Source organism: Hypanus sabinus, chromosome 1 (genome assembly GCF_030144855.1).
Source record: "Hypanus sabinus isolate sHypSab1 chromosome 1, sHypSab1.hap1, whole genome shotgun sequence".
In the NCBI taxonomy this organism is placed as follows: Eukaryota; Metazoa; Chordata; class Chondrichthyes; order Myliobatiformes; family Dasyatidae; genus Hypanus; species Hypanus sabinus.
The window spans coordinates 25939508-26011596 of record NC_082706.1 but is presented as its reverse complement, the minus strand read 5'-3'; the positions used below and the strand labels follow the sequence as shown (position 1 = coordinate 26011596).

The window sequence follows — 72089 nt, the reverse complement described above, 5'->3', positions numbered from 1 at the left end:
CCCTTACTACCATACAGAGCCCAAAACATTCCTTCCAGGTGAGTTGACACTGCACTTGAGAGTCTGTTGCGGTCATCTCCTGTATCTGGTGCTCCTGTTATGGTTTCCTGTATATCAGTGAGGCCCAGCATAAATTGGGAGAACAGTTTGTGAGCACCTTTGCTCTCTTTGCCACAAAAAAGCGGAATCTTCTGGTGGCTGCCCATTTCAATTCTGCTCCTCATTCACATTCTGGCATGTCAGTCCATAAGCCTTATCTACTGCTGTGATGAGGCTACACTCAGGATGGAGGATCAACACCTTGTATTCTGTCTGGGTAGCTTATCAGGTTCCGCCTTACTCAGCCCTTTATCGCTTTCACCTCCCAACATCCCCCTCCCCCTCTCCTAGCTCTGACTTCACCTCTTCCTTTCCAGTCTTAATAAAGGGTCTCAGCCCAAAATTTTTGCGCTTTCCCATAGGTGCAGCCTGGCCTATTGAGTTCCTCCAGCATTTTGTGTGTGTTGTTTTAATAGCCATCTGCTGGATTTTAAAAGCTCCCCTGTCCTCTATCTTGCCATTAATTTTTCCAGTTTTGCATGTCCTCTCTTTTGCTCTTATTGCTATCTTTGACTTCTCTTGTCAGCTATGGTTGCCTCGTATGTTCTTTAGAATACTACTTCCTATTTGTGAGGATGAATTGATCCTGTGCCTTCCAAATTGTTCTCTGAAACTCCAGCCATTGCTGTTCCATCCTGGCTAGTACCCCCTTTCCAATCGTGTTTAGCCAGCTCTTCTTTCATGCCTCTGCAGCTACCTTTGCAGTACTTTGATAAAAGTACAATCAATTTTATCTTCTCCCTCTCAAAATTCAGGGTAAATTCAATCTTGTAATGATCACCAGCCCAAAGGGTTCCTTTACCTTAAGCTTTTCGGCTCATTGCACAACACCAAATCCAGATTTGCCTTTTCTCTAATGACCTCAAGCACAAGTTACTCTAAAAAGCCATCTCACAGGCATTCTACAGTTTCCCTCTCTTGGAATCCAGTACCAAATTGATATCCCCCAGGAATATCATAGCATTTTCTTTTTAAATGCTTTTTGTATTTTCCATTAAATTTGTACCCTATATCCTAGCTTATTAGGAGGCCTATATCTAACTTCACTCAGAGTCAGTTTCTTAACTCTACCACAAGGATCCTATGTCACTTCTTCAAAGAATATGAATTCATTTGTTACCCACAGATAAACACCACCCCTCTCCTGTTTACCTGCCTGTCTTTACTACAGGATGTGTATCCTTGGATGATTAGATCAAGCTGTGATCTCCTTCCAACCATAACTCTGCAATGCCCACAAAATCATATCTGATAATTCTAGCTGCTCAATAAGCTCTTTTCTTCTATACTGTGTACATTCAAATATAACAACTCAAGTCCTATATTTAATGTCCTTCTCTGTTTTGTCTCCATGTTGCCTGAAATCAAATTCTTACCACTTTCAAAACTTTTTGTCTTATTCTTTATTCTGGGGACTTCAGTAACCTTTCCTGCACTATCCTTCCCTTTTACTTAATCCATTAATTTCCAAGCTGTTTAACCAATGCCTATACTAATTAGTTTAAAACTGTATCAGCAGCAAAAGCTATTGGATTTCTCTGGATCCTGGTCCAAGCATCGTTCCAGTGGAGGTTGTCACATCAATATAGAGGCCTTGTGGTAGTGTAGCAGTTTGTATGACACTATTACACTTCAGGGTTTTGGAGTTCAGAGTTCAGTTCTGGCACTGTCTATAAAGAGTTGGTATGCTCTGCGATGAATGTATGGGTTTCCTCCTGTTAACCTATTAAAAATGTACTGGTTAATAGGTTAGTTGGTTATTGTAAATTATTCTCTGATTAGGTTAATGTTAAATAGGTGGGCTGCTAAGTGACACAGCCTGTTCCATGCGCGATCTCAAAATAAATAAATAAATAGTTCCCTCCTTCCCCAATATCAACGTCAATATCGCAATATGATCTACAGATTAGCTTCCCATATGGTACCCTAGAAAGGCCTTGTCAAATGCCATATAGACAATGCTCATCAACTTGTCTACATCAGCCCTCTTCAAAATAACCTAATGGGTTTGTGAGACATGTTTTCTTGCACTGATCTATACTGACTATCCCTAATTATCTATCTAAATGTTATGCCTTAGAATGGTCTCTAATAACATACCCACCACTGATATGTTCTGATCACTGACCTGTGTTCCCTGGCTTGCCTTTGGGGTCCTTATTACTTAACAGTACAACAACAGCCACTGTCTTGTTTTCCAGACCTTCAGGATGATTTCTCAAGATTCTTGTGTTTGTTGCTATGAATTTCCAACATCTGCCAAATCTCTTGTGATTGTGTTCAGGCCTACGGCAACTTAATGGCTTTTGATACCTATATAAGACAACCTTATCCTCCTACATTCCAAGGAAAAAAAGAATCACTGCTTATCCAGACATTGCTTATCATTCAGGTCCTCCAATCCTGGTAACAATCCCATGAATATTTTCTGTTATTTTTTCCAGCATAACAACATTTGTGGTATAAGTTGTGACCAGACTGTACAAGATACCCCAAATGTGGTCTGACCATTGTATAGTTCCACCTGTTGCATCAATGTGCTGCCCAGTGAAGACCTGAGTGTCAGATGACTTCTTCGGCACCCTGTCTACCTCTGTCACCACTTTCAGGAAGATATGTTCTTTACCCTTTTGTCTCTCTTTTCTACAACACAATCCAGGGCTATGATGTTTACCCTGTGAGTCCCACTCTGAATTTACCAAAATGAAACACCTTGCAAAGTAACACATACAAAATGCTGAAGGAACCCTACAGGTTAGGGAATGTCCATAAAATGAATAAACAATCAATGTTTCTGAACAAGAGATGCTGCCTGTCTTCTGAGACCCTTCAGCATGTTGTGTATGCTACTCCATATTTCCAGCATCTTCAGAATCTCATCTGTTTATGAAATACCTTGCACTGTCTTTCTCTCTTGCCTCTTTGTCGAGCACTCACTGTAATCTTTCTTCCATCTCTGCCAGTCTAACTTACAATATACTGTACATTTTGGCCATCTTTCTGTCACACTCTGAATCCTTCTCACTCACTCTGTTTGTCTACCTCTCACTCTTCCCTCTATCTGTTTCTTCCATCCATTTTATATCTATCAGTCTCCATCCGAGTCTCTGACCAGTTCTGCCAGTATGCTTTCCCAGGCACTTCCCCCTCTGTATTTCTCTCTCTTATTTCTCCCACTCTCCATCTGTCCATCCCTGCCTGTGTCTCTTCCCTTCATTTTACACTTGTCTAGCATAAGAACATAAGAAATTTATTAGGTCTTTATTCTTTGGAGCGTAGAAGGTTGAGAGGGGACTTGATAGAGGTATTTAAAATTATGAGATGGATAGATAAAGTTGACGTGGATAGGCTTTTTCCATTGAGAGTCAGGGAGATTCAAACAAGAGGACCTGAGTTGAGAGTTAAGGGGCAAAAGTTTAGGGGTAACACAAGGGGGAAATTCTTTACTCAGAGTGTGGTAGCTGTGTGGAATGAGCTTCCAGTAGAAGTGGTAGAGGCAGGTTCGATTTTGTCATTTAAAAAAATTGGATAGGTATATGGAACGGAAAGGAATGGAAGGTTATGGGCTGAGTGCAGGTAGGTGGGACTAGGTGAGAGTAAGCGTTCGGTACAGACTACAAGGGCCAAGATGGCCTGTTTCCGTGCTGTAATTGTTATTTGGCTAAATAGGAGTAAGGGTAGTCCAACTGGCCCATTGAGCCTGCTCTGCCATTCAGTAAAATCATGGCTGATCTGGCCATGGTCTCATATCCACCTGCCTGCCTTTTCCACATAGCCCTTAATTCCCCTACTATGCAAAAACCTATCCAAGATAGCCTCCACTGCTTCACCGGGCGTAGAATTCCACAGATTCACCACCCTCCAGAAAAACAGTTCCTCCTCATCTCAATCCTAAAGCTACTCCCCCAAATCATGGCGCTATGTCCCCCAGTCCTAGTCTCTCCGATCAGTGAAAACAACTTTCCTGCCTCTATCTAAATGTTTCTATAAAACTCCCCTTATTCTTTTTAACTCCAATGAGTACAGTCCCAGGTGACTCAATCTCCCCTTATTGCTGGAATCAACCTCGTGAACCTTTTCTGCACCGCCTTCAAAGCTAGTATACTGTATTTTTCTTCAAGTAAGGAGACCAAAACTGCACACAGTACTCCAGGTGCGGCCTTACCATTGCCATGTACAGTAGCAGAATACACTCCCTGATCTTAAATTCAATCCCTCTAGCAATGAAGGCCAATATACCATTTGCCTTCCTGATAGCCTGCTGCACCTACAAACCAACCTTTGGAGATTCACGCATTAGCACTCCCAATTTCCTCAGCATGCTGCAATTTTTTTATCAGTTAACTAATAATCTGCTCTTACATTTTTTCCTTCCAAAGTGGGTGACTTTGCATTTACAAGCATTGTATTCCATCTGCCAGAAACTTGCCCACTCACTTAACCTATCTATATCTCTCTGCAGACTCTCCATATCTTCTGCACAATTTTCTTTTCCACTCAATTTAGCATCATCAGCAAATTTAAACACATTACTCTTGATCCCCTCTTCTAGATCGTTAATGTAAATCATGAACAGTTGCGGGCCCAGCACTGACCCCTGCGGCACACCACTCACCACTGATTGCCAACCAGAGTAATACCCATGTATCCCAAATCTCTGCTTCCTGTTAGTTTACCAATTTTTTATCCATGCTAATACATCATATCAACTCTATGTATCCTTATCTTATAAATAAGTATTTTAAGTGCCACCTTATCAAACACATTCTGTAAATCCAAGTAAATAACATCCATCTGTTCCTCTCTATCTATTGTGCTTATTATATCCAGTAATTTTATCAAACAGGACCTATCTTTGCAGAATCCATGCTACACCTGCCTGGTGGATCCATTTCTTTCCAGATGCCTCACTATTTCTTCTTTAATTATAGCGTCAAGCATTTTTAAAATACATCCTTTTTTGAACAGTGGCGTGACATTTACTGTCTTCCCATCTGTTGGGACCTGCCCAGAGTCCAGAGAATTTTGGTAAGTTAACACAAAAGCTTTGACTATAACTTCTGCCAATTCTTTCAGTACCCTAGGATTCATTTCATCAGGACCAGGGGACTTCTCTGTCTTGAGGCTCACAACTTTACTCAGCACTGTTTCTTTAGTGATAGCTATTTATCGAGGTCCACACCTCCCATTGCATCCATAACATCTCTCTTTGGCATATTAGACATGTTCTCCGCCCTGAAGACTGACACAAAATAGGACCGAGTTAAGGAAAAACTTCTTGTCCCAGAGAGTTGTGAGGGTTTGGAATGCACTGCCTCGGAAGGCAGAGGAAGCAAATTCTCTGGATGCTTTCAAGAAGGAGCTCGATAGGTATCTTATAGATAAGGGAATCAAGGGATATGGGGACAAGGCAGGAACCGGGTATTGATAGTAGATGATCAGCCATGATCTCAGAATGGCGGTGCAGGCTCAAAGGGCCAAATGGTCTACTTCTGCACCTATTGTCTATTGTCTACTGTTTACAAAATAGTCATTCAAAACCTTTTCCATTTCCTCATTACCCAATATCAACCCACACACCCACCACTCTCTGCATAAAATATTTACCCCTAACATCTCCTCTGTACCTACTTCTAAGCACCTTAAAACTGTATCCTCTCATGTTAGCCACTTCAGCCCTGGTAAAAAGCCTCCGACTATCCACAAGATCAATGCCTCTCATCATGTCGTACATTCTATCATGTCATCACTCATCCTCTGTTGCTCCAAGGATAAAAGGCAGAGTTTACTCCATCTATTCTCATCAGGCACGTTCCCCATTCCTGGTAACATCCTTGTAAATCTCCTCTGTACCCTTTCTATAGTTTCTACATCCTTCCTGCAGTGAGGTGACCAGATCTGAGCACAGTACTCCAAGTGGGGTCTGATCAGGGAGAGAAAGAGAGACTAAGCCTGGTAAGGCTGTTGAAATCTTACATGCCTCAGGTATTTCTCTGTTTATTGCCTGGGCCACTGTAATGTTATTATTCGGTGACCGATAGACAACTTCTACCAGTGGTTTTCTCCCTTTACTATTCCTAATCTCTACCCAAATGGATTCAACATTCGGCTCCTTAGATCTTACATCTTCTCTCACTATCACCCTGATCTCATCCTTAATTAAGAGCATTACCCCACCTCCCTTACTTTACTGCCTGTCCTTCCCTATTGCCTGATATCCTTGGATATTTAATTCCCAATCCTCTCCACCCTACAACTGTGTTTCTGTAATGGGCACTAAATAATAATAATGCCACAAGTTCACTGACTTTCTTTCAAATACTACAGGAATTCAGCTGAACTGCCCTTAGACTCATTGTGCTTTTAAAATCTTGCAATCTTTTTTCTCTTTTGTACTTGACTTTTCTTTATTCCACTCTTACTTTTCAGTTTTACTTTATCCATACTTCTCCAATCTGTTGAACCCACTCAACACCCACCCCCAACTATTTAGATAAAAGCCCGAGGATCCAGGTCCCTTCATAGTTCAGGTGGGGATGGTCCCATGGTACAGCTCCCTACTTCCCCAATACTAGTGCCAATTTCTTATGAATTCAAACCTACCTCTCCTACACCAATCCTTAAACCACACATTTAACTCTCTAATCTTCTTGACCCTATGCCAATTTGCACATGCTCAGGTTTGACCCTATGCCAATTTGCACATGCTCAGGTAGTAATCCAGAGATTACAACATTTTTGGTTCTGCTTTTTAATTTAGTCCATAGCTCCTCAACTTCACTCAGCAGAATCACTTTCCTCATTCTACCTATGTCGTTGGTACCCACATTAACCACAACAACTTAATTTTTCCACTCCCACTACAAATTCCTCTGTAGGTCAGATAAGATGTCCTGAACCCGGGCACCAGGCAGCGAACACAGCCTTTGGGATGCTTTACCCTTGCAACAGAGAACTCTGTCTATTCCCTTGACTATACAATCTCCAATTACCACTACATTTTTCTTCTCTCTTCCCTCTTGAATGGCTCATTGAACTACAATGCCACAGTTAGGTTGCTCACCCTTACTACTGTCCCCACTCTCAACCACACAGGTAGCAAGAATATCAGACCTGCTGGACAATCTCAAGGGCTGAAGCCCCTCCAGCACTGTCTCTTGGATCCCCCAATCTGCCTCACTCATTGTCACACCCTCTTGTCCCTGACAACAGTTTCAGGTCATCACCTTTGAGCCTGAATTCTTCGAGCAGTCAACACTTGCTGAAGATATGATCACCAGGAACCACAATGGGGTCCACCAGCTCCCACAACATCGTGCAATGACAGCACACCACCTGATCCTGCATCACATTGAGAAGATGGGAGAATAGGATTAAAAAACCCGTCACCAGATACATAGCACAGCAGACTTGATGATACAAATAGTTAAATCTATTCCTATACATTATGTCTAAATAAATTTATTTGAGACAAATTACAACATATATTGTGAAGCAGCTTCATTGATGGTTTTGCATTTGTCATTAGATGCTTTGAAATAAGATGGAGGACATCACAACCTAGTGGTCATTAACTGTGTTGGGTGTTACATGAGGTACCCCATTACCACTACTCTAGCATTAATCTTCCCATAAAGAGTGTAAAATCTGTCAAGTTACTTAATGAAATTACTTCAAGTAACCTTGGCTAATATTCTTACATTTTTTTATTGGATAGTTCCAGGAACCCCCACGGCAATGTTTCGTTTATATTGTAATTTTAACAACAGGCATATTAAAAGTCTGATGCTCTGGATTTCTACACTGAAAGGTGTAATTTGCTCTGCATGCCAGTACTATCAGCTCAACCTTATTTGGAACACAATACTGAGAGGGTTTTTTTAAATTTTAACACAGACTGGTTCTAATTAGTACCTGACACTATTTAACCATTTTATTGTCTTGTCACCTGCAGTGAAAATCAGTCCTTAGGATAATTTGACAGGTCTCAGGGTCAAAAAGTTCCAGTGCAGTAGAAGATCAACATACATATATGTCACCATCTACAACCCCAAGATTAATTTTCTTGCAGTCATACTCAGTAAACCTATAATAGAATAATAACCATAATAGAATCAGTGGAAGATCGCTGCAAGTGGACATTTAACTAGTGTCAACTAGTACACAAAATACATTATAAAAATCCAAAACAGAAAGAATTAATAATAATTAAATATTGAGAACATGCAATGAAGAGTCCTTGAGGGAATTTATAGGTTATAAGAATATTTCAGTGATGGGGCAAGTGATTTTGAGTAAAGTTACCACCTTTGCTATAAGAGCCTGATGGTTGAGGTGCAAGAACTCCTCTTGAACTTTGTGGTGTGAGTCCTGAGGCTCCTGTACTTTCTTTCTGATGACAGCAACAAAAGGAGAGTATGGCATGGGTGGTGGGGATCCCAGATGATGGATGCTGCATTCTTGCAACAATGCTTTATGTAGATGTCCTCAATGATGTGGTGGGTTTTACCTGTGATGGACTGGTCCATATCATTACTTTTTATAGGATTTTCAGTTTAAAGGCATTGATGTTTCCATATCAGGCTGTGATGCAGCCAGTCAATAAACTCTCATATATCTAAAGAAGTTTGTCAAAGTTTTAGATATTAAGCCAAATCTTAACAAAATCCACAGGAAGTAGAGGCACTGTCATGCTTTCTTAAAAATTACACTTATGTGCTAGACCCAAACACCAAGGAATTTAAAGTTGCTAGCCCTCTGCCCCCTGCCCCCCCCCCCCCGATCTTCTGATGAGGACTGCCTCATGGTGTCGTCATCCTGAAGTCAGTAATCAGCTTCTTGGTCTTGCTGACTTTGAGTAAAAGGCTGTTTCCATGGCACTATTTAGCCAGTTTTTCAATCTCCGTCCTATATGGTGGTTCACCACCACCTTTCATTCGCCCTATGACGGTGGCATCATTAGAAAACTGAAATATGACATTGGAACTGTTATTAGCCACACAGCCATAAGTCATAGGAGCAGAATTAGGCCATTCGGCCCAATGAGTCTGCTCCACCATTCCAGCATTGCTGATCCATTATCCCACTCAACCCCCTACACCTGCCCTCTCGCCATATCTTCTGATGCTCTGATTGATCAGGACTGATCATCTCAACTTCCACCTTAAACAGTCTGCAGCAGAGAATTCTAGAGTTCCTACTCTTTGGCTAAAACAATAAAAATCCTCTTTACCTCAGTTCTAAAGGGTCACTCCTCAGTCTTGAGGCTGGGCCCTCTAGTTCTGGATACCCTCACTATGGGAAACATCTTCACTACATCAACCCTATCTCATCCTTTCAACATTCAGTAGGTCTCTATGAGATGCACACGCATTCTACTAAATTTCAGCGAGTACAGGCCCAAAGCTGCCAAAAATGCTCCTCACATGTTAACCACTTCATTCCAAGAATCATCCTCGTGAACCTCCTCTGGACTGTCCAATGCCAACATATGGGTCCAAAGCTGTTGACAATGCTCCAAGACCGGCCTGACTTCTGACAGAGGCTCAGCATTATCTCCTTGCTTTTATATTCTATTCCCCTTGAAATAAGTGCCAGCATCATATTTGCCTTCTTTACCACAGACTCACCCTGTAAATTAATCTGGGAGTCTTGCATGAGGACTTTTAAGTCCCTCTGCATCTCTGATGTTTGAACCTTCTCCCCACTTAGATAATAGTCCATACCATTATTCCTTTTACCAAAATGCATTATCATACATTTCCCATTACTGTATTTTACCTGCCACCTTTTGCCCATTCTTCCAATTTGCCTGTCTGACTGCATTTGCATTGCTTCCTCAGCACTACCTACGGATCCACCTATTTTTGCTTCATCTGAAAACTTTGCCACAAAACCTTCAATTCCATTATCCAAATCATTGACAAACAATGTGAAAAACAATGGTCCCAATACTGAACCCCGAGGAGCATCACTAGTCACTGGCAGCCAACCAGAAAAGGCCCCTTTTATTGCCTCCTGCCTGTCAGCCATTCCACTATCCATGTCAGTACATTTTCTGTAAAGCCATAGGACTTTACCTTGTTAAGCAGCCTCGTGTGTCGCACGTCATGAAACATATTCTGCAATTTCATGTAAATGATATCGTCCTCTCTTTTGCCCTTGCTTGTTACTTCCTTGAAGAAATATGACAGACTTGTTAGGCAAGATTTCCCTCCACAGAAACCATGCTGACTTTGACTTATTTTATCATTAGTCTCCAAGTCCTTGAAAACTCATCTCTAATAATAGTCTCCAATGCTTTCCCAATCACTGAGGTTAGATTAAATGGCCTATAATTTCCTTTTTTTCCCTTCCTCCCTTCTTAAAGAGTGGAGTGATAGTTGCAATCTTCCAGTCCTCCTGGACCATGCCAGAATCTAGTGGTTCTTGAACGATCATGATCAGTGCATCCATTCTCTCTTCAGCAACCCCTCTCAGGACTCTGGGATGTAGTCCATCTGGCCCAAGTGATATCCACATTAAGACCTTTCAGTTTGCCTAGAACTTTTTCCTTTGTAATAACAATGGAACCCACTCTTGCTCCCTGAATCTCACGGACCTCTGGCACACTGCTAGTGTCAAATACTAGCATAAGAGTAAAGCAAGTGGAGCAGGGCACTAACTAATTATGTGGCCTTGTGGTGCAATTGTGCTGATGGAGATTATTGAGGATATATGTTTGCCAGTCTGAAGTCACTGGGGTCTGCAAGTCAGGTAATCTAGGATTCAATTGCTCAAGAGGTATTGCATCCAAGATCTTGGCATCTGTTGATCAGTTTGAAGGGATGATTTTATTGAATGCCAAGCTGTAGTCAATATGGATTATCCTGATGTATGCATCTTTGCTGTCTAGATTTTCCAGGGTTGAGTGAAAAGCCAATGAAATAGCATCTGCCAGTAGGCAAATTGGAGGAGATCCAAGTCACATCTCAGGCAGCAACTGATATGTTTTATTACCAACCTCATAAAACACCTCATCACTGGACATGTAAGTGCTACTGGACAATAGATTGAGAAAGTTACCATGTTCTTTTTACGCACCCATTTAATTGAAACCTACCTGAAGTATTCTTGATCAATAACAGAAGCTATGAGGTCAAATGTTATTTGCCTACAGTTTCTACATACCATCTCATATGTTGTACACACTTAGAAAAGGGAAAAGTCGACCTAATGTTTTGAGAAATAATGAAGCATGCACAGTTGTCCATGCTAGCCAAGATGCCTATCTAAGCTAGACAAAGTTGAAGTTGAATTTATTGTGATATGGAAAAGTATATGCACCGTGGAGAGCATTCTGACAGGCTGCATCACTCTCTGGTATGGTGGGGTGGGTGGGTCTACTGCAGAAGACCAAAAGAAGCTGCAGAGGGTCTTAAAGTTAGTTAGCTCCATCTTGGCTAATAGCGTACAAAGTACACAGGATATCTTCAAGGAGTGGTGACTCAGAAAGGCAGCGTCCATCATTAACGACCCCAGCACCCAGGGCATGTCCTTTTCTCACTGTTAACATCAGGTAAGAGGTACAGAAGCCTGAAGGCTTCTCAGTGATTCAGGAACAGCTTCTTCCCCTGTGCCATCTGATTATTAAATGGACATTGAAGCTGTGAACACTACCTCACTTTTTAAATATATATTTTTTTCAGCTTTTGCATAATTTTTAATCTATTCAATATACACGTACTGTAATTAATTTACTTTTTTATTTATTTACTTATTTCTGTCTATATTATGTATTGCATTGAACTTCTACTACTAAGTTAACAAATTTCATGAATGATGATAATAAATCTGATTCTGATTCTGACATACAGTACTATGCAAAAGATTTAGACACGTTGAAAATTCTGTAAAATGAAGATGCTTTCAAATTTAATGAAATAAAAATTGTAAATATCAAAAAATATATATAAATGTCAGTGAACAGTTAAAAATATCATTATTGGGTGTAAATTTTTGTCTTTAAATCAGCATCAGTTCTTGTAGATACATGGTCACGCAGTTTTAGAAGAAAATTGGCTGGTAGGTTTTTCAAATCATTTATGAGAACTTGCCACAGTTGTTTTGCAGCCTTTGGCTGTCTTCCTTGCTTCTGTCTCTGCAGGTGATCCCAGCAGCCTCCATGATATTGAGATCAATGTTCTCTGGAGGCTATACCATCCGAAAACATATAAAAATCTATGGTGCCTAAGACATGCACAGTACTGCATATTCACATGTGCAATGAAACAATTACTTGTGGCAGCATGACAGGGACCTAACATTTAAAAAATACATAAGTTATAAGTTATACCCATAGTCCTATTTGCCTTCATTTCACCCCTAGCCCTCTACGAGCATTCTACCCTTGTATCTGATGAAATATCTTTTTACGCCTGTCTAATTGCTATGTCCATACCCACACCCACATCCTCAAATTTCCGTACCACCCAAAAATCTGACAATTGCAAACTTCAGTGCACTTTAAAACTGAATATCCATCTCCTCCATAGCAGAGAATTTCAGATTCACTGCCCTCTGAATGAAAACATTTCATTTCTGTGACAAAATATGAGACATTAATCTTGAAAGTATTCATCTGAGAAGTAAACGTTACAGTTATGGTGAAAGATCATTGTCTTGGTATCTTAATTTGGTTTCTATCTCCAAAGAAAACTGCCTTGACAGTTGAGTATTCTCAGTGTTTCTCCTTAAGTATCAGATTTTATTTCAGATATCTGCACTCACAGTATTACTTGCCATGTCTAGGCAACTTACCCTTGAAATGTAATCCTTTCGTTACTCTTATTGTTCTAACCAATTAGTACTGGACTCCAGCGCAATGCTGGCCCTTTCTTCCTAAGGAGTGTAAACTAGCAATAAGTACATTTCTCTTGACCACCATTCCCAAATCTGCACTGACATTTAGAAGAATTTTAACATTTGCAAGGACATCTGTCATAGCTCTTGAGGAACCAGTTCAACCACTTCTGTTCCTGCCTCCCAGGTTACCACTTAGTATCTGATATGCAGTGTCCCCAGAAGGGCCTGAATCTCTTTCCTTTTGCATCCATGTGAACTTTGGAGAGAGGAAGATGTTATTTCCCAATATTTATATTGCTGTTTTGAGACAGGAACAACAAAACCTGGGAAATAATATCTTTCTAGTGTTATTGGTAAATAATGGTTATTTGCAAATATCTTATGGTATTTGGAAATAATATGTATCTGATGAGACAGGAATGAGCAGAATGCAACGTGAGGCATTTTACAGAGGGTTATGGGATGAAAATGTTTCAGATTATCAGCTTTGAGGAAGTAGAGAGGCTACAGAAGGACTTAGATTCACAGAATGGGCAAAGAAATAGCAGATAGAATACAATGTTGGAAACTATATGGTTATGCATTTTGGTAGAAGAAATGAAAGGGTTGACTATTTTCTAAATGGGGAGAAAATACAAGAAGTTGAGGTGCAAAGGGACTTGAGGGTCCTTGTGCAGGATTCCCTAAACGTTAATTTGTGGGTCGAGTCTGTGGTAAGGAATGCAAATGCAATCACAGCATTCATTTCAAGAGGACTAGAAAATGAAAGCAATATATAATGTTGAAACTTTATAAAGTACTACTGAGGCCTCACTTGGAGTATTGTGAGCAGGTTTGGGCCTATCACCACACAAAGGATGTGCTGAAACTGAAGAGGATTCAAAGATGATTCATGAATATAATTCCAGGATTGAATGACTTGTCATATAAAGTACATTTAATGGCTCTGGGCCTGTATTCACTAAAATTCCAAAGAATGATAGGTGACCTCACTGAAACCTATTGAATGGTGAAAGGCCTTCATAGATTGGATATTTCCTGTGGTGAAAAGTCTAAGACCAGAGGACACAGCCTCAGCATAGAGGGGTGTCCTTTTAGAACAGAGATGAGGAAGAATTTCTTCAGCCTGAGATTAGAGAATAAATGGAATTCCTTGCCACAGGCATCTGTGAAAGCCACATCTTTATGCATATCTAAGGCAGAGGTTGATAGATCCTTGATTGGTCAGGCCATGAAAGGGTACAGGGAGAAGGCAGGAGACTGGGGCTGAAAGGAAAGTTGTATCAGTCATGTTGAAATCACAGAGTGGATGCAATGGGCCAAATGACCTAATCTTGCTCCTATATCTTATGGTCTTATGGTCTTTCTTTCTACTGAGTCCACTCTTCTTCAATAGGCAATTCAAAACAATTTGCAAACTTCCAACAAGATGTTGCAGAATCGAACACAAGCGACGTCAAAATTGAGACACAATCATTAGACCTATCCTGGATGTATTATATCTTTACCATCTAAAGTTTTACGTGTTAGTACTACCTGGGTTCTCCATACACCACACCAACTTACTACCTCAAAGAATGGTAAATACTTGAGGAACATCTAAAAAGAAAATAGATCAATGCAGAAGGATGAAGGGAATGGGAGGTAATCTTGAAGAGAATAGAGGGTTTCATCTGAAACAGGAACTGGCCTAAATCCATTTAACCCAATAATTTGTTATGCTGTGATTTCAATGTATTAAAGCAACATACACACAATGTTGGAGGAACTCAGCAAGTCAGGCAGCAGCTATAGTGGGGAATATAGAATCAGAGAAGGATCTATGACTGAAATGTTGAATGTTTATTTCTCTGCACAGGTGCGGCCAGACCTGCTGAGCTCTCCAGCAATTTGTACATGCTGCTCACGATTTCCAGCATCTGTGCCTTGTGTCAATGTATTTGTCTGTAAAATGTATTTATATTGATGAAATATTGCAAACTCTTCAAAAAGCCGTTTCTAATCACTAACAAAAAGCAACAAAAAATGCAGCTGAGAGGCTTACCTACACAAATCCTATCACATCTTGGAGCTTTGCCTTTAGTTCAACAATCATTTTGCCCTCACAGGCATCTAATTGTGTAACATCTTAATTTTTAATTTCTCACCAAGAGTTCAGTCTCTCACTGTTCCTCTGACTTTTATTTCCTAACATCCTCACCAAACTCAGGAATCCTTCTGATCATTGATCACTATTGATTACTCAAAAATTAATTACATCATGAATGCTGTGTCTCCAGTTGGCTCGCACAGAAGTGGTGTATCTCTGGAATCCTCTATCTTGGAGCGCTGTGAGAGTTACATCACCAGAGATAGATAAAAAAGGAGGCATTCTTTTGAAAGATTGAAGAACATGGTTAATATACATCGAGAAAAACATTACAGCCTGAGGCAGATCAACCACGTTCATAGTAAATGACAAAGCCATGTGCAGGGTCAGGTGATCCACTTCTGCTCCTGTGTTCCAGCGTCAAACCCAAGTTTGATAGTTCACTTAAAACGTGCACCATCTACTTATGTCACTTAACGTTAGATGTTAGAAACATAGAAAGCCTATAGCACAATACAGGCCTTTCAGCCCACAATGCTGTGCTGAACATGTCCTTACTTTAGAAATTACCTAACGTTTCCCATAGCCCTCTATTTTACTAAGCTCCATGTACCTATCTATGTCACCGGCAGCCCATTCCATGCAGTCACCACTCTCTGCATAAAAGACTTACCCCTGACATCTCCTCTGTACCTTCTTCCAAGCACCTTAAAACTGTGCCCTCTCATGTTAGCTATTTCAGCCCTGGGAAAAACCCTGTGACTATCCACAAGATCAATGCCTCTCATCATCTTATACACCTCTCTCAGATCACCTCTCATCTGCCATCACTCCAAGGAGAAAAGGCTGAGTTCACTCAACCTTTTCTCATAAGGCATGCTCCTCAATCCAGGCAACATACTTGTAAATCTCCTCTGCACCCTTTCTATGGTTTCTACATCCTTCCTGTAGTGAGGCAACTGGAACTGAGCACAGTATTCCAAGTGGTGTCTGACCAGGGTCCTATATAGCTGCAACATTACCTTTGGCTCCTAAACTCTGTCCCATGATTGATGAAGGCCAATGCACCATATGCCTCCTTAACCATAGAGTCAACCTGCTTTGGGTGTCCTATGGACTCAGACTCCAAGATCCAGCTGATCCTCCACACTGCCGAGTCTTACCATTAAATATTATATTCTGCCATCAAATTTGACCTACCAAAATGAACCACCTCACACTTATCTGGGTTGAAGTCCATCTGCCACTCCTTAGCCCAGTTTTTCATCCTATCAATGTCCCGCTCTAACCTCTGACAGCCCTCCACACAATCCACACCACCACCAACCTTTGTGTCATCAGCAAATTTACTAATCCATCCCTCCACTTCCTCATCTAGGTCATTTATAAAAATCATGAAGAGCAGGGGTCCCAGTACAGATCCCTGAGGCACACCACTGGTCACCAACCTCCATGCAGAATATAACCCATCTATAACCACAGAATTTCCTTCTGTGGGCAAGCCAATTCTGGATCCACAAAACAATGTCCCCTTGGATCGCATGCCTCCTTACTTTCTTGCATGGGGTACCTTGTCAAATGCCTTGCTGAAATCCATATGCACTACATCTACTACTCTACCTTTATCAATGTGCTTAGTTACATTCTCAAAAAAATTCAATCAGGCTAAGGCACGACCTGCTTTTGACAAAGCCATGCTGACTATTCCCAATCACATTATGCCTCTCCAAATATTCGTAAATCCTGCTTCTCAGGATCCTTTCCATCAAATTAAACAACCACTGAAGTTGTTTCATGATGAGACGAGGGCCTGTTACATTCCTGGATGTTTGTCATAATCAAAACTGCTTTATATGCACATACGTTGGAGTTTATCAAGCTTCATTATTCATTTTATCTGAATGAAATACCATCAAAAACATTGCCACAGAAAACCATTTCCCAGAAAGTCTCTTAATGTTAATTATGTTTATAGTGAATCTTCACAGATAAAGTTCATTGTGTCCCACCCTCTGGGGAGTGGGTAGAAATGCAAACCAGAATGTTCTGGAAATGGAATTATGCCAGTAGATTATCCATTGGCCAAAATGACTCCTTGTTTAAAGAGGGGGCATTTGGTATGCCAGGAAATTGTAAGCCAAAACTTGTTAACTTGGCAGAAGGTGAAATTGTTTGGGCCAACTTTTCTTGGATAGAGTCAGCTATTGGCAGTGCTTAGTAGGAAATTGAGTTTGCACTATTTTAGACAGGGAAAAACATGGGCATTGCTGTTGAAAGGTGGGATCTTTGGAAAACCACTGTTCTGTTTAGTTGTAATCAACCTGAAAGGGTCAGTTGTCACCAACAGGGCAGGTAAAATATAACAACAGTCAGTATGATGTGACTTGACTAAATGGAACACTCCAATCTTGAGATTCTGCTTTCAGGACCCACTACAGAGATTTATAACCATAATCTAATGGAATAGTGGGGGATGCTGCATGGCTATTATCTCTTGCAGCATGATAATGATACTTTCCTGATGATCTAAACTAGCTCTTATTTCGATGAACAATACCAAGGAAACTTATGAAATTATTATCCTATTCTATCTTTAAGACAATACGGTATCATAATTGGCTGCTTGGTAGCCTATAACAGAAGGATAACAGTGCATAGAAGGTACCACCTTCCTCTTTGGGAAGCACTGAAGAAATTCAATTTCTTTGTTACTTCGAGTACTCATTTATTAAGGCATTCAATAAAGTGCTAAATCAGATAACATCTTAGTGATTTTAAGACATATAGTATTAAAGAGAATACCATAACTTTGTAGCTGGATTCGTGGACCTAGAACTGGAGTCAATACATGACACCCCTAAAAAACTGCAGATGCTGTAAATGTGAAATAAAAACAGAAAATACTGGCAACAAACAACAGGTCAGGCAGCATTTGAGGAAAGAAAAACAGTTAACTCATCAGATGCAGCTTCTATTTGGCCACCAATGCTGCAATATGCCTCGAGGAATATTGTTCCCCAAGTTTTGATGAGCTTAGTTATATGGTGCAAGAAGCTACAGACAGAAAGTTGAGAGTAGGAACAGGATGGTGAAATAATGTGCAGGGCAACTGCTAGATCAGAGTCATTCTTGCAGATAGAAAACAGATGCACTTCACAACAGTCACCCAATTTACATTTGATTTTTCCATTGTATGGTGTGTGACCTACTGCACTGCTACAATGAGGTCCAACATAAAATTAAGGAAAAAACGCCTTATCATCTCTAGAGGCACATTGCAGTCTTCTGGAAGCAAAGTCCAATTTTCTGACTACATAATTCATTCTTGCTTTCTTCTTATCAGAAATGTTAATTTCTGTCTGATTTCATTTTGACTAAATTATCCTTGTTTAATTTGTACAATCTGGTCAATAACATATATCACAGAGACAGGGAACACAATATACTGGATTCAGTTTTCTGACACCTTTCATGTAGTCTTTACTGCTGAGCATGTCCTAAGTCTCACCATTAATAACACAATGCCGAGACAAAGAAGCTTATACGATTGTAAATGTACCCTGTAACCCACCTAGTGTCACCACAGATTCCTTCAGTTCTATCCATACTTTCAATTCATTCTCCCTGACTGAGAACTAACTCTCACAGTTTTGAAGAAAGGCCCTGGATCTAAATCCTGTTAATTGTTTCTCCTTCCACAGATGCTGCCCTACCTTCTGAGTGTTTCCAGATTTAACGTGTACTTATCAATCACAGAGACTATGCCTGGATGTATCCCCTGTCAACACTAATGGAAAATTAGGTAAAGGTAATTATATTCATACTGGGAAGGATCGAGTGTAGGTCTAATAAGATCGGATATATAGCATGAATGGTTGGACTCCAGATTACTTTGAGCAACAAAGGTTCCATGGTGCATATGTTTAACAATACCTGAAGGTGGCAGTACAGGTAGATGATAAAGAAAGCAAACAGGTCACATGCCTTCATTAGCTCGTAAATATAGTATAAGAGCAGAAAGGCTTAGGTAACAATTTATAAAACATAGGGTAGGCCACAGCATGAATATTTTGTGCATTTCTGGTTACCACATTATCAGAAGGACTTGATCACACAAAATAGAGTGCAGAGGTGATTCTACAAGATGGGATGCTTCATTTCTAAGGAGAAACTGGGTAGGTTGAGTGTGCTTTCCTTCAAGAACATAAGACAGAGGGGGAGGGGAGAACCTGATAAAAGTTTACAAACTTATGAGAAATATGGATTTGGTCATCAGTAAGAAAGATTTCTCCAATAGCATGATACCTAGGACTAGAAAGGCATGGGTTTAAGGTGAGGAGCAAGAGGTTAAGAGCAATTTGGGATAAATTTTTTTAATCACCTGGGGTGTTTTCAGTTTGGAACTCACAGCCTAAGAAGATAATGAAACGGATGCTCAGAATTTTTAAGAAACATCTGGATAAGCAGATGATTAACCAAGGCATACTAAGCAATGGGCCAAGCAAGTGGCAAAAAATAAATCATTAATTAATGATTGGTATTGATAAAGTGAGCTTAGGGACCGGGGACCCATTTCGATGTGATATGACAGTGCCCCTGACTCCAGAACATTTGCTACAAATTACATTTAAAGGTAATCTGAGAAACAGAGGAAGAGAGAATAAATAATTAAACTAGGAGAAAATTGAGACGAGCATGCTTGGAGCTTAACGTTGGCTATGATGGACGACACAAATTTATATCAAAAAAAATTCTGGAGGTAAGCTGGAGAGTGGTATTAAAAATTGCTACATACACCGTGCGATACGCGATTTGAGAGAATGTATAAACTGCCGAAGAAAGGCAAAAAGAAAATGTCAGCACCAGGAAAGTAGCAAATGCAATTAAAAGCAGTGAAATAAGCAGTGCTGTGTTTTAAGAGACGTTACTGCACGCTAACTGTAGGAATCCAGAAAGCGGAAAGTGGAAATCTGGAGAGAAAAAAAATACATATGCTTAAGATGGTAATGTGGACGCTAAAGGCTTTACAAGGGAATTATTCGTTTCCCCATGAAAGTTTAAAAGAAAGGGCATTGACAGTGATTTATTTTAACAACAAAATACTGTCTAATCTAATCTGTCTCTTGTCCCTACTGCGAATCCCAAAAAGTCGATTCTGAAAATACAAACTTCTCCTCCCTCCGTAAATCGTGGAAGGATTTTGGACCGATACGAGTTATTTGGAATATTCCAAATATTGGAAAAATTATATATTTCTAATATTTTCACAAAATTATTGAAAGGTCGAGAAAAGTCTATAAAGGAAATTCACTCGAGTAATGTCTAGTGTTTTGGATTAGTCGGAAAAAAAATATGCCGAAGCGAAAATGTACCGAAACGATAAAAGACGAGATTTCGCTGCACCGGTGAAGGTTAACATCAGTTCTCAGAGCGCTTTTCGCGTCAACGAAAAGTTTTAAAATATTAAATTGGTAAATATTATTTTTGTTTTTCCGACTAATAACAACGAAAATTTGAGTTTGAATGTTGATAACAGTCAGGGAGAGTTAGAATTAATAGTTGTAGGCCAAATGATTGAAACCTGAACTTTTTACACGTGATAATTGCGACAGCATTAAAGCTTAGAAAAGGGATTTTTTATAGATATGTGGCGATAGAAATGGTATAGTGAGTCTATAAAGTCAGGTACACGGACTGACGGTCTGCTTTTATATAATAACTTCCCATTCTGTAAATCTTCCATCGGCCACGTTGGTTTTAAACTCGAGTTATGAAACCAATTCCATTCGGGCATTGCTACCTCAAAAGCAGTTTTTTTTTATCATTTCCGTTCCCCCAAAATGGCCAATTCAAATTTGTCGAAACATTATTCACCCACTCTCCAGCAAACGAATAAAGAATGCACCTCTAAAGTACTTACGAGGCAGGTGACAAATGTACAAGACAGGCTTTAATGTAAAAATAAGTTTAATAACATGTGAATTGTAAGTGTACCGTTACTGTTCAAATTTAAATGAATATTATGGCATTTTCTACAATTATTTTCACTTTAAACTTTCACATATACCCATATAATATTGTATTATCTCTATTTTTCCCAATATAACATTTAAATTCAAATTCTGCAATAATATAAAGCTGGAACAAAAATAAGTCAAGATCGAGCTTCCGGCAGCTAGCCGTCGTTAATTTATATCAATTCAACCAACCTTATATTTTCCTTCCCAACTCTCGGCCCCAGACCCGCCTTGCACCCAAGAAATCATCGCCCTAACGCGGTAAACGAGCGATGTTTTAAAAATAAGATTTGAAGAGTCGCTGTCTGATTTCAGCTGAGCTCTTAGATAGCCTCGGGGCAGTAGGGTTTCCACGCGTAGAAATACACAAAGATTTGACATCTTACTGTTCACAATTGTGCAAAAAAATGCTCTTGCAGTCCATTCCATAAGTGCAATCATATTGACAGTTCCGACTGACTGAAGAAGAAATCTCAGGAAACACAATTAATTGCCACACAGCGCATCTGTATACAGAACACATTGCAGATGGAGCCTGAAGTATTATGCTCGCCTTCAAAGTTCACCAAAATCTTGTAATACAACTGCCCGTAGCATAGTCCTCTGTTAATATACACTGTTCTAACATTCTGCAATATTTTACTGGGAATTCTTCACTATTTCCTGTGATGTCCTTGACTTTTCAGAGAATATTTGTCGAAGAAGTGTTATCACCACCCCTCAGACCCCGCAAAAACAATTGAACTGTCAGTGAATTTCCGGCTACGAGGCACTAGAGACCTGATGGCTGGAAAATTGAGTAGTAATAATCTGACCTTGTTTATTGTGCTTTGGAAAAAAAATGGGAATAGACCACGAATGTCAGCTTTCACCACGGGAATGTTATTGAGGTACGGAACAAAGGGGTCGGAATTTTCCTTTGATCTTCGTTTCCCCACTCGTCATAGCACCGACTCCAAGGTGTATTGGGTATCACCATTCACTTGGTGGGAAGTTGCCTTCGTCTTATCGCTCCTGGTGCTAGACCAGCTGCTGCTAGAGTTCTCAGGGGGCTCCTCGACGCCGGGAGACGGTTGGGTGGATGGCGGCCTCCCAAGAGGGCACGGGCAGTAAGGGTTGCAATCTTGGAGCCCGGGATCTTCGGCTGTCCCGCCGAGGCATAATATCTTTTTGAAGGCTCTTCTAAAGTCAGAGCTCCGGCAGTAAATGAAGGGGTTAAAGCCAGAGTTCACATACCCCAGCCAGTTGAAGAATAGAAAGAGTGCCCTTGGAATTCCGTTCCTGGATACGACTTGCACGATATTGGCCAGGAAAAAAGGCAACCAACAGAGCGTGAAGGTCCCCATGATGATCCCCAGCGTCTTAAGAGCTTTGTGATCTTTGAGAGCCAGCAGCTTAGAAGGTCTCCTCTTGTTGGCCTTGTTTTGCTGCTGGCTGTCACCTATCCTCGGTTTGTTCCTCTCCATCTTCTTCATCTGTTTTTTGGCTTCGCTGAAGACCTTGGAGTACAGTAAGATCATGACCAGCAGTGGGATGTAGAAAGAGATGGTGGAGGACAGGATGGCGTAAGGCCAGTTGGTCACGAAGTCACAGCAGGTGGGCTCCCTGTAACACTTCTGGGCTGCTGGATCGGAGTCCTCCCACCAGCGATTCATGATGGGCAGGAAGGAGATTAGGGCCGAAATAGCCCAGACCAGACACACAATAGCCCTGGCCCGGGCTTTGGTAAGTAGGCTCATGTACCTCAAGGGTGAGGTAATGGCGACGTACCTGTCGATGGCAATTACGCAAAGGGTCTCAATACTGGCCGTGACGCACAACACGTCCACAGAGGTCCACAATTCGCAGAAAGGAGAGTCCAAGAGCCACTTGTTAGTCACCACGATGGTGGCCCCCAGTGGAACCACGAAAATGCCCATGATCAGGTCCGCACATGCCAATGAGGTAATGAAGACATTGGTAAGAGTTTGAAGCCGCGGGTTCTTGGCGATGGCCAGAATGACCAGCAAGTTGCCCACCACGATGATAAGGATTATCACGGTGAAGACTGCGGCCAGAGCCCATTGTTTGGACCAGGACAACTCTTCACTGGAGTTATGCGCCGTGTCATTCAGAGCTGGGGACCATTCCATGCCGATGTTAAGAGATGCCGCCGAAACCCTCCACATTCTGGAGGCCGGCGCCAGGCTGAGATCATCTTCTGTCGCTGTCTGTGTGTGCGTGTCTCTCTCTCTTCCTCTCTCTCTTTCTCTCCCTCTGTCACTCAATCGATAGGTTTAAAGCCAGATTCTGAATATCCTTGCGTCATCACACTAATAACAAATCATATTCGCCTCTCATCAGAACAGGGGTGGTGCTCTCCTTTAACGCTTTCAGTGGCTCTTAGTCGAACTGGTTGTATTTTGGACGTGCGGAAGTTTTCTTTAAATGACAGCTACCAAATTGTATCAAAGGCCATTGGGGAGCGCTGCAGCAATGTTTGCAGATGCGTGTGTGGCTGCCGTGTACTTACTGTGTACACGTCTGTATATTCGTCAACAGCTTAACACTTCTATCATCACATTCGCTGTCTCGGGACGTCTTCGCAGCCTCAACCACTGTAGGAACTCATCCACGAAAAGCAAACTTCCCCCGATCAACAATGAATAAATCAATTAGCTTTTAACGGAGTCTGAGTGCTGCTCAAATAGTGTCCTAAATTACTTCATCGAATCTACATCTTCAACAGTGATACATACATTCCCTCAGTTCTGCGCTGCAGAGCCAGACAGGATTGTGTGCGTTGTGTTCTAAGCGACGGGACAGGGGTGCTGAGTCCCATAGACTTCAGACTGAAGGAGTGTTACAAAGTAGCACACAGGTGTGTGTGAGTGTGTGTGTGTGTGTGTGCACAATATACTTACCTTATTTTTCTGTACATTACATTTACGTGTACAAATTCTGCTTTTTGAGGCAGTCGGTTGTTTCCGTGTGCTCGTCATTGTTCTGGCGTACTGCGAAGATAAAAACAATCGCAGACGATTGTCAATAAACCTCTTGACCGCCCAGCCCCTTCTACCGACCTTTTTACTGTACTCAGGAATGCATCGCCCCCGATAAGAAAAATCTACCTAAGAAGTGCGGAAATAATAAAATGCACCGGGTCCAAATTTGAAGCCATGTCGCCAGTGTAGATTTTATTTAATAACGGGGGCTGGTGGATCTCATGAAATATGGATCGCAGCATTATTAAACAAACCCAAACAAAGAAAACGAAATTATTTTTAAAACTGCCGTCATCAAAATAAGTCAGAGATATTTTTGAGCCAAATTTAAAGTTAACTCCTTGTGATCAGAGATGCACAATGAATGCTGTTTTTCCCAGTGACCTCCTCGTCCCATAAGAGTCGGCTCCTTAGGAAATGCTCGTCCCCTTTTCTCACAAAGCCCGAACTCAAGCTAATAGCATAGAAACATAGAAAATCTACAGCACAGTGCTGGTTCTTCGGCCCAAAAAGTTGCGCCGAAATTGTCCTTACCTTATAACTGCCTAGGCTTACTCATAGCCCTCTATTTTTCTAAGCTCTGTGTATCCATCGTTAAAGTCTCTTAAAGGACCCTATCGTTAAAGTGAACTGGGAAAATTAGTTTTGATCCAAGGAATGTTGTGGTCTAGAACTCTCCATGAAGTGCCAAAATTTTTCATCAAAAACCGATTTGCTGAGCACCTGCGGTATAACGGAAAATAAATTCTGCAGAAGGGTTTCGGACCGAAACGTCCACTGTAATTTCTTCCACAGATACTACCTGGCCGGCTGAGTTCCTCCAGCATTTTGTGTACGTTGCTCGGAGTTCCGGCATCTGCAGATTTTCTCTTGATAGCGAAAAATATCTTTAGATTTGTTGTGGGAATATCCTAAAAGGCAGAGATTTTGTGGATTGGATGAATGTCCTTCCATGACAAAGGATTTAGAACATACATCCATCCACCATCAGATTTCAGAACAGGCAACGAATCAACCACTGACCACTAACTCGCTATTTTGCCCACTTTTTACACCACTTATTTAACTAAACCTGACTCTGATTCCGATTCTGAAGGAGTTGAGAAAAGTGTTAGGAGATTTAGAGGGTATCTGAGGAAATTATTTTTAAACCCAAGACAGATGCGTTCACAACATTGAAACAAAAATCGAGACGAGCACTATTCCTGCTGAATATTGCTGGAGCAAGTCCTGCTGAATGGGACGAGACGAGTACTTGATGGCCGGCTAGCACATGATAGATAAAAGGGCCTGTTTCCGTGCTGGTTGATTCTAAATGGGATTCCTTTAAAGACATTTTCTTCACGTGTGTGATGAACTAATTGGTCACCTTTTATAATTCCAAAAAATTCAACCAATAGGTGTTGTAAACTATGAATCAGACCAGAAAATAAGAGTCAATTAGTCTCTCATTTAAATAATTGTATTGTATTGTAGTCTCCATAATTGTGAATGGGAGTGATTTACCTTAATCCTAATTCGTTTTAATGCCAGTTTTGTTTCGGAATCTTTGGGCGCCTGAGTACTGTGGCAGTTAGCTCAGGGCGTCGGAAGTTCGGAGTTCAATTGCGGCGCCGTTTGCAGGGTGTCTCTGTACGTTCTCCACATGGGATGTATGGGTTTTCCCCCGGTTTCCTCCCACAGTACAAAGAACTACTGGGTAGGTTGATTGGTCACTAATTACTGTCCCGTGATTAAATCAGTGTTAAATCTTGAGTTATCGGGGATCTCTGGCGCGGTGCGGCTGGAAAGGCCGTTGTTTCGCTAAAGAAATAAATGAATATATAGATAGATAAACACATGCTGGTGGCTCTGTAGCTTTATGCCGCGTTTGATGTCATGTCTGCCACCGAATGAGATGGGGAAATCAGTAACCCGAGAAATGCTATCCGGCCCTGCATAGCACACATTCTGCAAGGAGAGCCCCTCCACCAACTTCACTGAAATAGCTGACACTGGTAGTCTCTGCGGACAATTTGAAGTCAACATTTTTGACACGGCGCAAAGACCCAATTAACAGTTATGCAATTGATCTAATTGTACTATTAATGATCATTGTATACGTCAGTCTGTAAGCTAACGCATTTTCTTCAGATCTGTTTTATTAACCCCTTCTAGACCTGTTCAAGTCTATCAAAGGCCATATATTCTAATTAGTCTTGCTGGTTTGAAACAATAATTTATTTTCTATACACTATAGGAATGCAAATGCAATGAAAGGACGAGAATATAAAAGTATGGATGTAATGCTGTGGCTTTATAACACGACATTTGGAGTATGGTGAGCAATTTTGGACTCTATCTTTAAAAATATCAAAGTTCAAAGTAAGTTTTATTATCAAAGTACATATACTGTATGTCACAATATACAACCCGGAGACATCTGCATCGGTGCTGCTTCCTGCACACATACTGAGCTGGTCGACTTCATTAACTTCGCCTCCAACTTTCACCCCGCCCTCAAATTCAACTGGTCTATATCCGACACGTCCCTCCCCTTTCTAGATCTTTCTGTTTCTATCTCTGGAGACAGCCTATTCACTGATGTCTACTACAAACCTACAGACTCTCACAGCTATCTAGACTATTCCTCCTCCCACCCTGTCTCCTGCAAAAATGCTATTCCTTTCTCTCAATTCTTCCGCCTCCACAGCATCTGCTGTCAGGATGAGGCCTTTCATTCTAGGACAAAGGAGATGTCTTCCTTTTTTAAAGAAAGGGGCTTCCCTTCGTCCACTAACAACTCTGCCCTCCATTGCCTCTCCTGTATTTCACGCACCTCTGCCCTCACCCCATCCCCCCCACCAGCCCACCGGGGATAGAGCCCCCCTGGTCCTCACCTATCACCCTACCAGCCTACAGATCCAACGTATAATCCTCCGTAACTTCCGTCACCTCCTATGGGATCTCACCACCAGAAACATCTTTCCCTCCCCCCACTCTCGGCTTTCCACAGGGATCGCTCCCTACGCGAATCCCTTGTCCATTCATCCCCACTGACCTCCCTCCAGGCACTTATCCCTAAAAGTGGAAGGAGTGCTACACCTGCCCCTTCACTTTTTCCCTCACCACCATCCTAGGCCCCAGACAGTCCTTTCAGGTGAGGCACCACTTCACCTGGGGTGATATACTGTATCGGTGCTCCTGATGTGGCCATTTATACATTGGGGAGACCCGCCGCAGACTGGGAGACCGTTTCGCTGAACACCGGCGCTCAGTCCTTCAGCAGTGGCGGGATCTCCCTGTGGCCACACACTTCAATTCCACAGACCACTCCCACTCCGATATGTCTGTCCATGGCCTCCTCTACCGTCAAGATGAGGCCACACGCAGGTCGATGGAGCAATACCTTATCTCCTGCCTTGGTAGCCTCCTACCTGCCGACATGAACATTCAACTCACAGACCTCCGTTGATACCCCTGTCCTCCTTACCCCATCCCTATCTATAATTTTATTCTGGTTCTCTTTCTCTCTCTTTTCCCCCCTCACTATAATCTCCTCCCAGCCCTACCTTTCTTTCTCTTTTATTTCCCATAATTCTCCACCTTCCCCCTAGCCCATTTCCCTCCAGCCTATCACTTCCCAGCTCTCTACTTCATCCCTCCCCCCCACTTCTTATCCCCCCTCGACCATCCCATGTTACTTCACTCCTGATGAAGAGTTTCGGCCCAAAACATCGTCACTACCTCCTCCCATAGATGCTCTCTGGCCTGCTGAGTTCTGCCAGCATTTTGTGTTTTTATACAACCCTGAGATTTGTTTTCTTGTGGGCAGGCTCAGCAAATCTATAGAATAGTAACTATAACAGCATCAATTAAAGATCAACCAGAGTGCAGAAGACAACAAAGTATAAATGTAAATATAACTGTAGCAATTAATAATGAAAACTTGAGATAATGAGATTAAAGAGTCCTTAAACGTGAGATCATTGGCTGTGGGGATATTTCACTGATGGGGCATGTGATTTATTCAAGAGCCTGATGGTTGAGGGCTAGTAATGGTTTTTGAACTGTTGGTGCAGGTCCTCGGGCTCTTGCACCACTGATAGCAGCAATGAGAAGACAGCATGACCTAGGAGGTGAAGATCTCTGATGATGGATGCTGCATTCCTACAACAGTGCTTTATGTAAATCTGCTCAATGGTTAGGAAGGATTTACCTGTGGTGTGCTGGGCTGAATCCAGGACCTCATGTAGGATTTCCCATCAAGAGGCACTGGTGTTTCTATTCCACGCTGTGATGTCATGAGACAATACATTCTCCAATACACATCTACAGAAGTTTGGCAAAGTCTGAGATGTCATGCCGAGTCTGCAGACTACTAAGAATGTAGAGACACAACTGTGTATTCTTCGCTATTGCACTTATGCGCTGGGTCCAGAACATTTCCTCAGAAATAGTAACACCCAGGAAATATAAAGTTGTTAACCATCTCCACCTCTGATCCCATGATAAACATCTGGCTCCCCTTCCCAGGTGTCTATAATCAGTTCCTTGGTCTTACTGACATTGAGTGAGAGATTTTTGTTATGACACCACTCAGCCAGATTTTCAATTTCCCTCCTGTATGCTGATCCATTACCAGCTCTACCCACAACAGTGAAGTCATCAATGAACTTGAATATGACATTGGAGCCGTGCTTAGCCACGTAATCATCAGGGTGCTAAGCACACATCGCTGTGGTGCACCTATGCTGATGGAGATCATGGAGGTGATGTTGTTGTCAATCCAACTGACTGTGAAGAAATCTATTATCTAATTGCACAAGGAGGTTTTGAGACCAAGGTCTTGGAACTTATTGATTAGTTGCACTGGCATTGGAGACAATCCAGAGGGTCACAAAAATTATTCCTGCAATGAAAGGAATAGAGGAACATCTATTTAGAACAGAGATGAGGTGCAATTTTCTTCAGATAGAGTTCATTGACATCGGTGGCTATAGAGGCCAAGCCATTGGGTATATTGAAAGTAGAACATGATTGGCTCTTGAGTAGTAAGGTTGTCAAAAGTTACAGGGAGAAAGCAGTAGAATGGGGTTGAGTGGGTCAATAAATCAGCCATGATAGAATGGTGGAGTAGTCTCATTTGTATAAAGGACCTAATTCTGCTGTATGTATTGTAGTCATATGGCCTTATCTCCATTTCTTTCATTTAAACTGCTTCTTAAAGTGTACATTTGACCAAAATTTAGTCACATGTGCTTCTGAACTCCATCTGTGGTTTAGGGTAATTTCTTAATCCTGGAAAACTAATAAAGCAGACAGGAAGTTTTCACTGCAGTGAAGCTACACAAATGGAAAATAATATTGGTGAAACATTAACCATTAGAAGTGAATGAGAAATAAGTGAAAAAACAGCTAATTCTCTCAATGAGTTTTTACAGGAATGAATGTAGGGACTTGGGATATATTTTTAAATGCAGTCATGGGGATAGAATGAATAGATTATGCAGTCCAGCTATAAGCGAAAAATCCAATCACAGTAAGCCCTATCCCACTGAAAAGTACGTTATTTTCTCTCTTTCTCAATTGATGAAGGACCTTGGACCTGAAACATTAACCATTTCACTAGCCACAGATGCTGTCCGAACTGCTTAGCATTCCCAGTATTTTCTATTTTTATTTCTGATTTTAGGCATCTGATATTTTATTGTGATTTTCATTTCTGGATTTGAGTGTGTGTGAGAATGGGACTCACTTTCTTGGAAATAGCAGAATTAATATGTGCTGGCCAGTCATCTTAAAACAGAACATTATGTTATTAAAGTCATTCCCTTGTAGCAAACATTCATCAGCTTTAATTGACCATGGTCCTGTAATATTGTGTTTGGAGATGCAAACCTTATTTTGCTGTGACTTTGCTAGTGTTTTACACAGTTCAAGCATAACCATGTTGCACTTAAATTCAAATGCCTCCAGTCACAAAAGCAAATAGTCCATATGGGATCATAACTAACCACCATATTGAGCACTCCTGATACCTTCAGAGATATATGGACATGCTTTCCAAAATTCATCTCTTCCTCCAGGCTTCTCATCACGTTCATCAATGAACTTGTCTCATTGAACCGTTAGTTGAATGGCATCAACATCTATTCAGTTATGCTCTTGTGAAGTGTTTTTGGGATGTGTTTTTACAGGCATGAAGGATTTTATTTGTACAGTATTTCTGATTAGTTAAAATGAACTTTTGTTTAAAATATAAGGTGAAATATACTCTACTGTATGTTAGTGATTCACTCTCTTGATTTTGTAACTTAAAAGACTGTCATCCAGTGACATTGTTCTTCTTTCAGAACTCATCACCACTGACAGCGAATGTAATCCTGAAGTTTAAATATGCACCCATTCATTCATGGCATTATTCCTTATATTTTTTAACAGCATGGAAATAGACTATTCATCCCTTCAAATCTAGCCATGTTTCAATGTAATTCTGTTCCCCCAGTTAGATCTCTGTTAAACATTCTTTATTAAGTGCCTATTAGCTCTCCTTATTACTCAGGTACATGACTGTTAACTTACAATAGACAATTAACCCACCCAATCCTGTGAGAAGCCTACATGGTCACAGTCAATAAGCTTTACACAGGCAGGTCCAGATGTCAGGATTGAACCTGGATTGTTGGAGCCATGCAAGTGCAGAGCTACACACTGCTCTGATTATATTTGTGGTTTGGTATCAACAAAGATAGGTTGGTTATTTTTTCTGGATACTGGTGTTTTGAGCATTCTAATTCAAATAGACACTTTCTAATAGAATCGATGGAGACCAGTGTACAAACCAGTTCAGTAATATTCATGGTGAAATATAACATTAGGCAAAATTGATAAAAGGTATAAATTCTGTTACGTGAGATAGAAACATAGAAACATAGAAAACCTACAACACAAAACAGGTCCTTCGGCCCACAAAGTTGTGCCAAGCATGTCCCTACCTTAGAAATTACTAGGCTTACCTATAGCCCTCAATTTTTCTAAGCTCCATGTACCTATCCAAAAGTCTATTAAAAGACCCTGTCATATCCGCCTCCACCACTGTTGCTGGCAGCCCATTCCATGCACTCACCAATCTCTGAGTAAAAAACTTACCCTTGACATCTCTGTACCGACTCCCCAGCACCTTAAACCTGCATCTTCTTGTGGCAACCATTTCAGCCCTGAGAAAAAGCCTCAGACTATCCATACAATCAATGCCTCTCATCATCTTATACACCTCTCTCAGGTCACCTCTCATCCTCGGTTGCTCCAAGGAGAAAAGGCCAAGTTCACTCAACCCATTCTCATAAGGCATACTACTCAATCCAGGCAAAATCCTTGTAAATATACTCTTTCTATGTCTTCCACATCCTTCCTGTATATTCCTGCGACCAGAACTGAGCACAGTACTCCAAGTGGGGTCTGACCAGGGTCCTATATAACTGCAACATTGCCTCTTGGCTCCTAAACTCAGTACCATGATTGATGAAGGCCAATGCACCATATGCCTTCTTAACCACAGAGTCAACCTGCGTAGCAGCTTTGAGTGTCCTATGGACTCAGACCCCAAGATCCATCTGATCCTACACACTGCCAAGAGTTGTAACATTATTAATATATTCTGCCATCAGATTTCTCCTACCAAAATGAACAACATCACACTTATCTGGGTTGAACTCCATCTGTCACTTCTCATCCCAGTTTTCCATTCTATCAATGTCCTGCTGTAATTTCTGACAGCCCGCCACACTATCCACAATAGCTGCAACCTTTGTGTCCTCAGCAAACTTCCTAACCCATCCCTCCACTTCCTCATCCAGGTCATTTATAAAAAACACAAGGAGTAAGGGTCCCAGGAAAGATCCCTGAGGCACACCACTGGTGACGACCACCATGCAGAATATGACTCATCTACAACCACACTTTGCCTTCTGTGGACAAGTCAGTTCTTGATCCACAAAGCAATGTCCTCTTGGATCCCATGCCTCCTTACTTTCTCAATAAGCTTTGAATCGGGAAACTTATCAAATGCCTTGCTGAAATCCATATACAATACATCTACTGCTCTTCCTTCATCAATGTCTTTAGTCATATCCTCAAAAAATTCAATCAGGCTCGTAAGCCACGACCTGCCCTTGACAAAGCCATGCTGACTATTTCTAATCATATTATAGTTCTCCAAATGTTCATAAATCCTGCCTCTCTGGACTTCTCCATCAGCTTACTAACCACTGAGGTAAGACTCACTGGTCTATAATTTCCTGGGCTACCTCTACTCCCTTAATTGAATAAGGGAACAACATCCACAACCCTCCAATCCTCCGCAACCTCTCCCGTCCCCATTGATGAAGCAAAGATCATCACCAGAGGCTCAGTAATCTCCTCCCTTGCCTCCCACAGAAGCCCGGGGTTCACCTCAGCTGGTCCCGGAGACTTATCCAACTTAATGCTTTCCAAAAGCTCCAGCACATCCTCTTTCTTAATTTCTACATGCTCAAGATTTTCAGTCTCCTGCAGGTCATCACTACAATCACCAAGATCCTTTTACATAGTGAATACTGAAGTATTCATTAAGAACCTCTGCTATTTTCTCCGGTTCCATAAACACTTTTCCACTGTCACACTTGATAGGTCCTATTCTTTCACGTCTTATCCTCTCGCTCTTCACAGACTTGTAGAATGCTTTGGGATTTTCCATAATACTGCCCACCAAGGCCTTCTTATGGCCCCTTCTGACTCTCCTAATTTCCTTCTTAAGCTCCTTCCTATTAGCCTTAAAAAACTTCTAGATCTCTACATTACCTAGCTCTCTGAACCTTTTATGAGCTTTTCTTTTCTTCTTGACTAGATTTATTACAGTCTTTGTACACCACAGTTCCTGTACCCTACCATAACTTCCCTGCCTAACTGGAACATACCTATACAGAACTCTACACAAATATCCCCTGAATATTTGCCACATTTCTTCCGTACTTTTCCATGAAAACATCTGTTTCCAATTTAAGCTTCCAATTTCCTGCCTGATAGCCTCATAATTCCCCTTACTCCAATTAAACGCTTTTCGAACTTATCTGTTCCTGTGTCTCTCCAATGCAATTGTAAAGCATATAAAATTATGATCATTATCTCCAAATTGCTCTCCCACTGAGAGATTTGACACCTGACCAGTTTCATTTCCCAATACCAAATCAAGTACAGCCCCTCCTCTTGTAGGCTTATCTACATACTGTGTCAAGAAACCTTCCTGAAGACACCTAATAAACTTCACCCCATCTAAGCCCTTTCTTTAGGGAGATGCCAATCGATTTCCAGAACATAAAATCTCCCATCACAACAACTCTGTTATTATTAGACCTTTCCAGGATCTGTTTCCCTATCTGCTCCTCCATGTCCCTGTTACTATTGGATGGCCTATAAAAACACCCCCCCCCCCGTAGTACTCATACAGGAGTACTTATTGTTCGGGGGACAGCCACAAGATTACTCTCTGGTACCTGACTCTTCCCCTTCCCCCTCCTGACTGTGAGTTACTTGTCTGTCTCCCATGGCCCTGGTATGACCACCCGCCTATAACTCCTCTCTGTCACCTCCTTGCTCTACCTCACCAGGTGAAGCTCATCAAGCTGCATCTCCAGTTCCCTAACATGGTCCCTTAGGAGCTGCAGCTTGATGCACCGGCTGCAGATATGGCCGTCCAGGAGGCTGTGAGACTCCAGGACTTCCCACATCTGACACCAAGCACAGAAAACTGGCCTCACACACATACTTCCTCCTTTCTGCAAATAACACCGGTGTACCTACTTTGCCTCGTCCCGTTACCACCTAAGCCCAATAAACCAAAGTCCTATCACTCTGCTGCCTCTCACACCACACCCACTGGATATGGCGGTCTTCTTTTTAAACCTTTTGCGCTCTACTGGCTGACGTCACATGCCTGTGCAGTTTTACCTCTCTATCACCCCGAGTAGAAAAACTGCCTTCACTCTGGAAATCCTTAGCCAGTCACTCGCAGCCTTCTTGCTCCAAATCAAAATCCGTTGAAGATTCCTTGTCTTTTTAAACCTTTTTCGCTCTACAAAGCACCATGCATATTGAAATGCACACACATGTCACAGTACGACAAATGTTTCAGATACCCTGTAATTCTTTCTTCACCATCATTTGCAGATGGTATAAATCAGGATTACAGTCCCACAAGACAGGTAAACAACATTATTGGCATTATGATACTCACAGTCAAAGACCCAGACTTCTATATTATAATTGTTCAGTGCATCCTATTCATCAGTAAGACAATCAAACAAAGGTGCACAGTAGTATTCAGTCAGGAATGAGTAACCCTGGGTATCCTCAGCATTGACTCTAGATTCCATAAAATCCCATGAACTCTGTTCAAATATGCTGATTCCCTTGCCATTTCTATATCAAGAAACAGCTGAGGATATTGGATGATACCTAGGATTCTCCTGTGCAGTTACAACACTGATATTTACTGACAACATGGAATTGTTAGACCTCAACATTGGGATGTAAACTGTTGTATACTGAATTGCAAAGCACTTATCCACCTCTTCAATTATGCTCAGTTTGTGTATTGTCAGGAACATTCAGAACCATACATTTCAATTCTGCAAACAAAAGAAACTGAAGCAATCATTGCCAACATGTAGCAGGGCAAAATTCAGAGATGGGCGGCTATATGGGAAGTAACCTTCACACCATTTAAGTGCTGGGCAATGTTCACCATCAACAATACAGTAGCATGCCCTTTGCATGCAGTGAAATTCCCACAGACCAATTTCCACAATCAGCTCCACTGAGTACCAAATAACAAGAAATCAGCTCAATCAGCCACATAATAACTTTGTTACCAACTTTTCTATAGACTCCCATCCAAAACATACTCCATCCCAACTATGAAGTTCTGTTTTCGTTCACAGCCACCTTTTAATCCCCTTAGATCCCCGGCAAACAATGCCGTGGTATTACTTTCAATGTAAATGGCTGATATCAATAAAATAGCTCACGCCCACCATGTCAATAGTAGTTAAGCGTGGGACTTAGGGACCGTGCCAAATTCAATGAAGTATAACTTTCTAAGTCACTATTCTACTATTGTCCCCCAGGGTCAGTAATAACACACACACACACACACACACACATTTACAACGTAACCAGTACAACAGGCAGACACGTATATGCAAAGACTGAGAATGATGCTTGCACACCCACATACAATGCATACACATGCATGTATGTACAGACACGTGCGTAAGAGATGTTAAAATTCCGACACACAGTTTTAATAGAGAACGACCAATATCTGTTTGCACCATGACGCACGCCTGAGAAAATAATTGAATGTAATGCCATATTTCAAACAAAATATCATGGATCAAGATATTTCAAACGAATAATAACCTTAAGAATAAATTATTCATGAAAAGATCAATTCTGGATACAATCTTCAACGGTAGACAAAAGTTTCAACAATCCAGAGTCACAGATCGTCACAGAGACTTCTACCCCACGCCTCCCTTCTCTCGCTTCTCACTCGGTCCTAAATGTTTTACTCTCCTGACTCTTTGAGATAATGGATGCTTCACAGTGATTTTTCGTAACCCTCCGAGTTAAATAACAACAGGGATTTGAGTTTGGACAACCTCTCCATTCGCCATTTTCCCACTGAGCTTCCTTGAGCGCGATGGAGTCTTGTCCAGTGTTGACTTTTCTACAAGGGTTGGGTTACATAGTCAGTAGTATAAATACACACACCTTACAATGCACAGAGTTGGTTATTCATTAAGCAGTTCATCGCAAGATTGAGAAAAAAAAATTGGAAAGTTAGTGTGTTTACCTTTGGCAGTAGGTAAATTGGCTTTACTAAATGCTCTCTAAAGATTATTCACAAATATCACATCACAACCTGGCAAAAGTCAAAGCACAAGACAGCACACTCAAAATGGGAACAAAGACATGCTTAGAGTGTAAGAGCAGAAAAGCGCACTCTGTCCCTCAAACCCGATCAGTATTAGCAATAACAATCTACGTTTATCTATTACGGTAATAATAATCTATCATTAAGTTATTGGTTTTCCAGGTAGGATGGGATGTGTAAAGCATCCCCTGGCTTTAAATAATAGTGTTTCTGCAGACCTGTAGACTTATTGGATCTCAAAGGTGAAAATGCATTGTTTGAAAAATAATTGAAAGCCACCTCATTGGTGGGAATGGATTTACCCAATGATGAAAATGAAAAGAAGATAACAAACCGCAGTTGAAATAGCCAAGTGGAAATCAAGATCAAACTTGCTCTGCTATTGATTAGCCAGAGATCATATCCGCCTCCACTTACCTTGAGTCCTTCTGAGTTTATAAATCAATACAAATTGGAGGATAAATGGCGAGATTAAATTAGTGTAAACAGATGTGGGACTGATCACTGATTTCCATCCTGCATCAATCTAATCTCTGACTCAATCTTAACCTCGCATGTGCTCAGTGACTAACCATTTATAACCTTCTTGGACAAAGAATCCCAAAGACTCACAGCTGTGAGTAAAGTGTTTGCAAGCAGATTCAAATTATCAGCAATTCACCTTCAAGCTACACGCTTCAATTTTTGATGTTACTGTCGGGAAACAGCCTCGCAGTATTTACTTTGTCAAACCATAAGCAATTAAAGGCTTGTGTGGCTAGATAATCATTAAAATAAAGCAAATTAAGAGCAGGTTTTTGGCTAACTGCTGAGCATACCCAAAGTTAACAAATGTGCATTTTGGGGCTCAGTTTCCTTTTTAATGACAGAAATGGCCCAAAAACAAGAGCTTGTTCAAGTCTGAAGGATTTTGCTCTTCTTTAGCTACTTTCATCATCTCAGGATGGCCATAACATCCAGTGAGGTGGCTCCAAATTACAGGCAGTACTGAAAAGCAAGAAATTCCATGCAAACATTTTCTAAATCTCTGCTGCTCTCTTTTTCAAACTCACACTAATCCTGATCCTCCAGATGTCCATGTGTTCGCTGACCAAACAGTCGTGGTCAAGTAACGAATGTATTTTTAAAAAAAGCCTCAAATATTTCCATTTCTCCCCACTATTTCCTTCATCCTTCTAAATCTCTGGGATCTTCATTTTCCACTATTCTTGTCCAGTTCCTTTTACCTATCATTGCAGATATCTCCAAGATACAGAGTCTCAGATAGGTACCATCCATCTCTAAGGACCCTCACCATCTGGGACATGCCATTTTGTCATTAAGCAGCATTAGGGAGGATCTATGGGAGCTTGAAACTCAAAATGATTATAGAACAATTTCTTCCATTCTACAGATTTTTCAATGGTTCATGAATCCATGAATACTATTTCCTTATTCATTTTTGTACTGTATAATCATTTGAAATTTGCAGTATTTTATGTCTTTGCTCTCTACTGCTGCCTTAAAACAACAAATGTCATGTCAAATAAACCAGAGTTAATGAACCTGATTTGGATTTATTGTGATCATTCCATTATTAGAGGCTGCCAAAGTCGAAATTCAGGAAGCCTCTTTCGAAATCTCTGCTTCTCCTTTAAAATGCTCCTCAAAATGTACCTCCAAGAGAACTTTTGTTCACTTCTCTTTATAAACTTCTTATGTGCTCCAATTTCAATTTTCATTTGAAGACATCCTGTGATGCACACTGGAGTATTTGTTGCATTAAAGTTGCTCAATACATGGGAATTAATGTTGCTGAAGCATTACAAATGCATTGAAAGAGAAATATGAACAAGAGAAAGAAATATTGTAAAATCTGTGAACATTCATAGGAATTAATTTAGGAGCTTGTATAGTGTTTTAAGGGGGGGGTCATGGGGAATAGGTTGAAAGATTATGCACAATTGCAAGATTAAATGCAAGTGATGAGAGAGATGGAAGTAATGGACATTAGCTGAGGTCAGTAACATTGACACACTTGTGTCTTGGTTAAATTTGTCTCTTTTTTGTTATTTTCACATGTACTAGGGTGCAATGAAAAACTTTCTTTTACATGCCATCCATGCACATCATTTCATTGCATCAGCGAAGTAAACTGAGATAATTCAAGGTTAAAACTACTGAATACAGAATAAAGTGTTACTATTACAAAAAAAGTGTAGTGCAGTTCAGGTAGACAATAAGATGCATGACCATAGCAAGATAGATTGAGAGGTCAAGAGTCCATTTTTACATATTAGGGGACCATTCAAACATCTTAAGTCAGTGATATTGAAACTTTACTTCATCCTCATGTATGTTTGTTCAGGATTTTATATACTCCGCCTAATGGGATGGAGGAGAAGAAAGTTCTGTTGACTGAGTTAGTGAGGCAGTAAAGAAAGACAAGTCTAGACAAGATGGAATAATTGAGTAGTTTGTGTGCTAAAGATTCTGTAATTATGATGCTTCAAGGACAGTGGTCAACAATATAAATACAAAACATAATTATATTACCAACAGCACCATGGAGGTTACAAAGCTGGTGGCCTGAAATAACCTGGAATCGTAAGTTCATTTCTTAACTGGAGAATTTAACACTGTTGATTAAATATTGTTGAGGTAAAAGAATACTAATCAACAATGGTGAACACTGGATTATTCTACAATTTCTTCTTGTTCATTATGATCCTTCACTCAAAGAAGTTAGCTGTCCTATTCTATCTGATCCATATGCCATTCCAAACTCATAGCAATGCAATTACTTTTTAACAGTCCTTGTAAGTATCCTAGCAAGGCATTCTATTGTCAGCAGAGAGCTTAGCCTTGCTCCAGAATGAGGGTCACTGTTAGACCTTTCAAAGGCAGTCATGAATAGGAAATAAATGTTAGACTTGAAAACAGTACAGCAAAAAGGAAAGTGAGGTTGATTCTGAATAGTTGAGTTGTACTAAAAGGTTAGAAAGATGATTATCTAAATTGGTAGAGATCTTTAAGATTTAGTGTGAAGGCTTAGCCATACTATTTTCTAAGATTAAAACATGGTTGCAGGATAGCAGGAACTAAATTAGGAAAGTCCAAGACTGAAGAAGACTACTTCACATCCAATAATGGAGACAAGAAATCTGAAATTGTTGAGAAGATGGTTTCTGAGAGAGAAGTTTCCAAGAGAAGGAAGATTCCATTTGCTCAATGGTATAAAAAACGGGTAAAGGAACCAAATAAATTTTAGTCCTCTTTGCATGTTCTGGTGGGTGATTTGAGGACTTATGCAGCAGAAACTTAACATGAAGTATAACATTTTCCAAGGAGACCCAAGGATGGCTGATATCTTGAATGGACAACTGAGAAGGTGATGGAGACAATAATCTCACAATATTGAAGAAGCTTCAGTGTGAGTATTTGAGTAAGTGGGTTACAAATCAAGTGCTTGTCAGAAGGATTACTACAGATATGTACTTGAGTGTAGATCTGGACATGATGGGTCAAAAGACCTATTTGGGTCCTCTATGAATACGTGACTATGGGACTCTATCAGCTGTTACAATTTGAATACTTTGGGTGTCCCAGCCAATATTCCTCCTTATCTAATATTAACCAACTGGAAGTACAATAATTCAATTTACTTATTTGATCTTGCTAAAATTCTGCAGATAGCTTGGCTGCTACATTTGTTACTTAGCCATAGTCATCAACTCAAATGGCTTTTATTAAGTGAAACCACCATGAGCTAATACAATATGGCAAAAATTTGGCTGTATGATATTGGCAGGTGCCAACTATAATGTTCAGTAATACCTGTATTGAACAACACTCTTCAGCCTGCAAACTGCTGAAAGGAAAGCTTTTCATTCCAGTGAATGTTTTATAATCCATCCCGAGTCCCAGAAATGAACAAGAGTGAGATAAATCATTTAATCCAAAGGGCCTGAGATCCCCACCACTCGCAGAGCCTCCAACACAAGGAACTGGGAAAGCCCAATAGTAAATGTTACTGTGACATTTCCTGTACTATCTACTGCTATGGTCTTGCAATCAGGAAATCTGCAACAGACAGACAGACAGACAGATAGACATACTTTATTAATCCCGAGGGAAATTGGGTTTCGTTAGTCGCACCAACCAAGAATAGTGTAGAAATATAGCAATATAAAACCATAGATAATTAAATAATAATAGGTAAATTACGCTAAGTGGAAATAAGTCCAGGACCAGCCTATTGGCTCAGGGTGTCTGACACTTTGAGGGAAGAGTTGTAAAGTTTGATGGCCACAGGCAGGAATGACTTCCTATGACGCTCAGTGTAGGATCTCGTGGAACGAGTCTCTGGCTGAATGGACTCCTGTGCATAACCAGTACGTTATGGAGTGGATGGGAGACATTGTCCAAGATGGCAGGCAACTTGGACAGCATCCTTTCCTGGTGAAGGGTTTCGGCCCGAAACATCGTCACTACCTCCTCCCATAGATGCTGTCTGGCCTGCTGAGTTCTGCCAGCATTTTGTGTTTTTATTATCAGTTCATATCCCCAGGTATTTGTAATCCTCCACAATGTCCACACTGACCCCTTGGATAGAAACAGGGGTCACCGGTGCCCTAGCCCACCTCAGGTCTACCACCAGCTCCTTAGCTGCAGATGATTCTGCTCACACCATGTGACAAAGTTTCCCACCGTAGCCCTGTACTCAGCCTCATCTCCCTTGCTGATGGAAATTATTCCCACTATTGACTTTAATGAATGTACCCCTGACAAAAAGTTCTTTTTGACTGAACTCTACCCCAATACTAAGTTTTGAAATCCAAACTTGCAATACCCTATTTCCCTTGCCTGCCCTTATAGCCCCTTCCACTTAGTTTCCAGTTTTCTTTCTGACTTGGCAACAATCTTACTGCAAGACCACAAGAGATATTTCAGGTGTTTGCATTTCTGAAATACATCCAGACCACTGCATTTGTTTTCCTTGAAAATACTTCACAAATCTTCTGCCTTGTCCAAGTTATTTTCTTGTACTATTCTTCCTGATAATCAACACCATTGACTGTTACAGTACTCCCTTCAAGTCGTTTATCTTTGCTGTGGGTATGTATTCGGTCTTCCACTAATGTTGTATTAGTCAGACCAACATTATTGCTTGAAGAATATCACCATTTGATTGGTCATTTTTACCAAAATATCTTTGCTATTTGACAATCTCTCTAATTTATATGAAAAATAGCAATGCAGCTTGACTTATCTACAAATACATCACTGAGCATTTTCAGTCATCACCTTCTTTATGCATGATCTCTGGAAATAAGAAAGAGAGGGACAGCACGTGCATGGGACCACTACAAGCTTTGGGTTCTGCCCCAAGACACAGAGCAGCTTGCAAATCTGCTCGGACTGCAAATGTATTTACACTGTGCCGTATTACTTGGTCTATGCAACAGAATTTGTATGATCACCTTCACGTCAGTACACACACCATGGCATTTCAAAAATGTGGTTCACCACCCACTTCTCAGGGGCAATTAGGAATAGCAACACCTTTGCAGGCAACTTAACAATTAAAGGACCTTGTATATCTATTAATGTCTATCTCTCAATCTTTCATTTCTAACTTTAGTTTCCAGAAGTATTCAAGCATTGCAATTCATTGGCTCTGCCCAGGAATTACCATTTCTTTCTGTCAAAGTGTTACTTTTTTTAAAAACTTTTTATGTATATTCTCTTTTAGTCTGTGCACATGTAAGTTCTGTGTCTAAACAACTATGAGATTGCTTCTCAAATGCCATTCGTAAGGTCATAATGGTTTCCCCAATGACTGCGCACATTCTTAGTTCACATTAAATTCTGGTCAAAATGTTCCCATCATTCCAATGGCCCGAATGGCCTAATTTTGCTCCTATGTCATATGGCCTTTCCCTGTAACAACTGACGGGATAAGTTATTTGTCCTATTACCTCAAATAACTTTTGAATCACGATTGGAGAGTGTGAAATATAAGGCGGGAATGAAATGTTTTTATTTCTCTATTCACTTACAAAAAAATTATCCAAAATGTATTTGTTACACTGTGGTTTGAATCCAATAATTTCCGAAACATCTTGGAATTTTATTAGATTTCATTTTGGGACCTAATACTGATGATTCTTAGGAAATACAAAACTGCTTGGCAAGGGCAATCAATCCCAGAACCTCAGATGAAAATAGCAGTTTTCCAAATATTGTTGCATTGCACTTCAGCATACTTTTGGAGCATCAGTGGAATGCTCAGTAGTAATTGCAATACAGTGATTTCCCTATTGTGATCTGCGACGATTATTGCAAAGAATTCTGGCTATCTAAAGTGAACTATAGTTTGGAATATAATTTTATCATCAGTCGGCAATAGACTTGTGAATCCATTCTGTAGACCTGGGATACAACCTTCACCTGATCCTACCACAGAGCAGAAGCTCATAAATCACTGTCACATTGCTAATGTTTCTAATACGTAAATTATCATCGGGCTTTCTTCCAAAGTTGGCTGAGCTTCATAGTGAATTGCCAGTCATCCTTCAGCAGACTGAGTTCTTTGTGAACCAATACTTTAATGATTAACCCAGTTTAACTGTTAGCTCCTAATGGTAGCAGAGTTTTGGCCAAGGATTACAAATTCAAAGCAGAGAAGGACGAAAACAACCAAGTATTTTGCACTGGGCTTGCATGTGGGTGAGATTTTGGACTATCTTTTGCCTACTGAACATCCAAAGAATGTTTGCCTGCCTGAGCAGAAATCCTGTGCATTTGAAGTGCTTGGCTCAGATGGAATTCTATTCTGTTTGCATTATCCAAGATGAGAATACAAGATGGCACCAAGTTGCAGCCTCTTTTGTGGTGGCTCAGATTTAGGTGTATATTTAATTGTGTTTTAGTTTCATAAAGATGTTTTTGGGGAGAGAGAGGAGACAGGTTGGAGTTTAGGGACAGATGTGGGGAAATTAGAGGTCAGGACAGAGTCCAGGTCTCCACTCTGCTTCAGAGACACCCTGACCACCTCCCCCCCACCCGCATCCCAAGTCAGCATGTTCCAGCAGTCGAAACAGCTGGCCATTGAAAGCTGCACAGAAACTTGGACCCTGGCCTGACTTCTAATCCCCCACATCGCTGTCCCTGGGTTCACAAATCGGTGAGGCTGGAGTTTGAGACCTATTATTAGGGATCCAGTCAGTGAGTTCAAGGTTTGTGGCATAGTGTTCTGTGATCAACATGCCCTGGGATCGAGGCCCAAGGGTCAAATCAAGTCTGGAAGTTGAAACCCATTGGCCAAAGCCAAGTCTGCATATCTCTGCAAGTCCGCTGGGAAAGTTGAAGCCCAAAGTCTACAGACCCGAGTTCAAGTCCATTGGTGGCTGGAGCCTGTCCGAGGGTTGTCCAAGTCTGTATGGGTGGGAGGGTAGAATAGGGCTTGTTTACTGTTGCTGTTCCATTGCTTGTTTTGTTTTGTTTTGTGTTGTTCTGCTGAACATTGCAGACATGCTACGTTTGTGCAACATGTGCAGCAATACTTGATGCTCCTAACATACCCTCTGCTGTATTGGTTGTCTATGGCTTCAATGCATAAGTAATGATAAGTTAATCTATCTGGGAGTTTATCTGGAATTAGCTGCAACCAGTCTGTTGATGAGAAGTCTTGAGCAGTGTGACACTCAAGATCTGCAGCCAATCTAAAGATTTTATAAATCATACAAAAAATTGTTCTGGATTGCTCTGTGCTATGAAGATCTCAAAGGCAAAGGATATGTCCAAATTTGAGATTTCTGGCAAACAGAATGAACCCCGTTTCCAATTTGATTTCTGAAGCAAACAATTAAGTTCTAAGATTCAACACTGTTTTCGTATATGTGCTGATGGTGCCTCTGGAAACATCACTCTCTCTAGAAGATTGACTATCCTACTTACTGTATAAACATTCATTGAAGCAAATGAGAAGATGGAATTTACATTCAACAGCTACAGGACAAGATCCTCTACCAATCCGCATCCACAACAACATACTGCCCTCTAAATATAAAAGTCCATGACAAAAACTAGGAAAATGTGGACCACTTTCCCTATGTCCAGAGACACCTCTCAGTGAAGGCAAACATTGATGATTAAAATCACCATTAACAGAGACAACAAGAGATTTTGCAGATGCTGGAAATCCTGAGAAATGCATACAAAATGCTGGAGTAACTCAAGTGGTCAGGCAGCATCTACAGAGGGGAATAAACAGTTTCAGGTTGACGGTTTGGATTAGGACTGGAAAGGAAGGGTGCAGAAATCAGAAGAAAAAGGTGAGTTGGAGGAACAAAACATGGCAGGTGAGTCCAGGTGTGGGTGAAGGGGGGGTCGGGAAAGCATTATGAAAAGGAAAGCTGCAAGAGACTAAGAGGTTGAGGAGGGTAAGGATTCAAGAAGATGGAATTTGATAGCACAAGGCAGTAGACCACGGAATAAATAGAAGAAGTTGGGGAACCAGCAGGTGGTGATAGGCAGGTCATGAAGCTGAGGAAGGGTGAGAGGAGTGAGAGGGCCACCAGAATAATGTAGAACAAAATAGGGAGGCAGGGTAGAGTGGTTACCAGAAATTACAGAAATCAAGGTTGGGGACTATCCATACGGAATAAGGGATGCTGCACCTCCAACTTGTGTTTCACCTCATTGTTCAGGAGGCTGTGAACAGACATGTCAATGTGGAAATTGGAAGTGGAACTGGAATGGGTGGCCACCACAAGAACTTGTCTGTTGCAGTGAATGAAGAAAAGGTGCTGGATGAAGTGGTTCCCCAATCTGTGCTAGATCCCACCAACGTAGAGGAAATGGCACCTTACCAGGAAGAACTGTTTAAAGTCTGAATGGCAGTGAGGGAAGAGATGCAGGAGTAGGCGCAGAACTTATCACAGTTTCAGGGATAAGTAACAGGAGGGAGATCGTTGGGGAGGCTGGGCGAGGAGGTGGAATGGCCCGCACACCCCTTCTCTTCTTCTCCCTTGTCCTGATGAGCTGCCCATCACTTCCCTCTGGATCCCCTCTTCCTTCCCTTTATATCATAATCTACCCTCCTCATCTATCAAATACCTTCTTCTTCAGCCCTTTATCTTTTTCATCTATAACCTCCAGCTTCTCACAGCATTCTCTGTCATTCGCCTTCCTCCAATTACCCACCTACCCTCTCACCTGGGCTTACTTATCACATGCCAGGTTATACTACCCCACATCCACCCCCACCTTGTTCCTTTCCAGTAGTGATGAAAAGACTCACCCTGAAATGTCAGCTGTTCATTTCCCACCATAGATGCTGCCTAACCTGCTGAGTTCCTCCAGTATCTTGTTTGCATTACTCAAATTTACCACTACCTCTGATGCACCAGCATATTCTTTGGTAAATTGATAAATGCATACTGATCAAGATTTCAGGTCAGACTCAGAATTCATGCTCTACCAGGCAACAGTGATGGTTGCAGTCCTATATTCCCTGAAGCCTGGACTGCTATCAGCAAGTATCTCAAGGCATGAGGAAACTAACATCAATTCTAACTGTGCAAAATCCTCCCAAGTCAATAGACTTGAGCCAATGTCAATAAGTTCTTCCAGGTGAACATCACCCATTGAAGTCTTGGGTATGCTGAATTGGTTACACTAAGCAGGCCATGTCATTTGCATGCCTGCCACCAGACTCATGAAGTACACTCCATTCCATATTCTGTCATAGGAAGCAATTACTAGCCGGATAAAGAAGAAAACTAAGGGATATATGCCGAGTTTCCTTGAAGAAGTGCAGCATGCCAAATGACTCCTGAGAACTTGAATATTATGACCACTCAAAATTAGAAAGAGAACTCAAGATCATGCATAGGAACCCTGAATAAGCAGTAGAAGCATCATACCTTCTCAGAAACAACCCTCCGTCCTGCCCCATCTGTGGAAGAGCTAACACAGATTGGGGAAACTCTTCATCCAGCAGCTTTTCCCTATACACTGCAACAGCCAAGATCTCGTTGTGGCTACCCAATCCAGTTCCACTTCCCATTTCCACATTGAAATGTCTGTCCACGGGCTCCTCAACAGTGAGGTGAAACACAGGTTGGAGATTCAACATCTCCAGGCTGGTAGAGTCTGGCTTTACCAGCTACCTCAGAATCAACAAGCTGGAATGGGGGCAAATCTTGTGGAGATAAGTAAGATAACAGGAAGCAGTGAAAGCTCTTCATTTGTTTCTGCTCAACTGAATTTTAGAGGTAGAATTAATTGAAGCATTGTAGGCAGCTTGAGATGCACATATATCTTAGCGCAAACTAATGTGTATAAATTAGCACTTCTTTAATGTGATTACAAGATAATTATTTTTTATTGATTCTTCATGGGATGCAAACCCTTTAGTTCCTCTCACCCAGGACCATGGTCAGGAAATTGGACTATTTACTTACTCTCAATGATAGATGTTGTGAATGCCTTAACAATTTCCTTTGGATTAAATGACAGTTTACTCCCATGTTCTGGACTCCCTTCTCCATTTGTTGACTGAAGTCTTTTCACTCTGACTTTTGATCACTTTAATCATTTTCAGCAGCACCTTAATCAGATCAACATATTTCCCCTCAAGGAAAATAATACAGATGATGGAAAACTGATGAAAACAGAAAAAGCTGGAGATGAAGCCAAATCAGAACTGGGAAAACTTACAATAGGAGCAAGTTCTAAGATGGTTGATAGAGAGGTGGGGACAGATATGATGAATGTCATGAGGGACTGCTATGAGGAGATGTGATTAGGAGGATACAAATAAAGGATGAAACCATAGAATTGAGCAGGAAAGACTGGAGCTGAAATACCCCTGACCGGAATGGTCAACAATTTGAAATTCTCAAGTCCATTGATGACTCCTGCAGGCTGCACTGGTTCCCACTACAAGTGAACTCTGGTTCCTCAGACTCATGTTGAGTTCAGATGCAGGGTCTCAATCCAAAACATCAACTATCTACTTCCTGACCCATTGGATTCTTCAAGCAACTTCCATGTTGCTCCATGTTCCAGCATCTGCAGTCTCTTGTGCATTTGTATTGATCTTTGTTGGATCAGTGTGGGAGGTCAAAGACTGAGGTCAGTGTGGGTGTAGAATTAAAGGGACAGGCAAGGGAATCTCAAGGTCATCCTTACAGGTATAATGTCATCTGGACAAAACTCTCACCCTATTTGTGTTTTTGATTTGAAGTGTATTGAAGACACTAATGCAGGCATTAATTTGAAAGAAGTACCGGTAATTGATGTTGTGATCAGTGGGAAAATGAGGCACTGAAGGACAGATGTTGTATGTTCTGCAGAGCATGGAAAGATGTTCTAGGAAGGGGGATGGGTATTGGTGATGATGGAAAAAAATACTGAAAGGGGAGAATAAGAAAGTTTGTGTTTGTGGAGATGTTAGAAGTGACAAAATTCTGACCCTGCTAAAATTCTCCATTGTCCCAAAGAAATCCAAAATTCAAGTCTGAAGTATATTTTTACACTATATGTATACAGTATACAACCTTAAGATTCATCTTCTTGCGGGCAGCAACAAAACAAAGAAACACAGTAGAACCGATTCAAAGAATCAAGCACCTAATGTGTGAAAAAGGAACAAATGGTACAATGGTATAAAAAGTAAACAAATAACATTGACTGCAGACTCCCCAAAATTGAGTCCTCAGCTGAGAGCTGCTGAGTTAATTCAGCACTGAAGTACCCCACTCAGAGAGGGCGAGACCACCCAGAAGACCGATGGTTACAGGCAACAGCTGCTCCCGAAACCGATGGCAGAGACCCAGGACTCCTGCACCTTCTGCCCACTGCCAGCAGCAAGAGAGGCTGGTCAAACACAGGCAGACAGCGCTGAACACGTGTTCGTTTTACACTCTTGCTCTGGTCGATTTTAATCTTGCGCAGCACTTCAATTGGCTTGGAGTAATGAAGCAATCCATGGGTTCATGTTCCACCATTAGGAATCGACACAGAATATCATGTACACTGAGTCCCCCAGAAGGTCACAGAAGCATCAGAACATTCAGTCAGTTCAGAAATGCATTAACAAAGGGGAAATTACAGGTTGCAATTGATCGCAGTTAAAAAGAAGAGGAGTGTCCAATTGTGTTGGACGATGTCTACAATAAGTCGCCATTGGTCACCGACGGGAAGACTCAACATAAGCGCTTGCAGGAAAACTCAACATAAACTTGAGGAGCAGCTTCCTATTTGTAGCTACTAGATCTGAATATTGAATTCGACAATTTTACAAATTGTCATTCTAGCCTTCCATGTCATATTTCCAGGACATGTTTATCTCTCTCATCTGGTCTTTGAAATTTAATTTATCTCCTTTTTACATCTCTTCCAGAAATACTTGGATCTCCCACTTACAGCTAGCACAACCAACACTGGAGCTGAATTCTTCTAGGTGCTCCATTTATTCTCCCTATGTCCTCTCCCTTTTCTGCAACTTGAAACTTATTTCATTTTCCCCTTATTTTTAATGAACAATAATTGAGCTGGCATTGCTAACTTCTCAGACATCATTTTATCTGCTGACCCTCTCAAGAAGCTTCTGGTTTTATTCCATAAAATACAAGCTTGGTAAATACCACCTACCTATTTAACTTAAACCTTTCATTTGTTGTTAGAGTAATTTTTTTATATAACTCAAGACAACTTCAAAACTCAGTGGTTTGTTCCTTAACATATCAGAGAATGAAGTCTGTTCTTCCAGAAGTGTTTAAAATCATGAGGGGTGTAAATAGGGTGAATGCACACCCATCTGGATTAATTTCTTCTTTTCTCCAGTCCTGTTGAGGGATCTCAACCCATAATGTCAGCTGTACTCTTTCCTGGCCTGCTGAGTTCCTCCAGTATTTTGTGTGTTTTGCTTAGATTTCCAACATCTGCAGATTTCCTCTTGTTTGCTTGTTAACATCACCTTCTAGTTCGTACTCCTTTACCCCTCCCATCTTATTTGGCTTCTTCCCCTTTCTTTTCCAGTCCTTACAAAGGGTTTTGGGCTGAAATGTCAACTGTTTATTCCTCTCTATGGATGCTGCCTGACCTGCTGAGTTCTTCCAGTACTTTGTATGTATTATAGATTTTGCCTCTAAATACCTCAACTAGGAGAAATAGATTCCACCTGTCTCCTCCATCTTCCCCCCCCCCCCAACAATTGAATCAACTCATCCCTTAACTGTCTAAATTCCAGACAAAATGACAGCTTAACCCATGTCAACATTTCTTTTAGCTGGTGTTAAGCCACAGTCGGAGGAGCAGTTCAAATAATTATGTTACTGAAAGTCAGGGTCTTCTATCTCTAATACACAAAATGTTTACCAGTATCACAGAGTAAACCCTTCAGTAGAAATGTCTTTCCCATGCAGAGCGAGTCAATCAAGGCAGAAAGATCCAAAGGCCCATATGCTGAACGTGATCCACCATTAGAGAATTCAAACCAACTAAACCTGTGATTGCCAATTAAAAAGTAATTTAGCAGTGATAATCTAAATCATTCTTTGGGTGAGCAATAGTTTTAAGCAATCCACTTTCACAGCTTAAAAGTTGATTGCCATTTTGCAACGAGGTCCCTAATCGTTTTCAACCCAAATTTTCTTTGTAGGCTATCCGAACTTCTCGACACTGCCTCCACATCAAGTGATTAAACTTCCTATCGCTCTGGCCTTGTCAAATGCTATAAAGAAAACAATAACCCTACCATTTCTCTTCAAGGTTCCAAAATATTTTCCTTAGTATTTGTCAACCACATGTTTTCCTGCCTGTTATTTGACTGACTCTGTGTTTTAGTTTACATAATCACTTTCTGGAGTGTTACCACATGTGAGAATCTGGCACTGGAGTTGCAGCAAGGAATCCCAAGTGATTTTTGTAAAGAGCTTTGTATGATTTTAATCATCAGAGGCCAAGCTAAGATTAATGCCTTTTTGGAATAGATGGAGCCACTGTCAAATTATTAACTGTTGCTACAATGGCTGTGGACATTGTAGTTGTATATAGTATTTCATTATATGAAACACTGTATGAAATACTTTCAATGAAGCTTTCAACCATAGCTCAGATAACTCTCTGGGTCACAAGCTTCTAGGTTTGAGTGCCACTCCAGAGAATTACAAATAAATATCCAGCCTTATATTCTCTTCAGTACTATGTAAACATGTTATTGTCAGAGGTGTTTCCTTTCAGGTGAAACTTTAACCTGAGTTCCTGTCTATTTTTCAGAGGTGGATCTAAGAATTCAGCATCCTCTTTTGAAGGAGAACCAGGGAGTTAACCCTGATGCAGAGGCAATCATTAACCCATATTATTTCAGTTTCTGGCAGCTTCCTGTGCACAAGCTCTGTATCGTATGTCCCCAAGTTACCACAGTAAATATTCTGCAAGTAGATATTTAATTTGATGTAAAATTTTAAAATCAAGGTATGCCTAGAGCAGTGACTACTGAACTCCTTGGCACTGCTCAGGTATCATCACAAATGGAGCACCAGCAGTGATATTGTTTATTGTTTATCTTGTGTTATTAATGCAACTTATTATTTGCTAATTTATTCATAGTAATATGACTTCATGTGTTGTGCACGTTGGTTCAGAGGAGCATTAGTTCATATGGCAGTGTATATTAATATGGTTTGTGTTTGAACTTGAACTTGCAATGCAAATCCTCCATGACACATGCACAATTCCGATATAAATTACTTAATGTTCACTAATGAAATACAGGGCTAAATTATGTTTAAGACATTTACATTTGCATTGCCCTTTCTTAACAATCTGTGTCTCATGTCACAGATTCAAATGTTGACTGTAGCTCAATTATTTAGCACACTCACCTTGGAATCAGAAGGTTTAGGCCAGAGTTCAGACTTCTGCAGATAATCAGACCAGAAAACATAGGAGCAGATTTAGGCTATTTGGTCCATCAAGTCTGCTCTGTTATTCCATCAGAGCTGATTTATTAAAGCTCTCAATCCCATTCTCCTGCCTTCTCCCCATATTCTTCAAAGCCCTTTCAAATCAGGAACTTATCAACCTCCACCTTAAATATAGTCAATGACTTGGCCTCCAGTGCCTGATGATGGCTGATTCAGGCTGATTCAACAGCACTGAGGTTGCGACTGCACTGTCAGAGCTGTCACTTTGCTACTAAGATGTAACTCTAAGGCCCATCTACCCCTGCAAACTGATGTAAGGGGCCCTTAAGTACCGTTGGCAATAGAGTGAAATTCTTCCCCAGTCTTCTGGCTGTTGTGCATTTCTAGAAATAGTTTTCTGAATCCCACTGTCTTTAATGAAGTGTCACATAAAATGTGGCAGATCTTTGCTTGTTAACCAAATTGTAAGAATTGTTTAGAGAAAGCACTAGGAAATATTTCTTCATTTATTCTTAATCTAACTAGAGATGCAGCTATTTAACTATCTCCTTAACGGATGTAGGGTTTCACCACTGAGCACCCATGTCTTAAGTCTGAGTTATTTCATTTATTAATATTCCATTATTTTGGTGATGAGGCCTTTACAATATCAGATGTGGAGCATTATATAGGTCATTAAGTGGTGGCTGTGTGCCTACTTTTTAAATGCATCGCTTGATATCAGTAGCACACATTAACTGCATTAAATAGAAATAGAAATTGATCATTTCCATTTGTAACAATGAGTGGAGTAGGATGAAAACAAGTGAGAAAATCCAGTGTTACACCATAATCCCAGAATCTGAATCTGAATCAGGTTTATTATCATTGACATATATCATGAAATTTGTTGTTCTGCAGCAGAGTGCAAACATAAAAAACTGCACGTTACAGTAAATAAATAGATAATGTTATACAGGAGAAAAGCAAGATAGTGTTCATAGGTTAATGCAGCATTCAGAAATATGGTGCCAGAGGGGAAGAAGCTGTTCCTAAGCTGTTGAGTGTGAATCCTCAGGCTCCTGAACCTCTTCCTGATAGCAGGAATGAGAAGAGGGCACATCCCAGGTGGTGATGGAAATCACCTTCCTGATTCACCAACTTTTGAGGATGCCCTCAATAGTTGGGGGGCAGGGGCTTGTGGTTGAAATGGAGTGGGGTAAGTCTACCATCCTTTGCAGCTTTTTCTCAATCCTGTGCATTGGACCCTCCATACCAGGCAGGGATGCAAGCAGTCAGAATGTTCTCCAGGTGCATTGATAGACTTGGTGACATGCCAAATCTCCTCAAACTCCTAATGAAGCAGAAGCATTGCGTGCTTTATTTGTGATTGCATCAGTGTGTTGGGCCCAGGATAGTTCCCCTGGGAAGTTGAGAGTGTGAGGAAAAACTTGTCAATGAGGTAGGCTTTAAAGGCTGCTTAAGATGAAAAGAGAGATTAGACAAAGCTGTCAACAAAATGAAAACAAACATTGTTACCAGGCTATTGGTAGACTTCTGACATCACAATAGCATTTAGGAAAATGCATGGGCGAACTCACATTTGTGAAACTCACATAGACATTGGATGGAGATTATCACTACAAAGCCAAGTAAGCACTGAAGTTGCCTGCAGAACACAGATATGATGGGTCATTTCAGAGACCTGGATATAACTCGGACAGTGACAATCCCACGGCACTACACAATGATGGCCATTATTAGTATTAAAATGCATTTCTTGTGATACCAAAATGTTATCTCTTCCCTTTACCTCTGATTCTGCACTAAATTTTAAGCAGTAGGTCTCTTCTTCTGCTTTTATATTGCTGAAAATCTCAAAAAAGTATATATGCATTCTAAGGCATGGGCCAAATATAAGTTTAAATATGCAACTCAAGCATAAACTCAGATAGAAACTCAGAATTATGTTTCTGTAAATGAATATTGGATTTACCTGGACAACTATAAGCAGTCAAAAATGCAGAAAAATAGATTTACTTTGATATTGTACTTTTGGGGTGTTTGGGGAGTCCAGGGAGGGGTAGTAGCTCCAGTGAAAGGACTTGTCATGCTCATTCTGGGGCATCTCACTCACCTTTGCTCCCCATTGGGCACTCCGTTCTCAGCTGTGTCTCCACATTGCTGTCTGAATGCGACAGCGGCCACACCCTGGTATACCGCTTTGACAAGCAGGTGAGCGTAGCCAGTGACCTCATATCCCGGTAAGACAGGGACTTGCCTGTCCTAGTATGAAAAGTCAGCTGGGTGGATGAGATCTATGATGAGTTGCAAAGGCAATGAGGGTGGTTCTTCAATGCTTCGTGGAGAGCAAAGGGCATGAGAAGGCACAGAAGGTGTCATGGTCATCCATTGCAACCAAAAAAGAACCCATTTTGTGACTATTGAAGTGTGGAAATGTGCCTGTGCAACAGCTTTTTGACTTTAAAAACTCCCTTGCACAAGTTTCCTGTCTTCTCAGACAAGATGAACTACCACCATCCTGTACCTTTCATACTTCAGGAGCAAGCTTCTACACATTGCCATGTAATAATGACCTGATAGTGTTGCCTAATAATATTGATCAAACAATATTTATTGGGCTAAATAAGGAGGGACACTTTCTTGATCTTTCAGATGTGCCGCAGAAAATTGGTCAATCATATATCACACCTCAACGACAGGCCCTCTGACTGTGTAGCACTTCTGGACCAGAACATTGGCCTGGATTCTTGTACACCTCTGGAGCTTAAATATGCCTTGAAACATAAGCAGTAAAATATGTGAGCCCAAGCAGTCATTCATGCACATGCACGCACACTTTCAAACAAATGTAGGCACAAGAGACTAAAGATGTTGGAAACCGGAGAAGAATGCAAACTGCTAGACAAAGCAAGCTGGTCAAACTGCATCTGTGGAGGCAGACAGATAACAGACATATTGGATCAAAAACTGGTGCACGGTTTGGACCTAAATGTTAACAATCTCAATGCCTCCACAAATTCTACTTTGACTCACTGAGACCCTCCAACAGTTTGCATTTTGTTTCAAACTAATTTATGCATTCAAATCCAGAAGCCAAGCAAAACAAAACTGCCTATATCAAGCTAAAACTGGACAGCACTGGTGCCAATTAACTCTTTCTAATATTGCCTCAACTAAATGATATATGGTTTTGCAATCTCATTTAAAAATGTTTTTATTTGGAAGTGTTGAGCACTGGTTCTGAAACAAATCATTAAGGCGGCTTTTAAGTTTTATGGGAAACTCAGATGGAGGAATTTAAATGCAAATCTCTTTTTAAATTGCAGAAATGCTTTCTTCATTCCCACTAATAGAGCATCTTTCTTACCAGTATGTAATCTTTTCCTCCTTGTTTTATCAGCTATCTAAGTTGCTCTGTTGTTTAAACTTATGTAATAAATCTCCCGATATGGAATGGAGGTTTATAAATAGCACAAAAACAGGGATAATTACCTTTCCAAGGTAATACTTTAAGGGAAATGATTAGATGTACTGTATAAATTATGCAAATTTAACCCGTCAATTGTAGTAAAGCTTGGTTTGCTTGGTCAAATACCAGCTGTAGCTCAGCGGGAACCACTCTGTGGCTATTGAGTCAGAGGTCCCAGGTTTGAGTTGTACTCCAGAAAATTGAGCACAAAAATTCTGAAGCAGATTTTGAGAAATGCCGTCTTATTCATGAAATGCTAAACAAAGGTTCCATCTGTATCCTCAGGCTGAAGTAAACCATATTGTGACACTTCCATAAGAAAGAAGATGATAATTTCCTTTGCAAGTATTGAAAAATATGGCTGAGCAATTGACATATTTTTCTTTGGGATGTACAGTGTGCATCTTGGATGTGATATTTTCTGCTCCACAATAGTGACTACAATATACTTAATTGATTGTAAATTGCTTAAAGATATCATGAAAGAGATGTGAACAGTACAATAGAAATTCAAGCCTTTCATTACTGACTGGTGATAGTTCATGTAAAAGAGATTTACTTTGTGTCTGATTACTGGAAATCAAGTATTAGTTGGCATGTTCCATGTTGTCTTAGTATATAATGTGAATTAATAAGATCGTTGGCTTCGCTGCAATGATTTGATGGCATGTCATGAGTAATTCTTACTACAAAGTGAAAGAAGATGAAATACCAGAATATTTAATTCACCATCTGTTCAGTTTCTTTGTTACCTTTTTGGGCTTTGTTATGCTTGGGTAGTGTGTGTGTGTGTGTGTGTGTGTGTGTGTGTGTGTGTCTGTGTGTGTGTGTGTGTGTGTGTGTGTGTGTGTGTGTGTGTGTGTGTGTGTGTGTGTGTGTGTGTGTGTGTGTGTGTGTGTGTGTGTGTGTGTCGACAGCAAGGTTAAGATTTTTTGCCCATTCCTTGTTTCTCTTGCAAAGCTGACAAAGAATCTTCTAATACAGTATCTCTTTTGTATACACAGTACAAATGAAAATGAGTACAATGTTCCAGGATTTACACATGTTCTAATGTATCTTTTCATCTTTGAAAGAGGCTATTTGGCCCATCTCATTTATGCCAGTTCACAAAGAAATCCAATCAATCCCATTCTCAACTTCCGTGCTGCCGTGTAATCTACCTTTTCAGATATTTCCACTATCATCCATTTGATTCTCCAATCACTGTTCTACATTACCAAATAGCCTAAGCCTAATGCACAAGTTTGGAATGTGAGAGGGAACCAATACACCCAAGGGAAGCCATAGACTCACATGGAGAACATGCATCAAAGGTCAGGATTGAACAGGATCAAGAGTGTATATACTGTATCACCTGTATCCTCCCAGGCAGCGGTGGAGGTTGGGGTGTACTGGTGAAGAAGATCTCACATGCTAAGACTGTGCACATGGTGACTGTGGTGTTCTGCAGGTGAAAGTAGTGCAACTTCTGAGGTGGAGGTGGAGTATTTTACCCTAAATTGTATCAAACTTTAGGAGAACTGTTGAAGTATAATCAAAGACAAAATAAAATGCCTTGAAGAACGATGATAGGGGATGAGAGTTAAGTGGGCACTCACATGCATGCCCAAAACAAAAATGATGAACACAGTCTGATCTCAAATAATGCTTTTTGAATTTCAGCCATTATCTCAGAGTTGGACGAAGAGCCCAGCAAGTTGGGCTTCAATTGTTGGAAAGCAATGGTTAACCCCACTGTGATCAAATCCAGGTACCACACCTCAGGAAAGTTGTATTGAACTTGAAGGGAATGCAACACAGGACAGAACTGTGGTTAAAAGAGTAAAAGTAATAGGTCGACCAGACTTGTGCACTTAAATTTAAAAGATTAAGAAGTGATCAAACTGAGTTGCTGAAAGTGATGTATCAATTTGATGGAGAAGATTCTTACTCCCAGTGGAGTAAAACAGCTGATCTTTACAATATTAAAGATGAGTTGTTCATGATGAAAGTAATTCTTCACACAACCAGTTGTCTATCACAGTACCATCTGTTGAGTCAGTTACAACTAGCACAAAATATAAAAATGGATAGTAAAAGTTTTTATAATTATATAAAGTGGAAATGGGTGAACAAAGTGAACATTGGTCCTTTGGAAAAAGAGAAAAGCGAGTTGATATTGGGTAATGAGGAAATGGATAAGGCTTTGAATGATTATTTTGCGTCAGTTTTCACAGAGGAGGACACATGCTGAAGAGAGATGATATAGATGTGATAGGAGCTGGGGACCTCGTTACAATGGCTATCACTAAAAAGTTGGTGCTGAGTAAACGTGAGCTGAATGACAGACAAGTCCCCTCATCCCAATGGACTGCATCCCAGGGCACTGAAAGAAATGGCAGAGGTTATAGTTGAGGCTTTGGTGAAAATTTACTAAAATTCTCTATGCTCAGGGCAGGTCCCGATGGATTGGGAGAAGGTGAATGTCACACCACTGTTCAAAAAAGGATGTAGGCAAAAGGCAGGTAGCTATACGCCAGTTAGTTTAACATCTGTTGTTGGGAAAATGCTTGAAGCTATCATTAAAGAAGAAATAACAAGGTAGCTGGAAAGGAATGGATCCATCAGGCAGATGCAGCATGGATCGAGCAAAAGCAGGTTTTTTTTGACAAACTTACTGGAGTTCTTCGAGTATCTAACGAGCACAGTGGATATAGGGGAGCAGATGGAAGTTCTTTCCTTGGATTTCCGAAGGCGTTCAAAAAGGTGCCATTTAAAAGACTTATCCATAAGATAAGGATGCATAGAATTGGGCGTAATATGTTCACATGGATAGAGAATTGGTTAAATAATAGAAAGCGGAGAGTCGGGATATATGGGTGTTTCTCTGGTTGGCAATCAATGGTGAGCGGTGTGGCCTAGAGGATGGTGCTGGGCCTGCAACTGTTCATGAAATACATTAACAATCTGGAAGAATGGACCGAGTGTAGTGTATCTAAGCTGATGACACTAAATTGATTGGAAAAGTAAACTGTGCAGAGGATACAGAGTGCCTGCAGAGGGATTTAGATAGCTTAAGGGTCTGGCAGATGGAGTACAATGTTGGTAAATGCAAGGTCATCCATTTTGGAAGGAAAAATGGACAATCATATTATTATTAAAATGGTAAATGATTGCAATATGCTGCTGTGCAGAAGGACTTGGGAGTGCTTGTGCATGAATCACAGAAGGTTGGTTAGCAGATGCAGCAGACTATCAAGAAGGCAACTGGAATGTTGGATTTCATTGGTAGAGTGATTGAATTTAAGAGCACAGAGGTTATGATGCAACCATACAGGGCACTGGTGAGGCCATACCAGGACTACTACATGCAGTTCTAGTCTCCTTACTTGAGGAAGGATATACTAGGTGTGGAAGGTGAGGTTCACCAGATTGATTCCAGAAACGAAGTGTTTAGACTATGAGGAGCGATTGAGTCGCCTTGGACTGTACTCACTGGAATTCAGAGGTGATTTTATAGAAACATATAAAAGGTTGAAAGGAATAGATTAGATAGAGGCAGGAAAGTTGTTTCTACTGGTAGGTGAGATTAGAACTAGGCGCAAGATTCGGGGGAGTAGATTTAGGATGGAGATGAGGAAAAACTACATTTTCCAAGAGAGTGGTGAATTTGTAGAATTCTCTGCCTAATGAAGCAGAAGAGGCTACCTCATTAAATATGTTTAAGACAAAGTTGGATAGGTTTTTGCAAAGTAGGGGAATTAAGGGTTATGGGGGAAAGGCAGGTAGGCAGGGAAGAGTCCATGCTCAGATCAGCCATGATATGATTGAATGGCGAAGCAGGCTTGCTTTCTATGTACCATTTACAGTAGATTGATCTTGGAGTAGGTTAAAAAGTCAGCATGATATTGGGAACCAAAGGGCATGTATGTTAATTGATACTTAGAGACTTCTCCAACTTCCTTAAGTTTCTCTGGATTTCTGTATGTGTGCCAGATATCCTGGACAGAATGAAGATGACTGGGCTCTACTGTACATGGCTCACGGTGATGTATGCGTATAATTATAACTATACATTTATCCTGTATTGTTCTGGAGAAGTTTTCATGCTTTCCCTCAGAAGACTCTGCTGTGGCTCCATCTTGAGTTCTCTGCTTTGTAGAAGTGTTGGTTGAGTTGACTCAAGATATGATATTGGCTGATTGAGGCATGCAGATGATGTTTTCTGAAACCTCTTAAGATTCTAAACTTAAACTAAATTTAATAGATCTTTTCAGTGACTCCCAGAATTGCCAACTTTATGTCAAGTAAAGTACCTTTGAAGGTGAGAGCAGGGGGTTATCTATGGAAAATAGCACCTATGGCAAACATCTGACACCTATCTTTTAGATAACTTTACCATAATATCAGCTCAAAAATACAAGTCAAGCTCGTTAATCTTTTAATTAACAAATTATGGCACTACATGAAAATTATAACTGAAAATTATAAAATTATAAATTATAACCCTAATGCACTTTCCTTGCTTCCACTGATGCAAATCAGTCTATGATGTGATCAAAGTCCGTTTCTTGTCTTTCTACACTCAGCAGAGCAAGATCACAGAGTCTGTCTTGACCTATGGAGGGTCTCAAGTACAAAAGTATTAGTTTTAGCTTGCTGAATAATCTCTCAGAGCTGGCAATGGAAACTGCAATGGTCAGCATACTGAACAATAAATTCAAGAAGCTCTTAGGTCTTGATATTTTCATGTTGACATGAAAATTGATAGGAACATTCTGCAATCCAAAATTTCTCCATATAGCTGCTGTCCATCAACGTCAGAGCTGTACAATTCACCCAAATTTTCGCACTTCTTCTTTAGGTCATTACTGTTGGTGCTTTAACACAGTCCCTCGACATCGAGAAGGAACCAAACTTGGCATCAGTTTCGTGCAAACAAGCGAACCTTTCATCTATTTCTCTGTGAAGATGGTTGAATGTTCCCTTCATGACTCTTTCCATGTCCTCCTTAGCTATTGACCCAGCGTCTCTCAAGTTCTCATCAGCCATTTGTTTCTGTCGTCTCTGACATCTTTCAACTTCAATATTCCATTCTTGACAGAGACTGACTCCTTCTTCAAGTGACTCACTGACCAACACTTCTCTTTCATCATAAAAATGATCTTGGAGGGCTTTCAAATCCAGGGCAACATCGTGGAAGTATATGCTAAGATCCTGCAGCCTCTTTTGAATATAGTCACCTAGTTTCAGACTCCAACTTAACAACCACAGGCACAGCATTTTTGACTTTTTCCCAGCACAGTGTTGCACGACAGAAAAACATATAGAGAGCTTCGATGGTTCCAAAAAATGTGACCATCATTGTGTCCTGCTTGGCTGCATGTACACCCACCAAGTTCGGTGAGTGGTTGTCACAATTCACAAATACTGCCAAGTTGTTATTCTCACTTAATCTTTGATGAACACCACTTCTGTGTCCAGCCATCACAGCAGTGTTGTCATAGCACTGTGACCGACAATCTTGTAGCTCCATTTCATCCTTCTCTAGTTGTTTCAAGATGTCTTCAACCAATCTGTCAGCATCCTTCTGGTTTATCTGGACAAAACCAAGCAAGGACTCTCTAAGTCAACTTCCACATACCTCATAACTTCTGACATCTGCTCACAGCGTGCCTGATCAGGAGTTGAGTTGAACATAAGACCATAGTACTTGGCTTTACAAATGCTTCTCAGTAAACTCTGGCGAACAGTGGATGCCATCATGTGGATGAATTCATTCTGGACACCCGGTGAAAGATAAGACGTGGATCCAGGATGACTTTCCAAATGAGAGAGGTGTTCTTTCATGACAGGGTCAAAGGTGGCCAGTAGTTTCAGTAAGCCAAGGAAATTTCCCACATTGGAGTCATCGTCTAGCTGAAGTGACTCCCTGTGTCCTTGTAAAGCCAGGTTCTGAGTCACAAGGGATTTTATGCAGTGAAGGATTCTCATCAAGATATCATGCCACTTCTACTTTTTCTTCTTAATCCGTGACTGAAATACCGCTTCAATAACTCCTCTGTTTCCAGCTAAATTTCTTTCCATTTCTTTCCACTGTGTGAAGCATTCCCAATGATTCTAGGCATTTTCATGAACACTAATCCTTTCAGGTGCTTTCCACTGGTCGAATCCACTTTCCTGTTCCAATGAGGATTGATGGTCTGACCGGGAAGAGAGAAGACAGCAGAAACAAAATGCAAACTTTTGAGAAGGGGAATAGACCAGCCATGATCGAGTCACTTTCTCATCACGACCATTTCCCAATTTCCTCTTGAACCAAGTTTTGTTCATTGAGCAGTTACTTGTTGGTAGGTAAGGCCCCTCACTGTTCTGGAAATACTTCAAACCCAGCTTTATTATTTCTGTTCTCAACGCGCCAGGCAGAATTGCTTTTCCAGTATCCTTGTCGAATTTCAGAAGTCCAAAGTCATGTTGTTCAAACACTCATAGTATGACAGTTTGAGGCTCTCTGACACCATCCAGTTCACTAGGTTCAGTGTTGTCAGGTTCAATCTTGTCAGGTATAATCTCGTCAATCACCACCACCACCATCATCTTCACCTCCTGTCATGTCCACGTTCTCTGTGGCAACCTCACTCTTAATCTCATCATACTCAGATTTATCTGATTTGATTTCCTCCTCAGCTTATGACACATTTGTACTTGATCCACCTGTGGATTCCAACAAACTTGTAGCAGGTGCAGGCAACTCCATGGAACGTGTCAAACTACTTGTTCCAGGCTTTTCAAAGAAGGGCATGAAGAACTTGCTCGACTTCTTGGCTTCCTCCACCTCCAACTTTCATCTCTTCCGTCCTTCAGCTCCACTTTTCTTCTTCTTCGTGAAGAAATGTTTCATGGTTTTCTTGCACAATGCTCTGAAATAAGGCCATCCTAGTGCTTCTCACGGATGATAATCAAAGACAGATCAAACATGTGAAGAATATTTTTTTTCACTATCTGAGGATGGCTTGTCTGACTTTAATAAAAACTGCTCAGTGGCGCCTCCCTTTCAAGTGGTGCCATACTGCAACATACCTTAGATATGCCACTGGGTAAGAGAACACAAGGGGCTTCAGGGTCCAACATACAGGATGTTTGAGGTAAATAGTCAGTGTTTTTGGCTGACGGGTTAATATCAGCTCAGTCTCCAGGGAGAAATTCCTTGCTCTTCCTCAGCCTGCCTACATAAGAGAGCAAACAGAATGTCAGTCAGTGATCTCATTTCATCAGTGCCACTGTAGTGTTCTAGCTCGGGTGTAACGGAACGCCAAATTAAACACCGAGATAAACCGTTGTCAATGAAGACAGGATCACAGTAAGATTAACCGTTTACTGTTCACTCTTCCACATTAACGTATGGTGAAAACTGTTGATAAAACAGTACAAGATTTGTACAGCATTTGTTTCCTTCTTGATATTACATTTACATCATAAACACTTGCAAGAGTAAAACTACAACTACTACATTACATTATAGTGCAGCACACAGTCAGAATCTACCGACGCCATTGACTGCTTTAAATACACTTCAACACAAACTATCCGCCACTATTTAACTAACGAAAACATAAACCTTATCGACCGTCGTCACTTTTAACAGGATCGGCGTTAACATTTTAATTCAACATATCGATTATCTCATGACTTACGGCGTTGCTCTCACTATGTTCCTAGTGCGTAGAAAGACAACTTTTCTTGCGCTGGACTCGCACATGTGTGGCCCCCACCTTCCCGTTTCTCCAAACCAGTATTTTCCCACAGGACGCGGCGAAACCGTATATGACGTCATCGCATGCCACGATATATCACAGACAACGAATTTACTTTAAACAATCCTAACTTTAACTAGAAAATGCTAACAAACGAATTACTAAGTGAAAATATTATAAACTAAATAACTGCCATAAAGGCAACACACTCCCTGCTTGACCTTCCTAAGGTCACAATGAACATAATGCAAAACATCAGTCTCTAATCAGTCAGTAGGTAGAAGTAGAATGACTTCTGTAACAGGCCTTTGGTAAATTTTCACATCACCTTGGTCGGTAGTTTTCAACTCAACCTTCCTGACATGTCTATCCCTGCTAGGGAATGTAGCAGTGATTCTGGCCATTGGCCAGCAGTTGGGGGCAATTTGCTTGTCCCTGAGCAGGACTAAATCTCCAACCTGCAGGGTTCTGACCACTTTTGTCTGTGTTGCAACAAAGGTAGATATTCCTGTCTCCAACGAGACCAGAACCGATTTGCCAGAGCCTGTTCTTGTCTCCATTGTTCCTTATCAGAGAAATCCCCTGGTGGAGGGGGAGCTCCTGCCTTCTGCATAAGGAGCATTGATGGCGAGAGTATGAAGGGGTTTTCCGGGTTAGAAGACACAGGTAGGAGTGTTCGTGCATTTATAATGGCTGTAACCTCTGCCATTAGCGCGCACAGTACCTTGTGGGTCAATTGGGTGCATTGCTGCATCTCAGGTTTCCTTTTCAGGGTTTTTTGCAAGGTCGTGAACCGCCTGACTGCCTGCTCTTTGTTGTTTGGCAAGCACTGGCGTGGTTCTCTGAAAGGTACTGGGGCGACCCAATTATTTGCTTCATCTCTGAAGACTTTGGCGTCCATTATTCTTAAGAAATTGACGTCTTGAGCTGATGGAGCAAGTTTGTTATCATGCTCAGTTTGAACGAAGACTGACTGACCCAGTGTCTTGTCAGTTACTTTACATTTGTTAAAGCCTTGTCGTGCTTCCTTGATACACATGAAACTTGTGCTGGGTTGAAAAATTGAATGGCGGCCACTCTCTAGCACATTGGTCTTGAGTGTGCTAACTGTCGGTTTGTGTATGTTGTAGGAGAGGCACACCTCTCCTATCACCACTCAGCCCAGATCCAGGCGTTGCGCAAAGGGGGCGTCGTGTGGTCCATTGACCTGCTGCCTAAACTTGTGCACCTGAAGAACATCTCTTCCTAATAGCAGGAGTATTTCTGCTTTTGGATCCAGTTCTGGGATGTGTTTGGTGATGTGGTGAAGATGTGGCTGGTGTAGCACCGCACTTGGCGTCTGGATCTCAGTGCGGTTCTTCAAAATCTCATTGCACTCTAAGAGTGGGAGGAGACAGATGACGACTTTACCATCCAGGGACTCGAGCTGGAAGCCTTCCGCCTTCCTTCCATAAGTTTCCATGTTGCCTGAGCAAGTTCTAAGGTAGTATGGGAACTGCTCACTCTCAATGTTCAACAATTTAAAGAACTCTGGACTGACTAGTGAGTGATTGCTCTGATCATCCAGAATTACATAGGCTTTGATGGCCTTGTCTTTGGCTCCTTTAGGGTACACCTTAGTGAGGCAGATTTTTGAACAAGAACGGCTTGACTGAGCTTGACCGCAAACTTCTGTACAGCTCGAGCTGACAACAGTTGTCCTGGAGTGAGCCTCTCCTTCCCTGCCGTCCTGTTGTGGGGGTGAAGGAGCGTTGTCGGTTTGCGGTAACGGGCCAGGATGCATGGCCCCATCGTGATTAGTGCTACCACATTCCGGACACTTCATGGCAATCGTACACTCTCTAGCAAAGTGAGAGGTCGAGGAACAGCATTTAAAACATATTCTTTTCTCCTTGAGAAGGGCCATCCTCTCTTCAAGGGGTTTTTCCCTAAACGTTCTGCATTTTCTGAGGGGGTGGGGTTTGTTATGCAATGGACAATTCTTGCTAGGGTCGTGGTTAGTTGTAAAGACTTCAGTCTTAAGCACTGAGACGGGTTTATCAATGTTGAAATTATTCGAAGAGGATTTATCTAGCTTGGTGCAAATTGTATTGCTTCCTGGACCCATGAGGCTAGGGTCGTTTCGCTTCTTCGCCTCCTTGCACACAAACCTAGTGAAATACTCAAAGGGAGGAAATCGACCATTGTGGTCTTCTTTGTACTCTGAGGCAACAGACACCCACCTGTCCTGCAGCCCAAATGGAAGTTTGTCCACGATTTGTCTAATCCTGGTATACTAGACCAGTTGAGCAGCCATCTTCTTTGGCGCCTTGAATCTCCATGAGTAAATCTCCGAGCTCCCTTAACTTAATGTGGTCCTTGGCTGACACCTTAGGAAAAATTTCCAGACGTCAGTATAGTGCCGCTTCAATAATTTCGGGGGCCGGATAGCCCTCCCGAAGTCTCTCCCATGCTTTGCTTAAGGCTAGCTCAGGTTTGTTGATCTACACGGAACACATGCGTCTCACCTGTTCGCATGATTCTTTCCCCAGCCATTTCGCCATAAGATCCAACTCTTGGGTTGCTCTGAGCTGGATTCCATCAATAGTGTTGGTGAATGTGGAGTACCATGCATGGTAATTTTCAGGTTTATCGTCGAACTGGTATAGTCCTGAAGTGACGAGATCTCGTTTAGCTAAATGCTGTGCCAGGGGTTCAATTGCAAGTAGCATGTGGGCTGGGGAAATATGTCAGCAGGTATATGACCGAGAGCGTACCTCTGTTATGGACTTTGCTGTTCTGAATTCAGCCTCTACCTCTCTTCTCGCTAAATATGGTAAGTTTGGTGTCCAGAAGTATTTGTCATCAGCCCTTTCATTCTTGACTTCATCGCAGAGTTGCAAGGGTAAATTGTCTTCGTCGGATGGATGTGGTGCAATCGTGCCTCTCTGAGACTCCTCATGAAGTGGGGCATTATCGTATAAGTATGGAGAGGAAGAAGGAATCTTCCAGTCTATTTGAGATTGGACATAGTCGCTTGTGCGTTCCAATCTGGTCTTTTCTGAAGTAGATTTTACGTCAACCAGATCGTACATTTCTTCGGCATCTTCTATGAACTCTGCATCCACCCTGGCAGCTTCTTCTTCTCATTCCAGTGTCAGCACTTCTAACTCTGCCGCTATCCTTGCCCTTTCCAACTGGTTTTGGGCTTCTCTGGCAGCCTTTTCCATTTCTCTGGCAGCCATTTCCTTCCGGTTTTTGGCTTCTCTGGCAGCTGCTTCCATTTTCAATTTTGCTTCTCGTTTGGCGTAGCGCACTTGCACCTTGGCAGATTCTGCTTTAGCTCTTGCATGGGCAGCCTTACTTGATGATGCCCTACTGCCCCTGTCGCTGGATGGCAACGACTTGATGTTGGATCGAGTTGTCATTGTAGCAATTGAAACAACTGATAATGCCGCCTTTTCACTGTAGTGTTCTCGCTCGGATGTAACAGAACGCCGAACTAAACACCGAGATAAACTATTGTCAATGAAGACAGGATCACAGTAAGATTAACCATTTACTGTTCACTCTTCCACATTAACGTATGGTGAAAACTGTTGATAGAACAATACAAGATTTGTACAGTATTTGTTTCCTTCTTGATATTGCATTTACATCGTAAATACTTGCAAGAGTAAAACTACAATTACTACATTACATTAAAGTGCAGCATACAGTCAGAATCTACCTACACCATTGACTGCTTTAAATACACTTCAACACAAACTATCCGCAACTGTTTAACTAACGAAAACATAAACCTTATCAACCGTCATTACTTTTAACAGAATCAGCATTAACGTTTTTAATTCAACACATCGATTATCTCATGACTTACGGCGTTGCTCTCACTATGTTCCTAGTGCGTAGAAAGACAACTTTTCTTGCGCTGGACTCGCACATGTGTGGCCCCCACCTTCCCGTTTCTCCAAACCAGTATTTTCCTGCAGGACGTGACGAAACCGTATGTGACGTCATCGCATGCCGCGATATATCACAGACAACGAATTTACTTTAAACAATCCTAACTTTAACTAAAATGCTAACAAACGAATTACTAAGCGAAAATATTATAAACTAAATAACTGCCATAAAGGCAACACAGCCACTGTTCCCTTGATATTGTAATGAGATGATCAGCTCAGAATAGGAAGTGGGTTTTATACCCACAGTCTTCTGACTCACATGACAGGAAAGGCACTACTTGCTGATATCAAGAAGGAACACATGAACAACTTAGAGGCTTGGAATCATCAGTTGGTCCATTGGAGTGTGAAGTGAGTTAGACCACAATGACTGCAAGGTGCTAATATATTTTGTTTGCCAAAGAAATCAGTAGAATTACCACGAATGAGAGACTGCTGAACAAACATGGAAAGCCACACAGCCATACACACAAGGAAGTGAAAGCATTCCGCACAAAATAGTGTTTAGTGCAACAAACACCATGGAAAGATATTAAAACTTGTAAGCATTCACATTGAGGATAAGCAAAAGCATCTAAAAACTTTCTGTTATTTATTTCTAAAGCTGCACTGCTGAATCCAACACTGGACAGTAATATCTCTATATTTTCATAATTTTTTCCTGTTGTTTTCGGTGCGATTGGTTGAAAATATGTGTGAGGCATGTATAAGGGGGTCTACTGCAGGCTGTTGCATCCCAAGATGGATACATGGTAAAAATTTTAATCATGCGCAGGCAAGACTAAGTTTTTCATCACATCATATTGTCTTGATTGCTTTCAGGACTGCCGGATGAAATGCTCATTTGTAAAAATCAATTGCTCATGTAACAACTGCAGACAGTAGACAGTGAGTGGATCATTCTGAACTTCACCACTTTGCCACGTATTCACTCTAGCTTGCCTTCAATCTTTCAGCACTGTGTACTGCATTGAAAATGTTACTAAATTCTTTGTCTGATAAAGGTGTTACTGAAGGAGGTGGAACAGACTGACAGGCTGGTGCGCTCACCTTAAAGCAGAAAAGGTGGATTTAAGTACCTTCATAGCCTCTCATTAAAAATATTGTTAGACTAAATCTTGCATTTCTTGGTGGCTTTCCAAACTTTGTCTACGTTATGACCTTGGCTTTGTTTTCTAAGTGATGAGAGCTGTGGTGGTGGTAAATGCAAAATCTATGGGCCAGAAAAAGAATTAATTTATTCCAGCCATGGCTGGCCTCATTCCATCTATTGGAATGACAGAAACTGGTGTGACACAGACGATGCTCATCCTATTGTCCCTTCTCTCAAACTTTTGCACATCCGCTCAGATATTGTCATCTTTGGCTTGGTATCCAATCCTGAACCTGACAATACTCCTGTCATGCATACAGGGGTGTTAGAGGTGCTAAATAGGCATGAGTTGCTGTTTTGATGATGCTGGAATAACACAGCCAGTCCTTTAGGTCCAGCAGCTTAGCAACGTAATGAGAAGTAACCTGAACTCCTGCAAAACTGACTCCACTGTATGTCCTCCATATTGGCCACCTTAATCTTCAGGGTTTCAAAGTCTTGTTTTCATTTTGCCTCCCCTTAGATGCCTTTATGTTTTTAGAAGCATTGATACGGTTTGCTCAGCTTTGAGAAGGAACCATTCAGCTATTCAACAGTTATCATTTAACTATATTTATTCACTGGCAGTTATCATCTGTACATCATTTCCCCTGAGTTGCAATTTGAGAATCAAGAATCTAGAGTCACATATAAGCTAAAACTGACTTCATATCATCTTCTTAAAGAACAGAAGTGAAGCCTGTGGGCTTTCATAACAGTTTCATTGTTAACATTGCTGAAATCAGCTTTTTAAAATTCTGTATTTATTTAGTTACTTGAATTTACCTTTATACAGTAAATAAATTACTGCAATGAGGTCCAAACTTATATCCCCAGTCAACAATTGAACATACTGGAAATTAGCTCAGTGATTAAAGTTTTTGCCACCATCCTAGATTGAAGACAATCCAACATACTGGCAGGCAAGGTTGGCAATAGTGACACTGGACTGGAATTGGAATCTGTTTATTGTTATTGTCACATGTACTGAGGTATATGGGAAACTTGGTCTGCATACAAATCAAATCATTACACAGTACAAGGGTAAAAACATCCTCTGTGACTCAAAGAAATAAACTGCTATCACTAATATTGTCCTGAAACATGCTCCATTTGCATACTTGCTGTCTGAATTCCAGACCATTTCTAGAGAAATGGGGACCTGTATAACATTGACAGGTTGTACCTAAACTGAAACAGGATGAAAATCCTCATGGCGGGTGTTGTTGGGCAAGGTTTAAACTGAGTTGGCAATGGAAGACTTACATTAAATGTGGCTCAGAGTAGATGTTTAGATGGGGAAGTACAGATATCAGAAATGCCGAGAGACAATACCACCAATATGATGAGCTTCCAGAGGCTGGTCATGGCATATGTTAACTCCAGGCAAACTTGACCCACTGTGATTTGCCTACAACTGAAACAGGTTCATAGTGGATTCCATCTCTGTCCCTACACTCATGTCTGGAGTGTTCGTCCAGTAAAGACGACTACATTTGATGATTGATGATTGACTACATATCTTCATTCAATACTCTAATTCCAAGCAAACCTACCACAAAAATCCTTGACATTCCTCTTGAAAATGCATTCTCGACTTCTTGACTAGTCAGTAAGAATAGGCTCTGAAAGCTTTGCCACTATTATTCTAAACACTGGTGACCAATAAAGCTGTGTCCTCAGGACCCTACCATACCTCCTATACATGCATGATTGTGTGCCAGATTCGCTTCTAACTCCACCTACAATTTTGCATATGGCACTGCCATAGTACATTGGCTCTCAAATAACAAAGTACAGAAAGGAGATTGAGAACCAATTGACATGGTGTCATGGTAACATCCTTCCCCACAATGTCAGCATAACTAAAGTTCTGCTCATTGACTTCACAAAGGGGAATGGTGCACATGTTCCTTTCTTCAGCAAAGGTGCTGAGGTTGCGAGGGTTGAATTCTTCAGCTTCCTAGGACAGAATATCAGCAAAAACCTGTTGTGGTCCTATTGCATTGACACCTCGGCAAGAAGGCCCATCAGTGCTCCCTCTACTCCCCCAGGGGGCTAAACAAATGTAGCATTCTCCTTTGACCCTCACCAATTTTTTTCGACGTACCATAGAAAAGGCTGTATCCTGAGGTATTACAAATTTATATGGCAATTGCTGTGCCCATGACCGCAATAAACTGTTATGGACACAGCTCAGCACTTCATGGAAATCAGCCTTCCAACCATGGATTCTGTCTACACCTCACACCCTCAGCAAAGCAACCAACATAATCAAAGAACCCACCTCTGCCTCGTATCCTTTCTACTCCCCACTCCCTTCAGGCAGTGGATACAAAAGCCTGAAAGTATATCACCAGGTTCAAGTACAGTTTCTATCCACCATTTGAAGACGGGTGAATAGTTCTCTGTTATGCTAAGATGAACTTCTGACCTCTTAATCCATCTTGATAAGGCCTTGCACATAATTGCCTGCCTGCATTGTACTTTCTCTGTGACTGAACACTTTACTCTTCACTTTGTTAAAGTTTTCTCTTGTGCTACCTCAACAAACTATTGCAATTAAATTACCTGCGTGGATGGCATGCAAATAGTTTTTCACTCTAGGTTGGTGCATGTGACATTAACAAACTCAATCATTTATCAATTTATATAATTGGAAATTTAAAACAAAATGAAGGGTCATTACTTCGTTGGAGGTATGTTACAAACCACCTGGTGTTTTTGTGGTATCCTGAACGATCCAGTGAACTGAATTCTCAAGAATGCAGGCATAGCCACAGCAGCTATTGCTGAAGTGGACCAGACCAGACTGAAACTTTGGGCTGGAATAAAGTAGCAGAGTCCAGGCCCAAGAGAGAAAATGAGCCAGAGTTCAGCTGATTTAAGTGTCAAGCCAAATTAAAGAGTTTGAATCATCAAGACCAAGGATGAAGGATGAAACAGCGTCCACTTCTGCGTGAAGCTTTACCCGCCTCAGCACTGAACAGATGTTGCAGCTGTATACATTGGCACTTGCCCCAGTGCTAAACGCGTTCTGAGTGGATGCGAACTCACTTTTGGGGACACAGCATTTCATGTTCTGTTTTTTTTTATTAATTGCAGAATGTAAGGTTTTTCATGAATGCTACCGTTTCTTTGTTTTGTAGCTACCTGCAAGAAGATGAATCTCAAGGCTGTCTATGGTATACATACTTTGATCTTTGAACTTTGAACTAGCAGTCAACACAATGTCACAGGCAGTACGCAGATGTGGTAAAATAGTGCTATAGTTTAAGTTTTCCAAATATTAACTGGAATTGACAAAGTGTAAAAGTCTCAGTGGACAGCCAAAATATCCAGGAGAGTCTTTTTGACATAGTCTGCAGATAGACCAAAGAGGAAAGGATACTTACTGAACTTCATCTTTAGTAAAGTAGCAGGGGAGCATCTTTGGAGATAATAGCCATTACTTCACATATTCAATGTGACAATGGAAACATGTATGGGCCAGGAATGAATGAGTTAAATTGGAGGAAGCCAGTTGCATTAAAATAAGACTAGATTTGGTGAAGGTAGACTGGGAGAATTTGTTTACAGGGTAAGCAACATTTCCACAAGGGAAATACAGAGCAATAGGTTTCTGTAAGGGTAAGATGCAAGGGGTAACGTTATAAGGTTCAGGAAATCATGAGGGGGGTAGATAAGGTAAATGGCCACAGGCTTTCTGCCTGACATGATCTGAAGGGGGGAGAGTAAAGATTTAAAGAAGACCCAAATACAAGCTCTTCACAGAGAGGGTGGTGGCTACATGGTATGAGCAGCCAGTGGAAGTGGTCAAGGGAGGTTAATGGATAGGAAAGGTTTGGAGAGATATGACCCAATTACAGGATTAGCCCAGTTCAGAAATATGGCTGGCATGGAAGGGTTACACCTGAACTAGAGGAGTACCAAAATTTCTGCGGGCAGGAATGCTAGAGCTATTCAGGAGGGTTCAAATTAATTTGGCAGGGAGTGGGAACTGATATGACAGGGCAAAGGACGGGCAGTTTGTGTACAAGTAGATACAGTGTGTCGTGAGCATGTGAGGACGGACAGGCAATTGATAGGGCAGCACTGCAGTCAGTGGGATGGGTTGAAGTGGGTCTTTAAACTAGATAGTTTAAAGAGCAATTCTCCAAAATTAGTAAAATGACAAATTAAAGGGATTAAGAATTTAACTTCTGGTAACATGGGGGAGAAATGGAAAACGGTGAGGAATTCAGGACTGAAGATGTTATATTTTGAATGCACAAGGTACATGGAACAAGTTTGATGATCTTGCAGTGCAGCTAGCAATAGGTAGGTATGACATTTTGGGTATCACTGAGTCGTAGTTGAAAAAAGATCATAGTTGGGAGCCTAAAGTCCAAGGAGAAACATTGTATTGAAAGGACAGGCAAGTAGGCAAAGGGTAAAAAAAGTGAAATGAAATCTTAAGACAAAGAAGATACAGGATCAGAAGAAGTAGAATCCTTGTAGACAGATTTAAAAACTAAAAGAGTAAAAAGACCCTATGGGAGTTATATACAGGCCTCTGAACAGTGGGCAGGGTGTGGGGAACAAATTACAAGAGATGGGAAAGGTTTCTCAAAAGGGCAATGCAGGATGATGCAACTGTGGCTAACAAGAGAAGTCAAAGCCAACAGAGGACATATAATAGAGCAAACATTTGTGGAAAATTAGAGGATTGGGAAACTTTAAAAAATCAACAGAAGGCAACTTCAAAAGTCATAAAGGGAGAAAAGATTAAATATGATAGTAAGCTAACCAATTATTACAAAGAGGGTACCAAAAGATTTCTCAGCGTAAAAGAGAGGTGAGAGTATATTGGACCACTGGAAAATGACGCTGAAGAGGTAGTAATGTAGGGCAAGG

At 41.0% G+C, this 72089-nt stretch overlaps 1 protein-coding gene across 1 annotated transcript; it reads right to left on the bottom strand.

Moving 5' to 3' along the window:
- Positions 1-21034: 21034 nt before the first annotated feature.
- On the bottom strand, positions 21035-23239 carry LOC132392480 (beta-1 adrenergic receptor-like). The gene has a single exon (XM_059966419.1). The coding sequence runs from the start codon at positions 23214-23216 to the stop codon at positions 21990-21992; it is 1227 nt and encodes a 408-aa protein (XP_059822402.1). The 5' UTR covers positions 23217-23239; the 3' UTR covers positions 21035-21989.
- Positions 23240-72089: the final 48850 nt, after the last annotated feature.

Coding starts and splice junctions, on each gene's coding strand:
- LOC132392480 (XM_059966419.1), bottom strand. CDS start 23,216: ATGTGGAGGGTTTCGGCGGCATCTCTTAACATCGGCATGGAATGGTCC.